The sequence below is a fragment of the Staurois parvus genome, unplaced genomic scaffold (genome assembly GCF_062004578.1).
Source record: "Staurois parvus isolate SC_StPar_1 unplaced genomic scaffold, SC_StPar_1.0 ptg000151l, whole genome shotgun sequence".
Taxonomy (NCBI): domain Eukaryota; kingdom Metazoa; phylum Chordata; class Amphibia; order Anura; family Ranidae; genus Staurois; species Staurois parvus.
In genome coordinates this window covers 13,619,771-13,681,170 of record NW_028317947.1, presented here as the reverse complement: position 1 = coordinate 13,681,170, position 61,400 = coordinate 13,619,771, and the positions used below count along the sequence as shown (strand labels likewise).

Genomic DNA, 61,400 nt, shown 5'->3' with positions numbered 1-61,400 from the left:
ACTCAAATGTCTCCTGCTATGGGCTCCAGGCAGCCATCTTGGGGAGGACAGCAATCCTATTATATTCCAAAGTACTGCAATATTTGGACAGCCATCTTAATACCCCCCCAAAAAAAATAATCTTGTGCACAAAATAAAATAAAAATAATTAGTGAGCTGCAAGCAAACACCAAAATAATATAAAATGGACGCTGCAATATTTTAAAATAAAGAGAAAATAATGTTTAATAATACATTATGAAATGGATGCTGTGCTTTAAAATAAAGAGAAGAGATGGGCAACCATCTTAATTAAGATTTCAATATGTAGTAGGATACCGCGTCATTTGGTGCACTTGCAGTTTGGCAATAAGTTGGGACGGAGTCCCTGGTTAGGGAGAGATACCTATCAAGGAGGGAAAGAATAGGTTTACTTTTACAGGGTGGGAGACTATTCTTGGAATAGTCTCCCACTGGCAGCCTGATATCTACAAGAACATTTGGGGATCGCAACAAGAACAAGCAATATCACAGCCTTTCCTAGGGAAGCGCTCCTCTGGCATTGTAGTATGGAAATGTTTGTAATATTACTGTTGGAAAATGCCTTGCGGGTGCACAGCAGCCTCATATGCCTGAAGAAGTGTATGACCTGTGACATACGTTGTGCTATTGGAAAGTGCCTTGTGGGTAAACAGCACCCTCTTCTGTCTGAAGAAGTGTATAACCTGCAACACACAGAATGTGGCGCCATTGCTGTCAATTGCCTTTTTTCTGTTCATTTCTACAGTATAGACAAAGTGTGTTTACTGAATTCTTGGATACACTCATTAGGCATTGGCGACCCCCCTCTGAAGACGTGCGTGTGCACGATACGCGTCAGGCGGAGCCACATCACGCCGTGACGTCACGCCGCCAGAGCAATGTGGAGCTCCGGCGGCCATCTTTGAAATCGGACGGTCAGTCCTTTGCTCACTGAATATCTATGCTTATCTTATCTACTACTTGATGCATCAATTTTAATTTGCCTCATTAAACTAATTTCATTTAATCTACTACACTATGGAGGTATCTTTGTTCTAACCCCCTGGGGGAGCCTTCAATTCCCACATACACTGCCTCAGGACGAACCCCTGTATCCAGAGAGGGAATCTCCCACCCAGGGAGCAATACCGGTTTAACCCCTTAAGGGGAACTCTGGTGGACGTGGATCACCCATAAAGCCCCAAGGATCCTGTCTGATGACCAACCATCCCAACAAGGGAAGACTACCTAGTTCCTGACTCCCCTTGATGACACTTAGAATATTGATAAAAAGGCACATTTTATATGCGCGTCCGGTGAGTGTGCATTACTTACATTATCACTGCATGGACACCAGAATAGCAAGAGCACCAGAGTTACTTTTTTAACTGTTTTTATTCACTTTTTGAACTGTTTTATTCTTATTTATGAACTTTATATTGGAAACATATTTACAGATATATTTATTTATTTATTTTATAAGCACTGCACCCCCTTTTTACAACTCATTAGGTCCCTCTTATATGCTGTTGGGAACAAAGATGTGCTTTAAATCTGCTGTGGCAATGGGGAGAGATGTGAGTTGAGGGGTACTCATGTCCTGCACCATGGCTTCACTGTCCCATAGCCTCGGACTCAAAATTGGCCACCATTTGTTTTTTTTTACAGACAGTACAAATAAATAAAAAATTCTAGTGCCAATTTCTTATCTTGGTTGACCTTAAAAAAAATGGTCTTTAGGTTCCGCTTAGCTGCACAAACCTCTTTCTGCGCTGTGACGAGCAATATAGCTCAGGGCAAAGATTGCCTCGCCAACCCCTGCCAGCTTCCTGCCAGCTCCCGGATGCTGCCGGCCTATGGAACAAAGGCTGATTAACTGAGGGAAAGTCTGCAATGCTAACTGTTTGGAAGCAAAATACATTTAACCCTTTCTGTAGGCAGTGTCGGGACACTTTCACCCCCTTCCAGTCCAGGCCAATTTTCAGCTTTCAGTGCTGTTACACTTTGAATGGCAATTGTGCCGTCATGCAACACTGTACCCAAATTAATTTTTTTGCATTTTTTTGAGACAGATAAAATTTTCTTTTGGTGGTATTTATTCACTACTGGAATTTTTTTTCTTTTGCTATATAAATGAAAAAGACCAAACATCTTGAAAAAAAGTGTTTTTCTTATAAAATTTTGCAAATAATATTTCTTCATAAATCTTGGCCAAAATGTATTCAGCTATCGTTTTGGTTAAAAAAAAAATAACCCATATTAGTTTTGAGAGCACTGTTTATGGTATTTTCATTTATTTAAAATAGCAGCTCTAATCACACATTTGATGAATAGGAATTTATTTATTTCAGGTACTTATATAGTGCTGTCAATTTACACATATATATATTGAACATTCACATCAGTCCCTAACCCTCAAGGGGTGTACAATCTAAGGTCCCTAACTCACATTCATACATACACATACTAGGGACAATTTAGACAGGAGCCAATTAACCTACCAGCATGTCTTTGGAGTGTGGGAGGAAACCGGAGCGCCTAGAGGAAACCCATACAAGCACAGGGAGAACATGTAAACTCTATGAAGGAAGCGCCATGGTCAGGAATCGAACCCATGACGTGCTAACCTCTAAGCCACTGTGCCACCCATTTGATTCTTATTATATCACATCAGTTTGGCGCGGTGATATGGGCTATTAATTTATCAATCTGTCAATTTATTTGATATATTGATATTCATTTATTCTAGCTTATATACAAAGTTCTTTTTAATAACCCATATCAGTTTATAAAAAAATTATAATTTTTCAAAACTTTTTTTTACATTTTTCTTTATTTTTACTTTTTTACGTATTTTTTTTTTTTTTTTACATACGGTCACCCTAGCAGTACAGTGTCACCATGGTGAAACTATACTACTTGTCGGGGGTGATGAAGATTTTTTTTTTTTTACTCTGAATGCCTTTACACCCATAAAGGCTGTAAAAGCAATCATTTCTCCTTCTCTCTGTCTGCCTTCCTGCAGCCATTGAGAAATACTGTGAGAGCTGTGATTGGTCACAACTTGTCACATGGTACAAGGCTGTTGGGAATAGCATTGCATAAGGCATGGTGATGGCCAATAGTGTACATGTCTGCTGCATAAATGTACACTATTGGTCATCACTATGTAAATATAAACAATGTGTAATCAGCAGCACCTGCTCTGTTGATTACAGACTATTGATAGGACCCTGCAGTCTAGCATCCTTGGTTGCTATGAGCTCATGCTCGGTTGCTAGTACACAGGCGGCCATTCAGCACTGCTTATTACACATTTTTCAGTTTTGCATTATAGCCTTGCAGCGGAGGTGATCAATAGCCACTTGAGCTCTGGAAGATTTTACCACCTTCATGACCAGACCAGTTTTTGCTAGTTAGCACTGCGCTACTGCAATTGGTAATTGAGCGGTCATGCAATGCTGTGAGCAAATTAAATAATTAATTGCATCATTTTTTTCACACACACAAATAGAGCCTTCTTTTGGTGGTATTTCATCACCTCTGAGGTTTCTATTTTTTTGCGATAAAAATGAAAAAAGACTGAAAAGTTTTAAAAAAGAACCAACAATATTTCTTACTTTCTGCTACAAAACATATACTGTAAGTAATAAAAAAATGGTAAAAAAACGAATCTCTTCGTAAATTATAGCCAAAATATATTCTGCTACGTCTTTAAAAAAAAAAAAAAAAAAAACAATAAGTGTATATTGATTGGTTTGCTTGAAAGTTATAGAGCCTACAAACTATGGTATACAGCAGTGGCATCCCGAGGCAGGTGCAGGGGGAGCGTGCCGCACCTGGTGACACCTACCGCACGAGGTGACACCGGACCCGCTCCACGAAAAAGGTAAGTTGTAAAGCAAGCCGACGATCCCCGTAGGTTGGATCCGATTGGGGAGCATAATGGATCTGACTCCTATCCATTATGCTCAATCTGCAGATCTGAACCATCCTGCGGGGATCGTCGGCATGCAACCTATACAGGGTGACACCTGACCCGCTCCATGCAAAAGTAAGTTGTAAAGAAAGCCGACGATCCCCGCAGGATGGATCGGATCTGCAGATTGGGGAGCATAATGGATCAGAGTCCGATCCATTATGCTCAGGCTGCAGATCCGATCCATTCTGCGGGGATCGTCAGAGGGGGTGTCACCAAGTGTTACCGCACCAGGTGACACCAACCCTAGGGACGCCTCTGGTATACAATTAATGGCGGTGATCAGCAACTTCTAATGGGACTGCGATAGTGCAGCGGGCAATCTGACGTCAACTTACGCTGAGGGGAACTGACTAACTGCCACTGTCATCACCAGTGGCATTAATACAGTGACCAATGATATTACTATATACTCCTGATAGGGTAAACAGAAGGCACCGAGCCAGGAGGGGCGCGAGTGCCTGACGGGTCTGAAGTGACAGCTGGCAGGTGATGACCTGGAAGAGCAGGATGCAGGTCAGTTGCGGATGCAGGTGAGCGGGTGCAGCAGCAGGAAGGTGTAGCGGAGGTTTGGACAACCGCGGGCAACTGGCAGCAGGAGGCAGGAGAGGCTGCGGGGTCAGACAAGCCGGGTAGGATCAATCGGGCAGATCAGGTACAGTGGAGCAAGCAAGAGATGAGCTATGAGCTATGTTGACTGAATATAAATAACCTATTTAACTCTGTGAAACACAATGACGTCACACAGCCCTGACTCTACATAACATGGCTAGTGTTGACCAACTGTCCATTGTGAAAACACAGCATCTGGATACCTGAATTTTGAGAAATATAACAAGTAAAGACAATAAAGGACCTTGAATATAGCTCTTCCCCAATGACTTCATTAACCACTTGCCGACCGCGCATAGCCGAAAGACGGCTTCACCGCGGCCGGCCAGTTCTGAGTGGACGTCATATGACGTCCTCCCAGAACGCGCTCTCCTGCGCGCCCCAGGGGGCGCGCACCCGGCGATCTCCGTGATCGCTGTGTCCTACGGACACAGCTGATCACGTGATGTGGTGAAAGGCCGATCTCACCGGCCTTTTACCACGTGATCAGCGGTGTCCAATGACACGCTGATCACAGGAAAATGCAAGTGCCGGTTCTCGGCTGCACTTTCCTCACGCTGTCAGATCGTGAGGAAAGTACTGCCGAGAACCGGCAGTTGTCAGAGCGGGGATCGGCACCGATCATCAGGGCACTGATGATCAGTGCCCTGATGATCGGTGCCCAGCAGTGACCCCCGCAAGTTCCGATCAGCAGTGCGCCCACTAGCCCCGCCCACCCATTACCAGCAGTGCCCCCACCTGTGCCCAGCAGTGCCCCCACCTGTGCCCAGCAGTGCCCCCACCTGTGCCACTCTGCAGTGCCACCTACCTGTGCCCAGAAGTGCCACCTACATGTGCCCAGCAGTGCCCCCACCTGTGCCCACCCACCTGTGCCCACCAGTGCCACCCACCTGTGCCCACCAGTGCCACCCACCTGTGCCCACCAGTGCCACCCACCTGTGCCCACCCACCAGTGCTGTCCACCAGTGCCACCCACCAGTGCTGCCAGTCAGTGCCACCAGTCAGTGCCCAGGGGTTGTGCCAGTCAGTGCCGCCAGTCAGTGCCCAGAAGTGATGCCAGTCAGTGCCGTCTATCAGTACCCATCATCAGTGTCACCTATCAGTGCCGCCTATCAGTGCTGCATATCAGTGCCGCCTATCCGTGACCCCTAATTAGTGCTGTCTATCAGTGCCGCCTATCCGTGCCACCTCATTAGTACTGCCTATCAGTGCCCTTTAGTGCTGCCTATCAGTGCCCATCAGTGCCGCCTATCAGTGCCCATCAGTGCCGCCTCATCAACGCAAATCAGTGAAGGAGAAAAAATACCTGTTTGAAAAATTTTATAAAAGAAACAAATAAACTTTTTTTTTTTTTTCAAATTTTTTGCACTTTTTTTAATTTATAGCGCAAAAAGTAAAGCGCCCAGTGGCGATTAAATACCACCAAAAGAAAGCTCTATTTGTGAGAAAAAAATGATCAAAATTTCATATGGGTACAATGTTGCATGACCGCGCAATTGTCAATCAAAGTGCGGCAGCGCTGAAAGCTGAAAATTGGCCTGGTAAGAAAGGGGGTATAAGTGCCTGGTAGGCAAGTGGTTAACGAAGTAAAGCCTTAAATGGATATTACAGTTGTTCATTCACGAAAAGGAAATTAGCCTATCTCGGGAATTTTTACACCCATTATCAAAAGAGTCAAATATCTGCTGGCATATCAACTGAATGTTTACCAATGAGCACACAGACAATAGTCTCAGTTATTCCTACAAGCTTCAGGTGTTTACATAGAAACTATGAAATTCACTTTACGGGAACCAAGGTCTTAACCTCAGCAAAATACTCAGTTGACATATTCATACTACAGATATTATGACCACATTTAATAAATTTTGCAACTACAAAAGCATAAAAAGAATTAACCAAATATCAACAAGTTATAAATACATATGGTATGGATTGTGATTTGGGTAGATTGTTTGAGAGATATTAAAACAAATGACTTCCTAACCCCAGAAACCACTAAGCAGCTCATCCACTCCCTCATCATATCACGACTCGACTACTGCAACTCCCTCCTCACTGGCCTGCCTCACCACAGGCTATCCCCGCTTCAGTCGATCCTGAATACGGCAGCCAGACTCATCCACCTTACCAACCGCTCGGTTTCCGCCACCCCGCTCTGCCAATCCCTCCACTGGCTTCCGATTGCCCAACGGATCAAATTCAAAATCCTTACACTGACGTACAAGCTGTCCATCGTACTGCCCCAAACTACATCACCGACCTAATATCCAAGTACCACCCTACAAGCACACTCCGCTCCTCACAAGACCTCCTTCTCTCTAGTTCCCTAGTCTCCTCCTCCCATGCCCGCCTCCAGGACTTCTCCAGGGCGTCACCCATACTCTGGAACTCCCTACCCCAATCCATCAGACTATCACCTACTCTCCTCTCCTTTAGGTGCACCCTGAAAACCAATCTCTTCAGTCAAGCCTTCCCAGCCCCTGCTAATTCCTGACCTCCTCCACTCTTCCTACCACTCCATCCCCCAAAGCTATTTCCTCCTGTGCCACCATCCCCTCCCTCCTAGATTGTAAGCTCCAAGGAGCAGGGCCCTCGAACCCCTCTTGTATCGCATTGTATTGTTATTGTACTGCCGCATGTTCGGTCTCCCATTGTAATGTACAGCGCTGAGCAAACTGTTGGTGCTTTATAAATACTGTATAATAATAATAATAAGAATGACTTACATCTAACTCCTTGCCAAATGGCCAAATTCTCAGAACAACATAGTCCTCAATGCTGGAGAAACAGATTGGTAATCTATTACATATATTATGGACATGTAGAAATATTAGAAGCTATTGGTATAAAGTCCTCCACATGATATCGGAAATTACTGGGTTATTAGAACAACCAGATCCTACCCTAGCCATTTTGAATATAAATATACGGTAGATACATATCCAATCCATTATCGACTCTTAGTGACACATATTCTTCTAGCATCAAGACTTACCATTACTAGACCCTGAAAAAAAGACTTAGCCCCTTCTCTAAAAGAAGTCATTGATCTAGTCCAGACCCACTTCATCCATGAGAAATGTTTAACTTACCTAAACGATAGAATTACTAAATTTGACAAAACTTGGAAACTCTGGTCTGACTGGTTCAGAACTGTAACCTAAGATATTATTATGTTTAATCTTCTTTTTGGATACTCTAAAATTATTATTTCGTGGAACTAGTAGGATTGTTAGGAATTATTCAATATTTCCTTTTTTCTCTTTGTTAAACTTTAACGTAGCACCTATACTGTGATGTTGTGTAGCTTTTCACTGTCCTATTTTTGTTTTTTTGTTGTCGTAACTATATTTGTAAAACCAAAATAAAAATGTATTATGGAAAAAAAACCTAAATGAATTTCTACCAATATGTACCTATCTCAGAGTGTGGAGAGATAGGAGATATCTGATATGATGGACTGAAATAAAGCATGAGTATCCTCCGATAACATGCCATGACAAATTATGGAAATATGTTCTTAATATCTACCATTTTCAGAATACTTGACAACCATAACAATATAATTCTCATCTAATAAGGATAGTCCACATACTTGAACCAACTCCAACAAATGGACATTATCGAGAGGGATATTGATGAGAGCCACTTTAATATTTCATCAAGACATTAATTTTATCAATAAGATCATACCAGGGGCGGACTGACAACTCATGGGGCCCCCGGGCAATAGGGGATCATGGGGCCCCTAAATCCTCACCAACACTCAAACAACACCCAAAATAGCCTATGAAAGGTACCAGGGGCATCTCATGGGGCCCCCTACTGACCCTGGGCCCTCGGGCAGTGCCCGAGTGCTTGTATGGTCAGTCCGCCCCTGGTTCATACATAAACTGGGAGATTACTCATAACCAAGTGATTACATTTTCATTCATGGAACATGACTGCCTCTAGTGGACAGGTAAAGAACATCCAGAATAAATGGCAGTCTTGACTTTCCAATCGTCATGTACCATGGGTGAATCCGGCAAACAATGGATCTTCAAAAAATATATAGGCAGGAAAAGAGAAAAGAGAAAAAAAGAAAAACCCTTAAAAAAAGGCTGCCTTGAAAAACTAAAAAAAAAACTGAGTCAGAAAAACCCTTGAAGAAACTCTTAAAGAAAAACCAGGAAAAGAACCTTGAAAACTTACTTGAAAAGCTGACTGGAGATACTTCGTTGAAAAAGACCTTTTTGCCTGCTTAAAATACCCTACTTTTGATCTGATTGAACCCTCGATATTGGATGGAGTATAGGGAGATCGGTTGCTAAATGACCGTATTAGGTTGTTTTGTTAGTAGAATAGAGTTTTATTTTTTCTTTCTCTATATTGGTATCCTGTAATTGCATTGTTCTTAAGACATGTTTGAAGTGTTTCAGTGTGTATTATATCGGGAATATTTTCCTAATTCTCTTTGGCCGCGGGAATTAGAAATTGTATGCTGAATACTAACAATTAATATTTGCTAATCACTGAAGATCAAGGTTTTGTTACTTTACTCTGCTATAATATACAGTTGCAAGAAAAAGTATGTGAACCCCTTGGGATTACGTGGAGTTTTGCATGAATTGGGCATAAAATGTGCTCTGAACGTCATCTAAGTCACAACAATAGAAGAACACAGTCTGCTGAACATAATACTACACAAACATTAGATGTTGCCATGGTTTAATTGCACATAACATGTAAACATTCACAGTGCAGGGAGGAAAAAGTATGTGAGGCCCTAGCTTAATGACTTCTCCCAGAGCTAATTGGAGCCAGGAGTGAGCCAACCTTGACTCCAATCAGTGTGATGATATTGGATGTGTTGCTGACAGCTGTCCTGCCCTTAAAAAACACACACCTGTTTTGTGTTTACTGGTTTCAAGAAGCACTGTCTGATGTGAACCATGCCTCGCAGAAAAGAGCTCTCAGAAGACCTACGATCAAGAATTGTTGACTTGCATGAAGCTGGAAAGGGTTACAAAAGTATCTCCAAAAGCCTTGATGTTCATGTGTCCACGGTAAGACAGACTGTCTACAAATGGAGAAAGTTTAGCACTGTTGCTACTCTCCCTAGGCGTGGTCGTCCTGTAAAAATGACTGCAAGAGCACAGCGCAGAATGCTGCATGAGGTAAAGAAGAATCCAAGAGTGTCAGCTAAAGACCTACAGAAATCTCTGGCACATGCTAACATTTTTGTTGACACATCTACAATAAGGAAAACATTAAACAAGAATGGAGTACATGGGAGGACACCACGGAGGAAGCCATTGCTGTCCAAAAAGAATATTGCAGCACGTTTGAAGTTTGCAAAAGAGCACCTGGATGTTCCACAGCACTACTGGCAAAATATACTGTGGATAGATGAAACCAAGATTGAGTTGTTTGGGAAGAACACACAACACTATGTGTGGAGAAAAAAAGGCCCAGCACACCAACATCAAAACCTCATCCCCACTGTAAAACATGGCAGAGGGAGCATCATGGTTTGGGGCTGCTTTGCTGCCTCAGGGCCTGGACAGATTGTTGTCATTGATGGGAAAATGAATTCCAGAGTTTATCAAGACATTTTGCAGGAAAACGTACGACCATCTGTCCGCCAACTGAAGCTCTGCAGAGGATGGGTGATGCAACTGGACAATGACCCAAAGCATACAAGTAATTCAACAAAACAATGGCTGCAACAGCACAGAATACGCCTTCTGGAGTGGCCCAGTCAGAGTCCTGACCTCAACCCGATTGAAATGCTGTGGCATGACCTTAAGAGAGTGATTCACACCAGACATCCCAAGAATATTGCTACACTGAAACAGTTTGGTGAAGAGGAGTGGTCCAAAATGACTCCAGATCGTTGTGCAGGTCTGATCTGCAACTACAGGAAACGTTTGGTTGAGGTTATTGCTGCCAAAGGAGGGTCAACCAGTTATTAAGTCCAAAGGTTCACATACTTTTTCCTCCCTGCACTGTGAATGTTTACATGTTATGTGCAATTAAACCATGGCAACATCTAATGTTTGTGTAGTATTATGTTCAGCAGACTGTGTTCTTCTATTGTTGTGATTTAGATGACGTTCAGAGCACATTTTTTGTCCAATTCATGCAAAACTCCACGTAATCCCAAGGGGTTCACATACTTTTTCTTGCAACTGTATATATTCTGTGATTGACCTAATTGAAATCTATTGTGGGTTATTCTTTGATTGTGTGTAGGAAATACTCATCACCAGTATATTAGTTTGTATTAAAATATATAAAAAAATTTTTTGTACATAAATAAATTATTTATTTATTAATCAAATTGGAGATATTTGTATATTTGTTAAAGAAATCATATTGGTAAAAGAACTCAAGAAAAATTACAGTGCGGTAATATATTTATTCAGGTGTCTATATTATTGAATTTTATTAATTAAATTATTTGTCATAATGGCTGGAGGCACTGCGTCATAATTATATACAGGAATTGGACACCGCCCAATTTATTTATAATTAATTATCACAAAAGCACCACAGAGTGTAAGTCTAATTTTATTAGATAAATTAAATTTTTCCAAATAAGACAAGTCCATATTTTATGACCTTTCAGAATGGTAAAAAACAGGTAAAAAGTCACTCTCAACTCTATAAAGTTTTGTCTTGAGTTGGCTTTTAACCTCAGACATGATGCTGGTATATGAGACAAAAAAAATATAATATTATATATACAATAGATGTTATGATTTTGCAAAACCAAAAGAAAAGAAAGACTGAGATTTTGCTAACAGATAAAAGACAGGAACATGTTGATCTGATTCTGAATTATGGCCTCCAATGGGTGAGCAATATAAGATCCAGAAGCTGTGGTCATGTCCCAAGCATCAATCAGCCCAACATTAAGACCCAAGAAGACGTCCTTCATTATGAGGTACTGAGTGTAGCCATGGAAGTCACTGAATCGTTCTACATCCAGATTTATCTCTCGGGTATTCTCTGTCTTTAGGATGACTTTTGTGTTTGGGCTTCTTTTAAATAGGTTCTCTATTGCCGTACGTATATTGAGAAGTCTTTTGATGAAGAGAGTAATGGGGAAGGGTCTGAAATGCTGTCCAAGCGTGATGGCAATGACAATGTTGGAGCCTCCAGCAAGTTGATCTATTTCCCCGGCAATATACGAGAGATCTCTCACAGTGTAAAGGGAATGAGTCACAAAAGGGTGCCCATGCTTCTTCCACTTGACATACAAATTGTTTTCCAGGTCCAAAGCTAGGTAAGACCTGTGAATGCCCACTCCATGCATGTCAAAAAACTTCAATGCTGAGGAAGAGAGTGTATATTATATACATGAATAATAAGACAAACTCAAAATATATATTTATATAATATCTGCTATCTTAAAAAAGATTGAGCATTGATAGGGAGAGGTTGATAGGGGTCCCTGAAAAGCTAGAGTATGGCTACACATATTCCCTGAAAATCAAAAAGAATATCATAGACACCCATTAGAAATCTGTCTCACATCGGTGTAACAAATGACGTAACTTGTGGCAGATTCATGTAACCAATTGGTAAGTTGCAGAATTTCCTCAGACAGTTTTTTCTGCAATACACACATGCAGCACAATTTACTCCAACATGGAAGTGATTTTCTTTGCCTCCACCTTTTTTCTAAAATCACCAATGTAATGGTATTTTTAATAATTAATTTTTCAAAGCCAAAGTGTGGCACTTAACAACAACCTAAATATGTCACATGTGTGGAAAATAGAAAGAAAACCATGACAAGGTGTGGCGGAACCGTTCCGCCTGGGCTTCCTCGTGCGGAGCAGTGCGTCTCACCCAATGGTCCCCTTTTCCGGCAAGTCTTCCCGCACTCTCCCAAGGCAGGTATTATAGCTAAAAACACTCCCTTCCCTGCTCTCCCAAACCACGAGTCGGAACTTTGCGTAGGGTGAAAATGAATGACTCTTTATTAAACACAGCTCAGTATATACAACTTCACCCCCACCAGACAGCCTGGCACCAGGTTTTCCCCACCCACAGCAAACCCTACAATACAACAATACAGTAGGAACTCTATTAGAAGTGAAGGACTACAAGGTCACATTTCCCTAAACAAACAGTGTAGAATATCTGTGAAACATATACTGCTTTACAAAGGGGATAAAACCAGAACAGAAAGGGCAAAATGTTATGAAAAAAGGGCTTTCATGAATTTGATGCAGGACTTTCTATTAGGGTCGATGGTTAGAAAAGTGGAATTTTTCAGTTGGGACACCTACACTTGAGTGACAGTGCTCTAAGATGGGAATTCCCTACACTTTGGAGAGATTTCCTTTCTCTGTTGCATCTTCAGGACAGGAAGTGAAGGGAAATCCCCCCAGTGAGACAAAGGCAGCAGAATGAACCAGATAAGGAGTTATAAACCTTACACACACTGTCAAAGAATAACTTTGGCTTTACACTTTAATTTGTTCACCGAAAAAAAAAAACCTATAGTTTAGAGACATTTGAACTCAAATTATACTCCCTCCGGCCTCTTTATTAGGTATAAAGTTCAATTGCTTGGTAACAAAATTGTTAATCATCCAACCACATGGCAGCAACTCAATGTATTTGGGCATCTAGATGTGGTGAAGATGACTTGCATACATTTTGTATGGCTCCAATCACACCGCATCTGCACCAAAAAGGTGCAGGACCCTTTTTTGATCCGCACTAGAATCAGATCGCATGGATATTCACACCCATGTGATCTGATTCTGCACATTGCACCACGTTTTGTGGACCAATTTCGGGGTGTCGTTAACATACGCACCCACAGCAGTTCGCATGAATGGGTTGTGATTGTGATGCGGTGTGCAATTCGCACAGAAAACCCTGAACCCAGGCTCGGTCAAATTGTGCCTTTAGATCTGTTGCTGCATAGCTTATCCTTATGACAAGCCCTTCCACCACAAAAAATTCTTATATGCCATCTAGTGCAGATTCCATCCAGGACCCACCAGCTGATGTCCTCTTGTCCACCTCCACCTGTTCACTATGGCTCTATATGAGCCACAATCACTGACAATGAAGAGTTTGGCATGTTCGGACTAGCATCCAAACCCATGTATTCCAGCCTGTCAGGAAGATGTCTCCAGTATGGGCAAATATACTGTAGCCATAGCATTCTCTGTAGCCATATCATCTGTAGCCATAGCATTCTCAGCTTAGAAGTTGCAAATATACATGCCCCTTGTATATTTGTGCCTGCAGGACAGGGAGTGTCCCAGTTGCAGATGAATGTGCCATAGGGGTTATGGCTTCCTGGCAGGCTTGGGCACACATGGATTCAGATCCTTGTCCGAACACACCCAAGCTAATCATTAGTAACCAATTAATTGCCTTTTGGCAGAGATGGTTTGGTTTAAGAAATGACAAAAGCAACAGTGAGAACCCTTAGGAACCACACATCTTTTTTAGTCTGGCTACTCTAAATTTAAGGAAGCTGATTTTGAAGTGGTCATTATAAATCACTGCACATCATTTTTTTCAATATTTTAGTTTGATTGCTTACTTTTTATGACTTTTGGCATGTACTCAATCCATTGACGCAACGTTGAATCTCCCATAAAATAGATCATTTTATCAGACAGACATTTTGTTATGGCAGAAGTTTCAGGAAGATAGCATTTGCAGTTGGCAGGGTACCATTGGTTTTTCAAAAAATATCCACTAGGCAATAAAGGAACATCCCCAGTTTTGCATTTGGACTCTGTATTTCTCGTATTTCCTGCAAAATATATATAAAACAAATATCAAGTGAGCTGCCATTGTTTGAGAGCTTTTATTAGCTATTGTGTAAGTATCAGCAACCATTATAATTTATCTAAAGACTACTTTTTAGTTTTGGATAAAGCAGGAATGGTTAAAATCATTGCTGGGATTTTTTCCTTAAAGTTGGATTCCAGTTATGGATATTTTATATATAGTTGTATCATATAGTTACATAATTAGTCTGGTTGAAAAAAAGACACATGTCCATCTAGTTCAACCAGTAAAAAAACGTCAAGCTTGGACGAATGTAGCTATGCATATATCATGCCTGGCCAATGCCCCTGGAAACTGGAAATCATTGAAGTAGACACCACTACTCCATTGATCTCCACTTGCTTCTGGGTCCTGTGCTGGGTAGCTGTTTTCCAGCATTGTGAATACAAAAAGTCGTCTGTCTTGCAGTCAGAGAATACTTAGCATTTTGGATGAGATGGAGAGCATGAAGTCACAGTCCCACCAATCCACCTCATCCAATCAGAGAATGCTTTGAATTCATTGAGAAAATGCAAAACATTCTCAGAATGGTGCTCATGCCAAGCAGCCAACCTCCTTTATTCACAATATAGCAGGGCAGCCTCTTGGAGCAGGACCCGGAGGCAAGAGAAAATCACTGGATTAGCAGTGTCTACTTCAGTGATTTCCAGCTTCCAGGAGCACCAGCCAGGTATGGTATATGTAACGAAACCGACCCCAGACTGTGCTTGGGTATTTCCGTTAGACTACCGCTTCCCCGTCCGAACACCAACAACAGCCACCACAGCCGACCAAACAAGACTAGACTACACCAGTCTGTCTGAACATGGAACTCTTTATTTGAAACTTGAATTGGCTTTTTTTACACTCAGGGGACAATCCCCCTTCTCTGCATAAGGACACAGGGTGGGGCAATCTACATTTAGTAACAAGAGACACACAGGTGTTCAAACTTCACACCAGTAGACAGTCCCATCAGGAGGGAGGGCTGCTGGAGACACCCCCCCACTAAGCTAATACACATAAACACATATGTCCAATAATAGTTTGCTCCCAAGCAAGACACACAATAGAACAATGGGATGCAACCACATGGCATTAAACAATCAACAACCCCCCACCCCAATATTAGGACAGATCACCCTGTAACCCTAAGAGGCACAGAGTGACTTACACATAAGAGGGATCTGGGGAGCTGAGACAGGGGTCTCCCCACCTCACCAAAGTGAGCTGGGTTCCATGGGCCCCCCACCCAAAGTGACTCCTGTCACAGCATATGCATAGTTACTTTGGTGAAAGCTGGACCAATGTAACTATGTATAAAATATCCATAACTGGAATTCTTCTTTAATTTCCTGCTTTGGAGACACAGTAGAACCCAAGTGTGAATCTCCCCCCAAGTTGAGGGAAAGTCCTGATTTAGATAGCTGTGCCCCAAGATTTCCCCTTTATTTCAGTTCTGGTCAAAACCAAATGCGCCCTGTATGTTATCCCACACCTCCATGAAGGACCTGTATACTGGAATCATAACGATGCTGAGAATATATGTGTACCTGCCGATTTTTGTTGCCGTAATGACAGTTGTCCATTGTGAATAGAGCTACACTGAAATGGAATCCAATAGAACCCAAATGTGAATGCCACCCCAAGTTGAGGGAAAGTCCTAGTTTAGACAGCTGTGCCCCAAGATTTCCCCTTTATTCCATTTCTGGTCAAAACCAAATGCGCCCTCTACGTTATCCCACACCTCCATGGAGGACCTGTATACTGGAATCAGAACGATGCTGAGAATATGTGTACCTGCCGATTTTTGTTGCCGTAATGACAGTTGTCCACTGTGAGCACTAAACTGAAATGGAATCCAATTGTCCCTGTTGTCCCTTGTTGAATATAGCACTGGTTTGACTGTTGCATTATATGCTGTTGCATTCTATTACATAGCTACACGCTACAGGAAGGGAGTGCTGTGACAGTTGCTGCCATATGTGCAGATAACTGAAACATATCACTTTCTTTCAATTGTTGGAAAGCACCTGAATCCAGAGAACTGTGATAGCGCATTAACTCCTTCATTTCATTCATTAGGGCTCGTTCACACTTGACTGTTTTTCCAACTCTTGCCGAACGCCCCTATAGCGTTTGACAAGCGTTGGTCCGGCGTTTGCAGGGGATTTTTAATGTTCCGCAAGCGCCGCATGCGCGGTTTAGCGGCGGTTGCCAAGCATTAAAAACGCCCCACAAACGTCTATAATGAAGTTTGAATGGTGTTAACGCTCCGCAAACGCCCTGCAACCGCGTCGCAACCGCACTGCAAACGCCACATTTGCGGAGCGGCACCATAGACTTGAATAGGAGGCTTCAACTCCTCCTGACTCGACCAGAGGCGTCCGTTTTGCCACGACGCAACGCGACGCTAACGCTCCCGTTTGAACAGCACCATGTGCTGCAATGTGCAGAATTTTCCCAGGCATTTGGGAAACGGTAAAAACGCTTCCCAAACACCTGTCCGCCGCTTGCTCACAAGGCTAGTGTGAACGTAGCCTTATACTGATGCTATAGCTGTGCCATGATAAAATCTTGATATCAGCTTATCCTCCAACAAGACCAACCATAGTACAGGGACAATAGGACTGTGTCAGGAATGGACTCGCCAATAGTGGTGGGACTCACCTGCCTTGTGGGTTGCAGTACCAGGACTGGCCAGCGGGTGCTCTCAGCAACCAGAGGCTTACTCCTGCAGTCAGCCAAAACACCTGAGGCTGATTGCAGGAGGTGCATATAAGGAATGGCCAGACTTGCAATCATGGCCTTGGTGTATGTTTTCCAAGAGCCCCTGTACCTGCATCCTGTCTGCTTCCTGTCTGATCCTGCTTGATCCCTGACTCTGATTGAACTCCGCCTGTCCTGACCTCTGCTATTCCTGACCACTCTCCAGTCTGCTCTTTTGTACCTTGTCTGCCTGATTGTTCCTGACCCGGCCCGTCTGACTACGCTCTGCCTGCTCCTTTGTACCTTGCCTGCCCGTTTGCTACCGATCCGGCCTGCCCGACTACGCTTAGTATTGTTCTTTTGTTATCTGTTGGGGGTTTTGGTTTGGTTTGTTTGCACTGTGTTTAGGTTTAGTCTTGCACTGCATTTATGTATTGTTTAGTCTTAAATAAATTATATTGTTTATACTATATCTGAAGCCTGCGTTTCCCTGTGTCAGTCCACACATTTCTGGTCATACCCGGAGCCTTGACAGACTGACTTGGATATTGCTGGCAGAATGAATAGTAAGAGGCTTGAGAGTTTATTGTGCTATACACAATGTTGCCCTTTTATTATACTAATAGGATGGTTTGTGTGATGGGCTCATGACCTTTGTATATTATTATATGGAATAAAGATTTTTGTAAAGTACAAAATATGCACTTTAAGGGTGACATTACATGGAGCACGTGCAGTATGTTTGAAAAGCAGTTTTTATTGTGTATAGCCATGCCAGAAGAGCAGAAGATCTGCCCCTTAAAGTGTTACTAAACCCACAACAGCAAAATCAGTCTGTATATGCAGTAAAGCATGCTTGTTATACTCACTGTGGAACCTAAGGGGTTAATCCTCTGCATTGTGTAAAAAGGCCGTTTGATCCTGTATTTTCTGCTCCTCCTCTTGTTCAAATGTCCACGTCCTATCTCCTGATAAGACTGGCTACAGTTCAGTCTTTCTGCACATGCTCAGTTTAGTGTGCCATGCTAGAAAGGGGTTTTTTTTTTGTTTTTTTTTGGGAGAGTGCGTGTGATCACCACAGGGCCAATCGGCACTGTCCAGACAGAGGTCAAGGGTTTTTAATCCTCATAGAGCAAAAAGAAAACTCCTCCTACAAGCTTTAACCAGTGCTTTGCTGAACACTGATAGAAGTCACAAGACTGCTCTAACTGCTGATGAGAAAAGGTATTTAGCAGTTTATATTTACTAAAATAATTGCACCTGCATGTTCTGTGTACTGTGGGAGACCACCAGATACAAACCGAATCCGTAGTCACATGCACATGCTCAGTTTGGTGTGTATTGCTAGATATGTTTTTTTTTTTTCTAGGGAGAGCGCATGTGATCAGCACAGGGCCAATAAACACTGTTCAGACAGAGGTCAGAGGATTTCCATCCTCCTAGACCAGAAAGAAAACTCCTCCTACAAGCCTTTAACCAGTGTTCTGCTGAAGTCACAAGACTGCTCTAACTGCTAATGAGAAAATATATTTAGCAGTTTATATTTACTAAAATAATTGCACTTCTATGTTCTCTGTACTGTGGGAGACCAGATATAATAAATGCAGGGTCCTGGGTTTAGTAACACTTTAATATTGTGATGCTGTGATTGACTACAGCTAATCTCATGGTACAGGGTGTTGTGGTTGGCCCAGGTACCATGTGATAGCTGTGGACCAATCACAGCATCACAATTGAAGGCAAGCCATTCATGACAGTTTTGCTTATGTTATCATGTGATCTTGTCAAGGTCCTACCTTTTCCCTGAGGTTATGTTACTCCATGTGCTGGCGTCCATCTTGGATTCTGCTGTGCATGATGGGAATCCTTTTATGCCTTCAGGTCTCTGTGGTCCATCCCCCAGAGGGGTGTGGCTGATGACATATAAGCCTGTGGCCCGCACATGCTCTTTGCACTTGTGTCTTGTGTCTTTGTGTTGCTATTACTCTGTTCTGACTCTCGTGACTCTCCTGGTATCTGATTTGGCTTGTGACTTGACTATTCTTTGTATTCTCCTTTGATCTGACCCTCTGTTGCTGAACCCGGCTCGTGACCTGTGATTCTCATCTGCTGTCCTGTACTGTTTTGTCCTGTTGTTGTTGACCCGGCTTGTCTGACTACTCTTTTGTCTCTTCCACCAGCTACACGCCATTGGCGGCGGCCATTACCGCAGCTGAGGTGTCTCGGGGGCCGCGACCTGGTTCCTGGCTGCGTCAAGTCCATCCCCACCATCAGGGGCCCTGGTGAAGGGCAGCCTGGGACTTAGACTCCGCGCCCTGAGGGACTTCGGTCTGTGGGTAGTGGTTGTCGTCAGCCAGTGCGTTACATTGTTAGGCCTGCCTGTCCGTTCCTCGGCCCCTGCCCTGACAGATCTCTATGATTGGTCACAGAGATCACAAGACACCCCGGCCGAGCAGCCGGGTACTGAGCGCTGTGATCCAGCGATGGACACAGCGGTCACAATGCTCTGAACTAGTCGAGTTGCAAATATGAGTTATTTACTGTATATACAAACACAACTCCTAGGTTACTAAATCCAGGATCTTCCTCTTTCTGTTAAACATTATGACATATTTATCTTAATAAAACGTAGTATATTTCCCTTTTTGGGGAAGAGTTACAGGGTCAGACTTGACAGACACAAATTCTAACATTATTTATTATAAATATTATATACACTTTGAATACAACATATACAGTATATACAGTGTCATGATTATATGCATTTACAGTTCTTCGCACTGAAGTTATGTCCACCCATCAATAAAATCTATTAGTCTTTGCTAATGTGACTTTTCAGAATTTTAAAAGTAGAGTAAAAAATAAAAACTTACTTTTGCATTGCTGAACCTCAACAATGCCAATGTCCTTTGGAATTTCCACAGCTATGTTGGATCTTTCGTTCCATGAAGAAAAAACAAAGATCAATTTAGCTATAAAACCTTATTATGACAAGGCCATGTCATATATTAAATAACATTTTGAAAATGAAAAAAAAAGTTGAATGTAATACTACTGGAGATTTGGAAACGTTATTTCCTGCAACTAACCTTCCCAAGCTCCCAAGCCCCATCTCTGGTCAACTCTTTATTCTCACGTTTGATGTACACGCAACATTTTTTGAATTACATAGTACGGCTGAAAAAAGACAAAAGTCCATCCAGTTCAACCATAAAATAAAATAAAAAAAAAAGTTATAATCCTACACCCACAGTTGATCCAGAGGAAGGCAAAAAAAACCCAGCAAAGCACGATCCAATTTGCTCCTGCTGGGAAACAAATTCCTTCTACAATTTAAAATTTCCCACATTTGTTGTGTTGGCAGCAGTTCTAACAATTAAAGCTGAAGTTCAGGTATAGACTATTTTGCATAGTTACATTATTCCACCTTATACTAATCATTCAAAAACTCAACTGCGCATGTCAAAAACTTTCAATATCCAGTAAAATATTATGAAAACCAGTCCCAAAAACAACACATATATAGTCCCAGTTGGTGCAAAAGTATGATGCTCCACTTGACAGTGCTGTTGTGCCCAGGGGCGGAGTGACCATTTGGAAACTCGGGCACTGCTCGAGGGCCTGGGGTCAGTGGGGGAGCCCCATGAAATGCCCCTGGTACCTTTTTCATAGGCTTTTTTGAGTTTGGGCAAGGACACAGGGGCCCCATGATCCCCTATTGCCTGGGAGCCCCATGAGTTGTCAGTCCACCCCTGGCTGTGCCCCACATGGACTCACACTCATCCTATGTCGGTGACCAACTATCACTGGTATGGTCAACAGTGCTTGTGTGGCAAACTCCTATGTCACGGGTATCAAACTGGTGGTCCTCCAGCTGTTGCCAAACTACAAGTCCCATGAGGCATTGCAAGATTCACAGTTCCAAGCATGACTCCCAAAGGCAGAGGCATGATGGGACTTAATGGGACTCAATTTATCCAGAAACATGCAACATGGAAAGGTGAATTTTCTCAGAAGAAAAATAGCAGAAGAGAGGATCCCATAATGTAAAACTGTAATATGCTCTTATTAGCCCCTGTACACGAGCTGATTTTACTGGGTGCCGGTTCTTGAGGCACCATTTCATGTGAGTGTAAGAGCTCATGTACACTGCAGCTGATAAACTCACGTTTAGGAGCTTTTCTGCGTTTTTTTCAGCAGCCCCTGAACTCTCCCTAATGTTTTCCTATGTGTCCATGTACACTATGTCGTTTACAGTCATTTACAGGCAGTTGAGTTTACAGTCGTTTTTTTGAACGCACCAAACTTGCGTTCAGAAGTAGATTTTATCAGCGTTTCAAACACCAAAACGCTTGTAAACGCGGCTAACCGCGTTTATAAGCGTTTGTGTTTAGAAGCGTTTTTTAACTCTTCCATTTCCAGATGCTGTCCAGAGCCTTTTTTCATCATGAGAAATGCATGAAAAGCATTTTTCCGGTACTCAAATGGACCTGGTACACCATACTTTGAGGTTTTGCATGAAAGAAAATGTTAGACACTGCTGCAATTATTTCTGCACAGAAATGAGCTGGAACACATCCAAACACCACAAAACAAAAAAAAGGCAGCTAATCTCAACAAATACTGCTCTCTCTGCTTCTGCTTTCTATTTCTCTTAAAATGTCTGAAATAGTTAATTTTTTATGGTTTTTCAGTGCATTCTGGGCATTTGGAAGGTCTCCTGAGGATATCACGTAAATATACAGGCATACCTCGATTTACGAACGCTTCGGTTAACGTAGTTTACAAATGAAAATCCATTGAAAATAATTCCTCAGTTTCCAAATTATTTGTACAAACGGATTAATTGGTTTTCAATGCATTTACAAATTTTTTTTTATTCATGTCCCTGTATAGTATTTATGCCTTTAAAGTGCACCTTATAAAGAGTTTTGAACAGATAAAAGACTTTTTTTTTTACTTTTTTCTGACCTCCGGAACAGATTAATTGGTTTTCAATGCATTTAAGAATTTTTTTTTGTCTCTTTATGCCTTTAACCTCTTGGCGCTGGCCAAGCTCAAATGTGCAGCCTCCCAGAGTCTAGGTCTAGATGCCAAGCGGCCGCACATTTGCAGCCCAGCACACACGTTCGGTAATTACGGAAAGGTCCCGATCTCCTCTTTCGATCGGGACCTTTTCCGATCATGTGACTGCGGTCACATGACCTTAAAACCCCGCCCCACCTCCCGGCTTCTGGAACCCTTAAAGGGACAGGAGGTGCTGGCGTCAAGGGGTTAAAGTGCACTTTATAAAGAGTTTTGAACAGATAAAACTTTTTTTTACTTTTTTCTGACCTCCGGAATGGATTAATTGGTTTTCAATGCATTTACGAATTAATTTTTTATCATGTCCCTGTACAGTATTTAGGTGTTTAAAGTGCACTTTATAAAGAGTTTTGAACAGATAAAAGACTTTTTTGTTACTTATTACTGACCTCTGGAATGGCTTAATTGGTTTTCAACACATTCCTATGGGAAACCACATTTCGGTTTACGAATTGTTTGCAATACGAAAAGTCCCGCAGAACTAATTAAATTTGTAAACCGAGGTATGCCTGTACATGATTCTGCAGTTTCGGGCAAGGGGCGAGTGCAAGCTACGTGCACGCTCTACCTGCGCCGCCATTCGCAGCCTCAGCTGTCGCTCACCGGGTCCTGGCCGGTGATTATTTCTTTGCATACTGCGTTTATGTGCGTTTGCGTTTAGAAGCGTTTTTTAAAAAGAAGTACAGAAGAACCTCCCAAATGCCCAGAATGCACTGAAAAGTGTTAAATTAATAACTATTTCAGACTGTTTCAGAGAAATACAGAGAGTAGAAGCAGAGAGAGCAGTATGTGTTGAGATTAGCTTAGGGGTGAGTTTCTCATTAACATTTCTTTTGTTTCCAAAGGTTGGGTAAGGTGTCTGGTGGAGTGAGTCATTAAGGTCACCTGGCAGGGGGTCTTCATGAGGAATTTGAGGTGTGAATGTTCATCAACATATCTTTTGCTTCCAAGGGTGGGAGAGGTCTGAGGTGTGAATTGGTCATTACAATGTGTGACAAGCTTGGTAGGAACATCCTGTGTTCAGTGTTTTGTCCATTTGAGTACCTTGAAAATGCTTTGCATGCATTTTTCATGATGAAAAAAGGCTCTGGACAGCATCGGGAACTGGAAGAGTTAAAAAAAATTTCAAACACTTATAAACGCGATTTGCCGCATTTAGCCGCGTTTAGCCACATTTACAAGCATTTTGCACTTGAAACGCTGATAAAATCGACTGCTGAACGCAAGTTTTCTGTGTTCACAAAAACGACTGTAAACTCAAATGCCTGTAAACGACTGTAAACGAAGATGTGTACATGGACACACAGGAAAACATTAGGGAGAGTTCAGGGGCTGCTAAAAAAAATGCTGAACAGCTCCTAAACGTGAGTGTGTATATGGAGCCCTAAGGCTGTCAAGACTTGTAGGCACTCATTCATAGAACTCTGTGAATGAGTGAAGCGGCCGTGTGGACAGAGCCCCGCACGGCCAAGCTGGTTTCAAATTTGACAGATAGTACGGGAGACAAGGCTGTTGTGAATAGTTCCATGTGACCTTTGTGATCATTCACAGATTTTACTAGTAGTGTCAGGAATGGACTTGCCAATAATGGTGGGACTCACCTGCCTTGTGGGCTGCAGTACCAGGGCTGGCCAGCGGGTGCTCTCAGCAATCAGAGACTCACCCCTGCAGTCAGCCAAACACCTGAAGCTGATTGCAGGGGTTGTATTTAAGGAATGGCCAGACTCACAGTCAGGGCCTTGGTGTGTGTTTTTCCATGGGCCCCTGTATCTTGTATCCTGTGTTCCTGTTTCTGTTTCTGCCTGACTTGTTGCCGACCCTGCCTGATCCTGACCTCTGCTGACTTCTCCTGTTTGATCCCTGGCTTGTGACCCTGACCATTCTCTGCCTGACCCTCTGCACCACGCTGCCCGTGAGTTACTGAACCCTGCTTGTGACCCCGACCACTCTCCCGCCTGTTCCTGGTACTCCGTTTGTCCGTTTGCTACTGACCCGGCCTGCCTGACGACTCTTGCATTGTATGTATTGTTATCGGTGGGTGGTTTGGTTTGTTTGCACTGTGTTTATGTTTAGTCTTGCACTGCGTTTTGTATTGTTAGTCTTAATAAATCATATTGTTTATACCATATCTGAAGCCTGCGTTTCCCTGTGTCAGTCCACACACCTCTGGTCATGCCCGGAGCCCTGACAAGTAGTAAGCAATGATGTCAGGAAGTGACATCTTGCTTACTACTCTTCATGTGATCACTACTTGGCCAATCAGTGATCACATGATCGAGACTTCACACAGACGATCCCGTACGACGATCGGTGTTCCACTGTGTCCGGAGGACACAGTGGGCACCGGATCCCAGGGAGCGCACACAAGCAGGTAGTGGGGAGGCCACCCGCCCCCTGCACTGCTCCCGTCCGGCCGTTTATATACATGGGTGGTTAAAGAGACACTTACCACTGGAATGAATTGAACTTTTCACATTATAATTTTATTTTAGATTTTTTTTGGTGGAAGTTTTTTCTTTCTTTTATCCTTTTATTTCAATTGGATATTGTGTTTTGACATAGCGCTGTGTACTTTTTTTAGTCACTGTTTAATATTTTTTTAAAATGATACAAAGAATGGAGGCTGTACCCTGAAAGCAATCCTACCAGAGTTCAAAGCCTAACCCATTCAGACTTTTTGACACGTTTCATGCACATATAACTTTTTTTCTAAGCTGTAAATCCAAATTACCTTTCAAACATTTTCTTCTCTTTCTGTGTAAGGTAGAAATCGGGTGTATTATAACTCATCAGGGATATAAAGGCCTCGCACGGAACACCCGGAGGCTTATTGCAATAAAAATACTCTCCGTATTTTTTATTGGAATATTCACAAATTTCCTTTTCTTTTGAGTCCATATGAAAGTCACATTCTGTAAACACCTCTTTGCTATGGTTGAGGAACTGTCCTTTGAAAATGATATATTTGTTTCTTGCATTCCGTAGTTTCCATAAAACAGACACTCCTTCACTTGGGTGTAGTAAAACAATAGATATAGATAAATGTCCTTCCCAAAATAAAGTAAAATAGATGTTGTAGGTACCATTGTCGAAGTCCTCAATTCTTCCTGAAGCTCCAGCTTCAAGTGTTGGTGAAAAGATCCGGGCTCGTAAAAAGTCTCCTCCATGGGTCTTTCTTTCCCCCAGATAATTGAACATTTGAACTGAAACAACTAATGTGTCTCCAATACATAACCCAGACACATCGCCTACAATGGTGGCGGCGCTGTTTTTGGCACTAGTTGTTGTGCTGAAAGTTACAAATGTTGATTTCACTAGTCTTTGCTTGATGGAACTCAGCAGATTATGTACCTGTAGGTCGGCGTCAGCGCTGGGTGTAGTGTTTGAAGACTCTATATTTTCTTTAGAAAACCCAGAATATTGGCTTGCTGGGAATAGGGTTTTAAAAGGCTTTAAGAAAAAAAAATAATTGTTAATTCAAGAGAAAATGTAAATGATTTCCTAAAGTGAATGGCAAGCCAAATGGTTATTTTTTTTGTTTTGTTTTGGATAGATTGTCAAAGTATCAGAATCGCTATTGGGATTTACTGGGGTTGGGGTCCATTAGAACATTTTCTGTTCACTTCCTGACAGCAGTTTTGATTTCTTTCTGTGTTTCAGATTTTTTTCTCATTGTCTGGTGAAACTATTGTCACCATACAGTAAGCGAGAGGAAATCTCTCTAATCTTTCCCACTGAATCTAAAACAACAAAAAAAAAATCTTGGCTGGACATACACTTTCAGGTGTGTATGTGTTCAATCTAAATTGGCTAAACCATCAGGACATCTGAAAAGCAGATATAGTAATAATAAAGGAACAATAATAATAATAAAAAAAAGGAACAATAATAATAATAATAAAGGAATAATAATAATAATAATAATAATAAAGGAACAATAATATTAATAATAATAAAGGAACAATAATATTAATAATAATAAAGGAACAATGACATTATTATTATTAATAACAATAATAATAAAGGGACAATAATATTAATAATGATGATAATAATAATAATAAAGGAACAATAATATTAATGATGATGATGATAATAATAATAATGATGGAACAATAATATTAATAATAATTTTGAATCCTCTCTGTGTTGCAGATTTTTTCTCACTGTCTGGTGAAACTATTGTCACCGTACAGTACGCGAAGGGAAATCTCTCTAATCTTTCCCACTGTATCCAAAACAACAACAACAAAAATCTTGGCTGGACATACACTTTCAGGTGTGTATGTGTTCAATCTAAATTGGCTAAACCATCAGGACATCTGAAAAGCAGATATAATAAATAATATTAATGATGATGATAATAATAATAATAATAATAATAATAATAATAATAAAAAAGGAACAATAATATTAATAATAATAATGATGATAATAAATTATTATCATCATTATAATAACAAAAAGGAACAATATTGATATATTAATAATAATAATGATGATAATAATAATAAAACAATAATATCAACATATTAATAATAATAATGATGATAATAATAATAATAAAAAATAATATTAATAATAATTAAAAGGAACAATAATATTAATAATAATAATGATGATAATAACAATAATAATAATCATCATAATAATAATAATGATAATTTTATTATTATTAATAATAATAATTGAACATTTCAACTGAAACAACTAATGTGTCTCCAATACATAAGCCAGACACATCGCCTAAAATAGTGGCGGTGCTGTTTTTAGCACTAGTTGTTGTGTTGAAACTTACAAATGTTGATTTCACTAGTCTTTGCTTGATGGAACTCAGCAGATTATGTACCTGTAGGTTGGCGTCGGCGCTGGGTGTAGTTTTTGAAGACTCTATATTTTCCTTAGAAAACCCAGAATATTGGCTTGCTGGGAATAGGGTTTTAAAAGGCTTTAAGAAAAAAAAAAAATTGTTAATTCAAGAGAAAATTTAAATGCTTTCCTAAAGTGAATCGCAAGCCAAATGGTTATTTTTTTTGTTTTGTTTTGTTTTGTTTTAGATAGATTGTCAAAGTATCAGAATCCCTGTTGGGATTTACTGGGGGTTGGGGTCCATTAGAACATTTTTTGTTCACTTCCTGACAGCAGTTTTGATTTCTTTCTCATTGTCTGGTGAAACTATTGTCACCGTACAGTAAGCGAGAGGAAACCTATCTAATCTTTCCCACTGTATCCAAAACAACAACAAAAAAAAAAATCTTTGCTGGACATACACTTTCAGGTGTGTATGTGTTCCATCTAAATTGGCTAAACCATCAGGACACCTGGAAAGCAGATATAATAATAATAATAATAATAATAAAAAAAGGAACAATAATATAAATATTATAATAATAATATTAATAATAATAATGGAACAATAATATTAATATATTATTAATAATAATAATAATAATGATGATGATAATAATAATAATAAAAAAGGAACAATAATAATATTAATAATAATAATGATAATAATAATAATGATAATAATAATAATAATGATGATGATAATAATAATAATAATAATAATACTAAAAAAAGGAACAATAATATTAATAATGATGATAATAATAATAGTAATAAATAAAAAACAATTACAATTGTAAAAATGCCAAAATTTCTAAGTATTTAGAATACTTAAGAAAACCCACACAACGTAAACCTCCCTCCCCCCCCCCCCTAGTCTTTTTCTCCACTTAAACCCTCAATGTGCAATTCCAGCTTGGGCAAAAACCACCCAAGTGGATCTCCCAAAGCTTAACCCCATTCTTCTGGCTGCACACATATATACAGTCAGTGGTGTATTTAGTTCTTGTGCTGCCCTAGGCAACGCTAAATTTGGAGGCCCGCCACCACCACCAGCCCCCCCCCCACCCCAGTCTCCGCCACTCTCCGGCAACCACCCTCCGGCTCACGCTGCTGCCACTCTCTGCCAAACCACCCCTTTGTCTCACCCCGCAGAGAGAGACAACTAGTCAAGCACTAACCTTCACCTCTTTAGAAAGCAGCCAAGCCCAGTATCTTCCTTCCTTGTTCGGTACACCCTCCAGCAGCGTGCAGCCTTCTCAAATTCCATGGCGGAGCCTTATCAGGTCCCCATCCCTGCCATGTGTTTGCCTTTTTCTGGGGTGGCGGTTCCACACCCCCTGAAAATTGTCGCCCTAGGCAAACGCCTTGTCTGTCTCGTGGTAAACACGCCACTGTATACAGTACTTGAAAAGGCAGCATGGACTGAGTCTTATGCTGTGCTGTCATATATATGTATACCTTTGTTTGTGATGAAAGAACACTCAATCATGCACCCCTAGAACAGGCGGGACTCTCACCGACAGCTCCTGGCCTCAGACTAACAATCAGAAGCTAAAATAAACTGAATAACTCAAGCGCTAACTAGGGTGAAATAAAACAAAAAATTGCAATTAAATGCTGTAGCCACTAGTGCACACAACCCATGTCTCAGTGGGGCAAATTATACAATCACAATCAACTGCACACTCCTATCCGACGCGTTTCGTCACTTGACTTTATCAAGGGGATATTTTTTATTTATTTTTTGTGTGGTTTTTGTTTTTTATACATATATATATATATATATTGGAAGAAAAAGTAGTAGAAAAAATATTAATATTGAAATAAAAAAATAAATAAATATATATATATATATATATATATATTTATTTATTTATTTATTTTTTATTTCAATATTAATATTTTTTCTACTACTTTTTCTTCCAATATATATATATATATATATATTTTTATTTTTTTTTTCACTTTGTTTTTTGGTTATATAATGGATTAGGCCATTGTTTCACAATCGGAAGGTAGAAGAACCAGCTCCTGATAGCCAGTCACAGTGATCACTAGAAAGAGAAGCCTCCCCATATCTCTTTCCTCCGTAAAAAAATAAATAAAATATTTTGTATTTTGGACCGGTTTCCTTTGATAATTAAAAAAATAATCTCTAAATATTTATTAACATTTCACACCAAAGTCTTCTACAAAGACCATCTATGTTTGCACATACCGTATACATTATCTTACAATGATCCCTAAAAATAAAATTAAAATAATGTGTTATTTTAATAGCAAATGGCATTTCATTGATGGACATACCTTGAGTAAGTTTCTGTGATTGATGTAACTAAGCAGGGCGATGCAAACAATAACAAAACACACAATGATTTTGAAGTGTTTAGCATGGAAGCTTGACATGCTAGAGTTCCTTGAAGAAGAAGAACAAATATATTCTTTTTATAATCAATAGGCTGGAAAAATGCTGCAAGGTTACCTTTCAATAATGTATCTTAAAGTGTTACTAAACCCACAACAGTACAATCAGTCTGTATATGCAGTAAAGCATGATTGTTATACTCACTGAGGAACCTAAGGGGTTAATCCTCTGCATTGTGTAAAAAGGCTGTTTAATCCTTTCTTCTCTGCCCCTCCTCTTGTTGAAATGACCACCTGATACAGACTGAATCCGTAGTTACATGCACATGCTCAGTTTGGTGTGTATTGCTTTTTTTTTTTTCTTGGGAGAGTGCCTGTGATCAGCACAGGGCCAATCAGCACTGTCCAGACAGAGGTCAGGGGTTCTGCATCCTCCTAGAGCAGAAAGAAAACTCCTCCTGCAAATTTTAACCAGTGCTCTGCTGAAGTCACAAGATTGCTCTAACTGCTGATGAGAAAAGGTAATTAGCAGTTTATATTTACTAAAATAATTGCATTTCCATGTTCTGTGTACTGTGGGAGACCAGATATAGTGAATGAAGTGTCCGGGGAGAGCGGATATAGTGAATGCAGGGTCCAGGGAGACCAGATATAGTGAATGCAGGGTCCTAGGAGACTAGATATAGTGAATGCAGGGTCCTGGGAGACTAGATATAGTGAATGCAGGGTCCGGGGAGACCAGATATAGCGAATGCAGGGTCCGGGGAGACCGGATATAGTGACTGCAGGGTCCGGGGAGACCGGATATAGTGAATGCAGGGTCCGGGGAGACCGGATATAGTGAATGCAGGGTCCGGGGAGAGCGGATATAGTGAATGCGGGGTCCGGGGAGAGCGGATATAGTGAATGCAGGGTCCGGGGAGAGCGGATATAGTGAATGCAGGGTCCGGGGAGACCGGATATAGTGAATGCAGGGTCCGGGGAGACCGGATATAGTGAATGCAGGGTCCGGGGAGAGCGGATATAGTGAATGCAGGGTCCGGGGAGAGCGGATATAGTGAATGCAGGGTCCGGGGAGAGCGGATATAGTGAATGCAGGGTCCGGGGAGAGCGGATATAGTGAATGCAGGGTCCGGGGAGAGCGGATATAGTGAATGCAGGGTCCGGGGAGACCGGATATAGTGAATGCAGGGTCCGGGGAGACCGGATATAGTGAATGCAGGGTCCGGGGAGACCGGATATAGTGAATGCAGGGTCCGGGGTTTAGTATCACTTTAATTCACTTTCAGTGTTCTGTCTCCATCATCTTAGATCCTTTTGGCTGTCTATTCCACTCCCTCTTAAGATGTATTTACCAAAATAGAAAATAAATGCAAAAAAACCCCAACATGTAGAGCAGGATTTCTGCATAAAGGCTGCAGCAGATGGGTGTAGCTGAATTCCAGACAAATCTATAATTAAAATAATTAAACGTTTGCTATTATGTAATTACATGGGCACAGCCATGTGTTCCCATAACCTACTTCATCTCTGATTCCTTTTTTGCAGTGATATTTAATGGGGTGGATTTAGCAAAGGTGAAAGAGGCTGCCCACATGGAAGAAAGCTGTATTTGAAATATATTTTTAAAATATTTTTCCCAAATACACTGCCATATATTTGAAATGGGACAATTTTGGCCGTATTCAATATATTTTAAAATATATTTCAATAAACATACACATATATATATATATATATATATATATATATATATATATATATCTCTATCTCATGTTGAAATGCATTTTTAATTTCACAATATACAAAAAATATTTTTAAAAATACATTTCAAATATACTGTATATCTTCTTTAAAAATACAAATCTGCATTTTTGGAATGCATTTACAAATATATGTAAAAATATGTTAACATGACTTTTTTATATGTTAAAAAAATCTGAAGAATATATTTTAAAAAATATCTTTTTTAAAATACATATTTTTTAAATATATTCTTCAGCTTTTTTTTAACATATAAAAAAGTCATTTTAACATATATTTTTACATATATTTGTAAATACATTCCAAAAATGCAGATTTGTATTTTTAAAGACAAATATTATATTTGAAATGTATTTTAAAAATATTTTTCATATATTTTGTAATAAAAACGCATTTCAACCTGCAGTATATATTTATATATTTATGGAAATATATATTGAAATATATTGAAAATGGCCAAAATTGTAGCAATTCAAATACATGGCAATATATTTGGGAAGAATATTTTTAAAATATATTTCAAATATATTTTTATTCCATATGGGTGTTCATGTTAAAGATAATTTTCCATTAGCTCAGTCAATGTGGTGAAAATTCACTTTGCAAAGAACACTCAATTTGTGCTAGAAAATTAACTGCTTGACCTCAGGAAGGTTTTACCCCCTTCATGACCAGGGTATTTTTTTGTTATTTAGCACTGTGCTACTTTAACTTTAACAATTGCTCGGTTATGCAACACTGTACCCAAATTAAATTGATATAATTCTTTCACACAAATATAGCTTTCTTTTGGTGGTATTTGATCACCACTAGGTTTTTTCTTATTATTTTTTATATGAACAAAAAAAAACATTTTGAAAAAAAAAACACTGCTTTCTTAGTTTCTCTTATAAAATTTTACAAACACATTATCTTTCTTTATAAATTTAGGCCAAAATAAATTCTGCTACATTTCTTTGATAAAAATAGCCCAAATCAGAGTATATTATTTAGGCTGTGCGAAAGTTATAATATCTACAAACTAAGGGATATATATTTGAAATTCGATCAATCCTGATGTACTGATGGTCTATCTCATTGCCAGGACAGTAGAAATTCACCCCAAATAACCCTTTTTTTGAAAAGTAGGTCCAAGGTATTTAGTAAGAGGCATGATGAGTTTTTTTTGACTGGTGACAGTATCTAAACCCCTATTCAATCAGCGCAACACACCCTAAAATAATATGATAGTGCTCATATGCTCATAAAAAAAATATATTAATAATACTTAATACTTTTTATTCGATCTTCTAGCATTTTTTTTCTTTTTTTTTTACATATTATCATAAGAGTAGTTCGGTGCCAACATACTCTGGTGGGGTAGGGTTGAACAGTGGTGATGATCACTGTTATAAGCAATCTTTTTAACTGTCATGAATGGCTTTCATTCATGACAGCTTGCTCAAAGTGTTACTAAACCCACAACAGTAAAATCAGTAAAGCATGCTTGATATACTCATTGTGGAAGCTAAGGGGTTAATCCTCTGCATTGTGTAAAAATGTTGTTTGATTCTGACGTCTCAGATCCTCCCCTTTTTCCAATGTCCCTGATAAGACACATAGTGTGTAGCAGGGGCGGACTGACCATTTGGAAACTCGGGCACTGCCCGAGGGCATGGGGTCAGTAGGGGGCCCCATGAGATGCCCCTTGTACCTTTTTCATAGGCTTTTTTGAGTTTGGGCAAGGACACAGGGGCCCCATGATCCCCTATTGCCCGGGGGGCCCCATGAGTTGTCAGTCCGCCCCTGGTGTGGAGATACTCCGCACATGCCCAGTAAACCAATTAATTTACATGTATTGGGATTTTTTTTAGCAAAGACATGTCGCAGAATACATTTTGGCCTAAATTTATGATGAAATTTGATTTTTACATTTTTTTACTGGAGATGTTTTATAGCAAAAAGTCAAAAATATTGTTTTTTTTCCTCAAAATTGTCAGTCTTTTTTTTTATAGCTCAAAAAATAAAAATCGCACAGGCGATCAAATACCACCAAAAGAAGGTTCAATTTGTGAGAAAAAAGGACATAAATTTAATTTTGGGTCAATCGTTACATGACCGCGCAATTGTCAGTTAAAGTAACGCAGCGCCGTAACGCAAAAATGGCCTGGTCAGGAAGGGGGGTAAATCCTCTGGAGGGCAAGTGGGTATTGCCAAGCAGATGCATATATGCGTCTATTGCTAAACACTTTCCTACCTCCCTGCAGGCTCCCATCACAGTAACAAAGGTGACTGGAAAGCTCCCAATGCACACTTGCGATCCAGAGCTTTCCAGTCATGTGACTGCTGTGGCTGCCAATCACAGTGTAAGGTCTTGTAGTCCACAGAGATAGATGGTAGGCTATGATAGAGAAACAAAGGCAAAGAGCACAGGAGATTACCGGCTCACTAGATTTATTGAAAGCATTTTGGGAGTTCTTCTCAACAGGTAGATTTTTGGAACATATTATTATTATTTATATAGCGCCAACAGTTTTCTCAGCGCTTTACAACATGAAGTTAGACATTACAGTTACAATACAATTTGGTACAAGAGGAAACAGAGGGCCCGGCTCGTTAGAGCTAACAATCTAGGAGGAAGGGTTGAGTGATACAAAAAGTAATAGCTGTGGGGGGGATGAGCTGATGTGCTGGCAACTATCATCTTGGATAAAGTATTAATCGTGGATTAAGTGTTACACTTCGGCTCTGCACTTCAGAGAATGAACAAAGCGAGAAACAACAGTAGACAACATATTGTACTGACCTCTCTCTTAGATTGTAAGCTCCAAGGATCAGGGCCCTCCTAACCCTCTTGTATTAATATTATTATTATACAGGATTTATATAGCGCCAACAGTTTGCTCAGCACTTTACAATATAACGGGAGACAATACAGCAACAATACAGTTCAATACAAGAGGGATAGGAGGGCCCTGCTCCTTGGAGCTTACAATCTAGGACTCAACTGTATTGTTGCTGTATTGTCTCCCGTTATATTATAAAGCACTGAGCAAACTGTTGGTGCTATATAAATCCTGTATAATAATAATATTATACAAGTACAAGAGGGTTAGGAGGGCCCTGATCCTTGGAGCTTACAATCTAAGACTGAACTGTATTGTTGCTGTATTGTCTCCCGTTATATTGTAAAGTGCTGAGCAAACTGTTGGCGCTATATAAATCCTGTAATAATAATAGTATAAAACAAAACACTTTCAATGGTATTTCTAATAGACCAATTCAGAGCAATGAAGAGTCCATTACTGGGGTTTACGTACCGTTACGCAGAAAGGTTCAATGATTCAATTGCCGAGCCGTCTTTAGTGGTTAATCTGCAAATCTCTTTGTTCACTATAATAGGAGAAAAAGAAATATACCATTCTAGGTCACATTTTAAAAACCATATGTAACACGATCCATTGAAACTAAATGGGCAGGTTTATTAATACGTTGTTATAGTTCATCTTTCCTGCAAGAAGTTCCTCTTTTTATGCCACAACATGGAGCTTTGAGGACTCTGATTCATCTTCAGTCAATAGCATTGCATTCTGAGTTGTGGTCCCAGCCAGCCGGAACTCCATTATTAACCAGACCCAATAAACTACAAAAGCCAGCATGCCACTTGCCCTCCTGAGGATTTACTCCCCTTCCTGACCAGGCTTGACCAGGCTGCATTACTTTAACTGACAATTGTGCGGCCATGCAACGCTGCACCTACATGAAATTTAACTCCTTTTCCCCCAAAAATAGAGCTTTCTTTCGGTGGTATTTGATCACCCGTGCGTTTTTTATTTTTTGCACTATAAATTACAATTTTGAAAAAAAAACAATATTTTTTACTTTTTGCTATTAAACATGACCAATATAAAATTGAAAAAAATCTAATTTCATCATAAATTTAGACCAAAATGTATTCTTTGCTAAAAAAAAAATCCCAAGACGTGTAAATGAATTGGTTTACATGAAAGTTATAGCATTTACAAATGGCGGTATATATACTGGAATTATTATTTTTTATTTGCTAGTAGTGGCGGTGATCAGCGACTTATAGTGGGACTGCGGCGGGCATTCTGATACTATAGGTACTGACTAACTGCCACTGACATCCCCAGTTACACCAATACAGTGATCAGTGCCTGGCAGTACTAGAGTCATTGGTTCAAATCCCAACCACGGCACCAGCTGCCTAGAGTTTGCATGCTCTCCCTGTGCGGGTTTCCTCCAGGTAGTCTGGTTTCCTCCCACACCCCAAAGGCATGCTGGTAGGTTAATTGGATCCTGTCTAAATTGGCCCTAGTATGTGTATGTATGAATGTGAGTTAGGGACCTTAGATTGTACGCCCCTTGAGGGTTAGAGACTGATGTGAATGTACAATATATATGTAAAGCACTGCGTCCCGGCCGAGAATCGTCAGCCAAGACCTGGTGATTGATATGCTGAGGAGCCAATAGCAGTGCCGGTAGGGCGGCTTGCGTGCCCCCTACCTGGAAATACAAAATCACACACAACCATATATATATATATATATGTGATTTTGCGCATCCCTGCCACCCTGTAGCAGTACTTCTACTATAGAGTGGTCAGGAAGCAGTTAAAGCTCCAGTCTCCCCCAAAAAAATTAAAAGTCAGCAGCTACAAATACTGTGGCTGCTGACTTTTAACATAAGGACACTTACCTGTTCAGGGATCCAGCGATGTCCTCACTGGAGCCGATTCTTCAATCAGCTTTGGGTCAAGGAGCCAGCATCTTCAGCAAGGGATACTAAAAATGAAGCCACAGTTCCCTACTGCACATGTGCGAAGCACACTACGCTTTGTAAATAGTCCCGCAGTCTCCTGGGACCTATGAAGCATCCCAGAAGGCTGTAGAGGAAGGGGGGGGCAAACTTCCGGCTCAGATTGCTGCGTCGCATCTGACCGGAAGTGGGGGCAGGTACTAAAAAGTGACAAATGTGGGAGTGGAGGGGGAGGAGGAGGCAAAATAGCCTTGCTTCAAAAGTTTATCAGGTTCTTCTGTATCTTCAGATTCTTTCCCCAGAGCTTGTGCATCCCATGTGCTGGTGTCCATCTTGGCTTGTCCTACTAAACCTTCCTTTAACCATCTGCCCATTAAACACAAACTGGTTGACTTCTAGTGTGAATTGAATCCCACTAAAAAACATTATACTTACTATTTGCACCCTCATAAATCTTTCTCACGCATCTACCACATCTTGTAAGTGTAGGCATGGGTCCCGAAATTCTGGCATTAGTCATCACCCGATTTACATGGTCGGATCACAGCGTGGTGCATACCACTATAGCTTCTCCTATCCTAACAGCCCATGAAACCTCCTGGTGTGAATCTTTGCTTAGAAACCCGTCATACAGTGCAGATATTGAGATAACTCTTAAGGATTATCTATTGAACAATTCCACATCAGATGTGTCCCCTCTCATTCTATGGGAAGCACACAAGCCAATGATCCGAGGGGCGATTATACGCCAACTGGCACATCTCAAAAGAGAATGCAAATCTCTATTCCAAAAATTGGAATCTGATTTTAACTCCTGCTATGCAGCATTCCAAACTGACCCTTCCTCACTAATAAAACCCGACCAGACAAGGTCCTGTTAGAGCTCGACTTATTCTTAACTGACTTGGCAGATAAGTCCTTGAAACGCTTCCGACATAAATTTTATCTCAAAGCTTATAAACCGGACACTCTGCTTGCATGTACGCTTAAGTCAATGGATAAACCCTCTAAGCCTATTAAACTTAGAATGGCGCGAGACGTCTATACCAGCAACCCGGTCAAAATTTTACGCGAGTTCCAATCACACCTAGCTTCCCTGTACTCACCCGACTGCACGTTAGACGTTTCGAAGGCAGATGCCTTTTTTTCACACATTAAATTGCCAGAGCTTTCACAGGCCAATCATTCTAGGCTGGACTCTCCCATCAATGCACATGAGGTGGCTTTAGCCATCAAGGGACTAAAGTAAACAAACTCCCTGGACCGGACGAATACCCTGCCCTGTACTACAAGTCTTTCTCTGAGCTTTTGACACCCCTCCTCACCACTGCTTTCAACACCCTACTTGATGGGAAATCTTTTTGTCCTCTCATCTTGTTGATGGTCCTCTCTTTTAATCTCTTGGATAGGTAGAATGAATGTCCTCAAGATGGTCATACTGCCCAAATTATTATATCTCTTTAGAGTTTTGCCGATCCCTGTCCTGGCCTATTTCCTTCGAATTCTACAAAGAAGGGCTTTGGCTTATGTCTGGGGCGCGAAAAAAACGAGAATACCCAGCTCCACATTATATCTTCCTAAGCCTTGCGGAGGACTGGGTCTACGCAGTTTCTCCTGCTACTACTCTGCGGCTCACCTAACACAACTGCCCAAGTACCACGCTGTAGGCGAAACTCCCTTATGGGTGTCTATAGAGTCAGTTGATTGCAATCCTTTGACAGTTGCTAACCTGCTGTGACTTAGGCCGGCGGACCGAGCTTCTCTGCGCAACCCTATCTTTAAACAATTTCTGTCTATTTGGGATAAATTCAAGACTGAATACGGATTACAATCTGCTCATAACCCGTTGCTTTCCTTTTTCAAAAACCCTGCCTTTTATCCAGCCTGGGAAAGTCCTGACACATTTCACACAAGGAATGCTACAGGCCTTATATGCTTCTGCAAATTGGTCTATGCTTCCTCTTTTCAAGCTCTCCCCACCCTTTGCAAATCCTTCGGTCTCCTGTGCTATTTACAGATAAAGCACTTTTATTCCCCCTACATCACTGACCACGGAGTACTGACACATCTCTCCCAGTTTGAAAGCACCTGCCTTAAAGACCCACACGCCAGAGGCCTAGTCTTGTCCTTCTATAAAAAGATCCTTTTTAAGCCTAACCATGACACTCCATCTTATGTTGAGAAATGGGCAAAAGATTTGGGGCACCCATTGGACTGATTGGAAGGAGATTTGGCAAGCTACCAATGCTCCCTCACCCAGCATAGTTGCGTTGGAAGCTAACTATAAAGTCTTGACTAGATGGTATCTCGTTTCTAATAGGATTGCTATATTTGCTCCGAATAGCTCGGAAACTCTGTTTCCGCAACTGTCCGCACTTGGGCACATTCTGGCCCAATTGGTGGGAATGTCCGGTGGCTCACTCATTTTGGAAATAAATCTTTGCGCTCGCCTCTATTCTCTTTGAGGCAACCCTGCCACCTGACCCTACCACTGCTCTTCTTCATTTCCAACCTGCGCTATTAACCCGCAGACAATTTAAACTCCTTATCCAGCTTCTGACAGCCGCTAAACAACTATAGCTCAGGCATGGCAGTCCCCCTCTTTAACCTTGGCTGAGACTAAGCATAGGATGTACCGTGCCATCATACATGCCAAAATGGAAGCTTTGGAAAGGATCAGATCGAGAAATTCAAAATAACTTGGAAGCCATGGATCAGACACTGCCTCCCCCCTGACTTTGCTGAGATGGTATTCTTACCATGGTAAACTACATTTATATTTGGGCGTGCCACCCTAAAGGACCCTCCTTTTCTCCCCCACGCTGGCTCTTTTCTGCACTTCTACTCTCTGTGACTGTGTCTGTGTTTTGTTTCCTACCCACCTGCTATAGCCAAGTCTGTGCCTGCATAGTTGGCTCTGCTGTGCTCTTATCTTTCACATCTTTTTGTCTCTGTAGTTTTTATTCTATTGTTTGTCTTCTCAGGCTACATCTTGTAGCTAGCAATTAAACTGCTGAGGTTAGGCATACCTTCAAGCTACCTTCTATAAGAAGGTCATTTCCATAGTTTTAGCACACCTACTGGATGTTACCAGGTTCTTCCTTGGTTACAATTTTTCAGTATCCAATATATTCATCTTGCACTGTTTATTTGTACCATTATCCCATGACTATGGGTCCTGGGCAGGGGCGGACTGACCATTTGAGCACTCGGGCTCTGCCCCAGGGCCCGGGGTGAGTAGGGGGCCCCATAAAAATGCCCCTGGTACCTTTTTTATAGGCTTTTTTGGGTGTGCTTTGAGTGTGGGCAAGGACACAGGGGCCCCATGATCCCCTATTGCGGCGGCGGTGGCGGCAGACATTGTGACATCGTGATTGATGTTGGATTTACTTAGGGGGACATTCTTTCAATAAAAGACTTGTCAAATAATTACTCCTGTCTTTTTTCCACAATACAGTTTTTTTTGTGAATGGGTAGCTGTACCATGTACCCCATACTCATTCACGTGTGGGGGTTGTGATCTGGGGACCCTCTTGCTAAAGGGGGCTTCCAGATTCCGATAAGCCCCCCCACCCGCAGACTCCCACAACCACAGCCTAGAGTTGTGGGGAAAAGGCCAACATGGGGACAAGGTGCTTTGGGGGGAAGCTCCCCCTACTCCAAAGCACCCCCCATGTAGAGGGCATGTGGCCTGGTTATGGTTCAGGGGGGGGCACTCACGCTCACTCGCCACCCCCTTTCCTGACCTGCCGGCTGCATGCTCGGATAAGGGTCTGGTATGAATTTTGGGGGGGAACCCCACGCCATTTTGTTTTTTTAATTTTGGCGTGGGGCTTCCACTCAAAATCTATACCAGACCCGAAGGGCTTGGTATGGATGGAAGGGGGGGACCCCACGCCGTTTTTTATTATTTTTTAATTGCTGGCAATTCTTTCTTTTACATTCAGCTGTCAGTGGGAATCCTGCTGACAGCTGAAACATTAATGCATGCTTTTCACTACTAAAATACCGCATGACTTGATAAAATAACTAGTGCTGTATTCTAGGAGTCTTTTTTAGTGAATTTACTATTTTTCAGTGCATTCTGGGCATTTGGGAAGGTCTCCTGAGGTTTTAAAAACGCTTCTAAATGCAAAAGTGCATTAACGCGGCTAAACATGTAGGCTCCTTGTACACGGGACACTTCTGAACGATGGAAACTTACTGCTGGAAAACGTAGGTTAAAAAATGTCTGTTTAGCCCAATTTGCATACCGCGTTTATGCACGTTTGCGTTTAGAAGCATTTTTTAAAGATAACCTCAGGAGACCTTCCAAAATGCCCAGAATGAAAAAAATTAACTATTACAGACATTTTGAGAGAAATAGAGAGAGCAGAAGCAGAGAGAGCAGTATTTGTTGAGATTAGCTGTCTTTTTGTTTGTGGTGTTTGGATGTGTTCCAGCTCATTTCTGTGAAGAAATTATTGCAGCAGTGACTAACATATTTTCTTTCATGTGAAACCTCAAAGTATGGTGTACCAGGTCCATTTGACTACCGGGAAAACGCTTTGCATGCATTTTTCATGGTGAAAAAAGGCTCCGGACAGCATCTGGAAATGGAAGAGTTAAAAAAAAAGTTCAAATGCAAACGCTTATAAATGCAGTTAGCCGCGTTTACACGTGTTTACAAGCATTTGGTGTTTAAAACGCTGATAAAATCTACTTCTGAACGCAAGTTTGGTGCGTTCAAAAAAACGACTGTAAACTCAACTGCCTGTAAACGAAGATGTGTACATGGACACATAGGAAAACATTAGGGAGAGTTCAGGGGCTGCTGAAAAAACCCCAGAAAAGCTCCTAAATGTGAGTTTATCAGCTGCAGTGTACATGAGCCTTACAAACGCGGCTAATTAGACGTTTTTTAACCTACGTTTTCTAGCAGTCAGTTTCCATCATTCAGAAGAGTTTTCCAAACGCCCTGTGTACATAAACACTAAAGTTGAGCAATTTGGTGAGGCGGTGCATGACACATGAACCACACCTATACTTTTAATTCTAGAATTTCCTGTATATATATATATATATATATATATATATATAAAATCCTTTTATATGAACAGGTTTAATTGGGGATTACTGCACATTTCATCTTAATAAACAATATGATCTTCCATAGTCATGTATTTCACATTGCACAGTTGAAACACTGTCCTTATTTTCAGTTAACTAGTTGCCGACCGCAGATAGCCGAATGACGGCTGCACTGCGGCCGGCCAGTTCTGGGTGGACGTCATATGACGTCCCCCCAGAACGCGCTCTCCTGCGCGCCCCAGGGGGCGCGCACCCGGCGATCTCCGTGATTGCTGTGTCCTACGGACACAGCTGATCACGAGATGTGGTAAAAGGCCAATCATACCGGCCTTTTACCACGTGATCAGCGGTGTCCAATGACACGCTGATCACAGGGAAATGCAAGTGCCAGTTCTCGGCTGCACTTTCCTCACGCTGTCAGATCGTGAGGAAAGTACTGCCGAGAACCGGCAGTTGTCAGAGCGGGGATCGGCACCGATCATCAGGGCCACTGATGATCAGTGCCCTGATGATCGGTGCCCAGCAGTGCCACCCACAAGTTCCGCCCACCTGTGCCCAGCAGTGCGCCCACTAGCTCCGCCCACCTGTGCCCAGCAGTGCACCCACCTGTGCCACTCTGCAGTGTCACACACCTGTGCCCAGAAGTGCCACCTACCTGTGCCCAGCAGTGCCACCCACCTGTGCCCACCCACCTGTGCCCACCAGTGCCACCCACCTGTGCCCACCAGTGCCACCCACCTGTGCCCACCCACCAGTGCTGCCCACCAGTGCCACCCACCAGTGCAGCCCAGCAGTGCTGCCAGTCAGTGCCACCAGTCAGTGCCCAGCGGTTGTGCCAGTCAGTGCCGCCAGTCAGTGCCCAGCAGTGATGCCAGTCAGTGCCGTCTATCAGTACCCATCATCAGTGTCACCTATCAGTGCCGCCTATCAGTGCTGCATATTAGTGCCGCCTATCCGTGACACCTCATCAGTGCTGTCTATCAGTGCCGCCTATCCGTGCCACCTCATTAGTACTGCCTATCAGTGCCCTTTAGTGCTGCCTATCAGTGCCCATCAGTGCCGCCTATCAGTGCCCATCAGTGCTGCCTCATCAACGTACATCAGTGAAGGAGAAAAAATACCTGTTTGAAAAATTTTATAATAGAAACAAAGAAACTTTTTTTTTTTTTTTCAAATTTTTTGCAGTTTTTAATTTATAGCGCAAAAAGTAAAGCGCCCAGTGGCGATTAAATACCACCAAAAGAAAGCTCTATTTGTGAGAAAAAAATGATCAAAATTTCATATGGGTACAATGTTGCATGACCGCGCAATTGTCAATCAAAGTGCGGCAGCGCTGAAAGCTGAAAATTGGCCTGGTAAATAAGGGGGTATAAGTGCCTGGTAGGCAAGTGGTTAAAGCAGAACCTCCGCCAAATAGAACAAGATAAGATTTAATACCCCAATAAAAGGTAAAACCCACTTTTGCTGCAATATTCACCTTCAAACCAGAAATTTCTCCAGTATTCCTTTTTTCAGTCCTCAGTCTGATGATCAGCATCATTCATTCCACTTCTTTTGAGCCCAGAAAGTCCAGGATCCACCCTAGCCTGTGATTGGGCAGTGAAAGGAGATGAGCTAATTAATCTTTCTATCGCTCTGCTCTCTTCTCCTATCAGCATGCTTCTTGTCAGCACATGAACTGAGTGAGCGAATGAGTGGCTCCTTGTGCTGTTTCTGCCTCTCAACTCTGCTGTATAGGTAAAGTTGATCCAGGGAATATCCAATTGCCTCTTGGGGGATTAGGAAGGAATTTTTTCCCTGCAGGAGCAAATTGGATCATGCTTTGCTGGTTTTTTTGCCTTCCTCTGGATCAACTGTGGGTGTAGAATTCTAACTTTTTTTTTCAATGGTTGAATTTGATGGCCTTTTGTCTTTTTTCAGCCAAACTAACTATGTAACTATGTATGGTAGTGATCAGGGCGCTGGTGTAGGGTATGGTGGTGATCAGGACATTGGTATGCTGTATGGCGGTGATCAGGGCGCTGGTGTGGGGTATGGTGGTGATCAGGACATTGGTATGCTGTATGGTGGTGATCAGGACATTGGTATACTGTATGCCGGTGATCAGGGCGCTGGTGTGGGGAATGGTGGTGATCAGGACATTGGTATGCTGTATGGCGGTGATCAGGGCGCTGGTGTGGGGTACGGTGGTGATCAGGACATTGGTATGCTGTATGGCGGTGATCAGGGTATGGTGTGGGGTACGGTGGTGATCAGGACATTGGTATGCTGTATGGCGGTGATCAGGGTATGGTGTGGGGTACGGTGGTGATCAGGACATTGGTATGCTGTATGGCGGTGATCAGGGTATGGTGTGGGGTACGGTGGTGATTTGGACATTGGTATGCTGTATTGCAGTGATCAGGGTATGGTGTGGGGTACGGTGGTGATCAGGACATTGGTATGGGGTATGGCGGTGATCAGGGTATGGTGTGGGGTACGGTGGTGATCAGGACATTGGTATGCTGTATGGCGGTGATCAGGGTATGGTGTGGGGTATGGAGGTGATCAGGACATTGGTATGCTGTATGGCGGTGATCAGGGTATGGTGTGGGGTACGGTGGTGATCTGGACATTGGTATGCTGTATTGCAGTGATCAGGGTATGGTGTGGGGTATGGTGGTGATCAGGACATTGGTATGCTGTATTGCAGTGATCAGGGTATGGTGTGGGGTACGGTGGTGATCAGGACATTGGTATGCTGTATGCCGGTGATCAGGGTATGGTGGTGATCAGGACATTGGTATGCTGTATGGCGGTGATCAGGGTATGGTGTGGGGTATGGTGGTGATCAGGACATTGGTATGCTGTATTGCAGTGATCAGGGTATGGTGTGGGGTACGGTGGTGATCAGGACATTGGTATGGGGTATGGCGGTGATCAGGGTATGGTGTGGGGTATGGTGGTGATCAGGACATTGGTATGCTGTATGGCGGTGATCAGGGTATGGTGTGGGGTACGGTGGTGATCAGGACATTGGTTTGCTGTATGCCGGTGATCAGGGTATGGTGTGGGGTATGGTGGTGATCAGGACATTGGTATGCTGTATGGTGGTGATCAGGGTATGGTGTGGGGTATGATGGTGATCAGGACATTGGTATGCTGTATGGTGGTGTTATTGTGAGCACTGGGACAGATGACAGGGGTCGTGTATATAAGGGAGAGTCCTGACATTACAGTTATCGCCTCTGAGGAAGAGGCAAGTCCTCGAAACTCATCAGCCATTTGGAGGTCTAGGAGACCCATTACAAATGTCATCCAGTGTGACTGGACCTTGCTGTACTTTACATGATGTGTCCTTGATATTTGTTCCTTTGTGAGTATATTACCACTTTTTTACATAATAAATGATCTTTTAAAAGGTAATGCACTAGGCCAGTGCACATTCTGTGTATTTCTTTGCATTCAGTACTCTGGATCCCTCTGGTCCTTTGAGGGCAGCAAGGTGTGAAGCTTCTAGGCAACCTACTTGTGGTTCTAAACCTCTGTGGAGCCCATCCTCCAGAGCAGGAGTATATATTTATGCCATTCTTTGTAGCTGGCTGCACACTTCATTGTTCCTATGCTGGGGACAGTGATTGAGGACACTGGGGTGCCTGGCACTGCATTCTGTAAGTGTACATAAAACTCACAGACTGCAGCATCAGTTCTCTCTGCTCCCACAGTGAAAGCAAAGAGAACTGATCTTTACTTTCATTTACATTGTTTACTATGTCAATAGAAAAGTGCAGCGCTGTATACGTTTATGATAATCAATGGTCACCAATAAATAATATCGCCAAAACAATAAATAATATTATATAACTATTAAGTGAATGTGGTGCATCATAAAGCACAAAATAGGAGCGTGATAAAATCAAAAGACTGTAATTAAGATAAGTGTTCAGGCTTGACGTGGTCAGGTCAGCAAATTAGTGTTTCATTCACGTATAATCAATTGCGACTTCTGGTGAAAATCCGTGTGATATTTGTATAAAATGCGCACTCACCAGATGCACATAACGTATGCGCATTAAGCAGAATATGACTGTAGGGAGCCCCTTTAGGTAGATCTGTCAGCCAGCCTGGGACAAGGATCCCTCCTCTGGACACAAGCTTCCTCTGCAGCCACGCTTCCTCTGGGGGGTCTCTGTGATCTTAGCTCAGATTAGAGCCAATGATAAAAAATGCCTCATAGTGTAGTAGTGTAAAATACTAATTTATTAGTTCAGATGATCACCCGGCAAAGTAACATATAAAAAGTTGCGCCAAGCAAGCAAAAATGACAAATATTCCTGGTAATAAAACTGATCCGCCACTCTCCAAAATGGCCACCGGACCTATGTGTGGCTCTGGCGGCGTGACATCATGACGTATGGCTCCTCGACGCGTTTCGTGCCAAGCATGTTATCAAAAGGGGTGCGGACCTCTGTGTGAGGTCCCGATCATGTGATCACCGATTGACCAATCAGTGATCACATGCAGAGTAGTAAGCAAGATGTCACTTCTGACATTGCTTACTTCGTGTGAAATCTGTGAATGATCACAAAGGTCACATGGTACAAGACTATTCACAACAGACATGTACCATGTGACAAGCTCTGACCAATCACAGCTCACACAGTAGTTCTCAATGGCTGCAAGAATGCAGCTAGAGAGAAGGAGAAATTATTGCTTTTACAGCCTTTATGGGTGTAAAAGCAATCAGTGTAAAAAAAAAAAAATCTTCATCACCCCCCACAAGTAGTATAGTGTCACCATGGTGACACTGTACTGCTAGGGTGACAGTATGTAAAAAAAAGTCTTCACCACCCCCCACAAGTAGTATAGTGTCACCATGGTGACACTGTACTGCTAGGGTGACAGTATGTAAAAAAAAATCTTCATCACCCCCCACAAGTAGTATAGTGTCACCATGGTGACACTGTACTGCTAGGGTGACAGTAAGTAAAAAAAACATAAATAATAATATAAAAAATAAAAAAAAAAGTTTAAAAATTATAATTTTTGGTTATAAACTAATTTGGGTTATTTTTTTTTTTTTTACTAAAAAGATAACGGAATAAATTTTGGCCAAGATTTATGATGAAATATTATTTATTTGCAAAATTTTATAAGAAAAACACTTTTTTTCAACATTTTTGGACATTTTAATTTACATAGCAAAAAAAATAAAAATCCGAGGGGTGAATAAATACCACCAAAATAAAGTTTTATCTGTCTCAAAAAATGCTAAAAAATTCATATGGGTACAGTGTTGCATGACCGCGCAATTGTCATTCAAACTGTGATAGCACTGAAAGCTGCAAATTGGCCTGGGCAGGAAGGGGGTAAAAGTGTTCGGACTGGAAGCGGTTAAGTGGACACAGGAACAGCTCCCACCGAAATCATATAAACGATCAAACACATCTTTAAGGGGTCTTCAAATGGCTCAAAAAGAAGTCAAAGATAGAACTTCCATAGTGTAGTAATTAGATATTTATTTACAAAATTCAAAAACAGCCAAGTAGCTACTCCCATAAAAACAAGGGTTACAGACCCAGCAGGCATGTAAATAACGTCTGCAAAAAATAAACAAAAAATAAATGCAGTATATTACTGTGCTAACTGGTGTGAATGAGGTCCACATAAACAGAAGAAACACCCCCCTACGACGGGGTATATAACGTATTGGATCAATGACATACAGTGGATGAAGTAAATAAAGTGAAATTAATTTACCATCAATAAAGTGCAACGTAACAGTCCTCACAAAAAATAAAAAATAAATAAATACAGTGACAGTGTATATTGCACTATAATAACTGGTGTGCATGAGATCCACATAAACAGAAAAAACACCCCCCTATCACAGGGTATAAAACGTATTGGACCAATAACATACAATAAATAAGGCAAATATAGTGAAATTCATTTATCATAAATAAAGTGCAAAGTAACAGCCCATATAGGTGAATAGCATGTCAATGACTCTTCTCCTTTACTGACCTCGTGTGATATCCACAAGCACTCACAAAGGAAAAGGGCTGCAAACGCCCTCAAACGGCATTTGTTGGCGGCGATCATAGCCGCAAGCGGAAATGACGTCACCATGCTTCTGTCCGACGCGTTGCGTCACGCATCACGTGACTTCATCAGGGTACCCTTTTCCTTTGTGAGTGCATTTTTTAGCTTCTTATGTTTTTTTTAATAAAAATAACTTTACTGCACTATGAGGAGTCCCTCTCTCTTGTTTACTTATATATGATACCTGTACTGATGTTGGTGATGTGGAGCTCCCAGTGACCAGGATACATCTGGTCACTGGATACAGATGTACAGGATACAGAATTATTGCTGTTTTGACCTCTGTGATGTGGGTCAATTGGTGAGGTGAGCGTGCATGCCTGGTGATGGTGGATATGGTACTCCGGTTTCCTCCCACACTCCAAAGACATGCTGGTGGATTAACCTCCCTAGCGGTCTGATTATGTTCATATTTCTGTGCTCAAAGTGGTACATTTTTTTTGCATGGAAATATGTATTTTTTTTATTGTAGACCTGTAATTCTTAGGAATAACTCACTGAAATCTGTCCGAACAAGAGTCTAGTAAACATCCCGGGTATGATAAAACTTGAAACACAAAATCATAAATTATAATTTAATAAATAATCATAAAAAATAATAAATATAATAATAATACATTTAATTCAATAATATAATCAAACCAAAAACACTGAAATTTGAAATATAGCGCCAAGTTCGCACATCACTGAGCAAAGTCGCAGAATCGTTTTCAGTGTCTGATGATGAATTTCCTCCACGAATCATTATCACTCAATTCTGCAAGTGGTTCTGATTTACTATCGCTGTTCTCTAGCCGGTCTAAAACCGCTTTTGACCTAAAGGGACGCTTTTTGGACGCCATGGACGTTTCTCAGTTTTCAGGCAGAAAGAACAGTAAAAATGCAGGCAGGGTGCAGGACAAAGCACTCGGGACAAAATGTATGTGAAATGGTTTGATACAGTAATGGAATACTATCAGATTTTAGTGAATGTCACTTTTGTCATTTTCAAATTTCCCACCGTTCCATCCCCGTACGTCCCGACACTCGCAGGGGACGGAACCCAGAAGACAGATGCTGGCATCCGCCGGATTACATTGCCGGGGACACTGCAGGAGGGACATCGCGGGAGCGCAGGACAAGGTAAGTGATCGAGGGATCCCGGAGCAGCGCCGCATGGTAAGCCCGAGTGTAGCTCAGGGGGTTACCGCTTGTGGTACTGAAACTTTACCCCGAGCTACACTCGGGAAAACCGCCAGGGAGGTTAAATGGATCCTGTCTGAATTTTCCCTAGTACAGTGGGGATCGAAAGTTTGGGCACCCCAGCTAAAAATTTGTATTAATGTGCATAAAGAAGCCAAGGAAAGGTGGAAAAATCTCCAAAAGGCATCAAATTACAGATTAGACATTCTTATAATATGTCAACAAAAGTTAGATTTTATTTCCATCATTTACACTTTCAAAATAACAGAAAACAAAAAAATGGCGTCTGCAAAAGTTTGGGCACCCTGCAGAATTTATAGCATGCACTGCCCCCTTTGCAAAGCTGAGACCTGCCAGTGTCATGGATTGTTCTCAATCATCGTCTGGGAAGACCAGGTTATGTCAATCTCAAAGGTTTTAAATGCCCAGACTCATCTGACCTTGCCCCAACAATCAGCACCATGGGTTCTTCTAAGCAGTTGTCTAGAAAACTGAAACTGAAAATAGTTGACACTCACAAAGCTGGAGAAGGCTATAAGAAGATAGCAAAGTGTTTTCAGATGTCAATATCCTCTGTTCGGAATGTAATTAAGAAATGGCAGTCATCAGGAACAGTGGAAGTTAAAGCAAGATCTGGAAGACCAAGAAAAATATCAGACAGAACAGCTCGCAGGATTGTGAGAAAAACAATTCAAAACCCACGTTTGACTGCACGATCCCTCCAGAAAGATCTGGCAGACACTGGAGTTGTGGTACACTATTCCACTATAAAGAGATACTTGTACAAATATGGTCTTCATGGAAGAGTCATCAGAAGAAAACCTCTTCTACGTCCTCTCCACAAAAATCATCGTTTGAACTTTGCAAATGAACATATAGACAAGCCTGATGCATTTTGGAAACAAGTTCTGTGGACCGATGAGGTTAAAATTGAACTTTTTGGCCGGAATGAGCAAAGGTACGTTTGGAGAAGAAGGGGCACAGAATTTAATGAAAAGAATCTCTGTCCAACTGTTAAGCATGGAGTTGGATCAATCATGCTTTGGGGTTGTGTTGCAGCCAGTGGCACAGGGAAAATCTCACGAGTAGAAGGAAAAATGGATTCAATAAAATTTCAGCAAATTTTGGATGGTAACTTGATGCCATCTGTGAAAAAGCTGAAGTTAAAGAGAGGATGGCTTCTACAAATGGATAATGATCCTAAACACACCTCGAAATCCACGGGGGATTACATCAAGAGGCGTAAACTGAAGGTTTTGCCATGGCCTTCACAATCTCCTGACCTCAACATAGTTGAAAATCTATGGATAGACCTTAAAAGAGCAGTGCATGACAGACAGCCCAGAAATCTCAAAGAACTGGAAGACTTTTGTAAGGAAGAATGGGCAAAGATACCTCAAACAAGAATTGAAAGACTCTTGGCTGGCTACAAAAAGCGTTTACAAGCTGTGATACTTGCCAAAGGGGGCAGTACAAGATATTAACTCTGCAGGGTGCCCAAACTTTTGCAGACACCATTTTTTTGTTTTCTGTTATTTTGAAAGTGTAAATGATGGAAATAAAATCTAACTTTTGTTGACATATTATAAGAATGTCTAATCTGTAATTTGATGCCTTTTGGAGATTTTTCCATCTTTCCTTGGCTTCTTTATGCACATTAATACAAATGTTTAGCTGGGGTGCCCAAACTTTCGATCCCCACTGTATGTGTATGTATGAATGTGAGTTAGGGACCTTAGATTGTACACCCCTTGAGGGTTAGGGACTGATGTGAATGTACAATATATATGTAAAGTGCTGCGTAAATTGATGGCGCTTTATAAGTACCTGAAATAAATAAATTCTGATGCGGTGCAGAATTTGCACAGAAAACGCTGCAAATTCCACACAACATCAGTGTGAACCCAGCTTAAATCAGAAACTAAATGAGTCCTTGACTCTGTGGAGGGCTACCAAATTTTAGAATTCAGTCTTGACGTGGCAACGAGTGTTACAGACACTTCGTAATGATCAGAAATGCTAGAGGAGAGGATGTGAACTGTAAACGTTTCAATTAAAACTTGGTGGAAGCCGACGGGTTAACTGCAAATTTGCCCTGTTACAGCAAAAAGCTCCTTCCAATTATTCTGGACCTCTTTTTTTTCCAAAAAACAATCACTCATTAACCACTTAAAAAAAAATCCAACCTCCCCCCCCAAAAAACAACAGCGAAAAGCTCCCTCCAACTATTCTGGACCTCTTTTTTTTTTTTTAACCAAAAAACAATTACTCATTAACCACTTAAAAAAATCCAACCCCCCCCCCAAAAAAAAAAAACAGCACAAACAAACCAAAAAAATTTAAGGATGCAAATTTATCCTGTTACAGCGAAAAGCTCTTTCCAACTATTCTGGACTTCTTTTTTTTTTTACCAAAAAACAATCACTCACTAACCACTTAAAATGAAAATCCACCCCCCCCCCCAAAAAAAAACCCAGCACAAACAAACCAAGAAAATGTAAGGATGCAAATGTATCCTGTTACAGCGAAAAGCTCCTTCCAACTATTCTGGACCTCTTTCCTCTTTTTTTTTACCAAAAAACAATCACTCATTAACCACTTAAAAAAAATCCAACCCTCCCCCCCCCAAAAAAAAAACAGCGAAAAGCTCCCTCCAACTATTCTGGACCTCTTTTTTTTTTAACCAAAAAACAATCACTCATTAACCACTTAAAAAAAAATCCAACCCCCCCCCCCAAAAAAAACCCAGCACAAACAAACCAAAAAAATTTAGGGATGCAAATTTATCCTGTTACAGCCAAAAGCTCCTTCCATCTATTCTGGACCTCTTTTTTTTCCAAAAAACAATCACTCATTAACCACTTAAAATGAAAATCCACCCCCCCCTCCCAAAAAAAAAACCAGCACAAAAAAAACAAAATAATTTAAGGATGCAAATTTATCCTGTTACAGCGAAAGGCTCCTTCCAACTATTCTTGACCTCATTTTTTTATTTCCAAAAAACAATCGCTCATTAACCATTTAAAAGAAAATCCAACCCCCCCCAAAAAAAAACAGCGAAAAGCCCCTTCCAACTATTTTGGACCTCTTTTTTTAAAAAAAAAAACAATTACTCATTAACCACTTTAAAAAAATCCAAAAAACCTCCCCCCCCCCCCATAAAAAAAGCAAAAAGCTCCTTCCAACTATTCTGGACCTCTTTTTTTTTATTTCCAAAAAACAATCACTCATTAACCACTTAAAAGAAAATCCAACTCCCCCCCCCCCCCAAAAAAAAAAACTGCGAAAAGCTCATTCTAACTACTTTGGACCTCTTTTTTTTTTTTTTTAAACAATCACTCATTAACCATTTAAAAGAAAATCCAATCCCCCCCCCCCAAAAAAAAAAAAAACAGCACAAACAAAACAAAAAAAAGTAAGGAACAAATACACAAAACAAGGAAAAACAGATTTAAACAACAGCAAAAAAAAGACATAAAACTATCTTAAAAAATAGTCAAAATAAAAAGTAGCTGAAGGGGTATAATTGAAAGTTTCCTCCTGAAATGGATTTTCTCATCCCCAGCTATGATCAGTATATGAGATGCAGAAACTCTACTGGGCAGATCTTACCATGTGAGTCCTACAGAGAAGTCGCTGGGTTCAATCTGAATTAACAAACAGCTGTAAGGATTGAACTGTCTTTGGGTTGTTTTCCAGGAAAAAGGAGAATAAAGAAGACTTACCATCTAATCTGCAGAAACTGATCAGAACATGAAGTCAGAGAGAACTGTGAGCATGAAGTAATAGTGCGAACATACGAAGTACTATCAAAGCTGGAACACACAACACGCACACACATGCCCTGCCATGTGCTGCTTCATTTCACTCCCCAATACAGACATCTAGCGACAACTTTATGAATTTCATCTTCTATGTGTTTAACCCCTTCAATCCCGGGCACTTCTACCCCCTTCCTGCCCAGGCCAATTTTCAGCTTTCAGTGCTGTCGCTCTTTTAATGACAATTGCGCAGTCATGCAACACTGTACCAATATGAAATTTTTATCATTTTTTTCACACAAATAGAGATTTTTTTTGGTGGTATTTAATCGCGACTGGGTGTTTTATTTTTTGCGCTATAAACAAAAAAAGAGCAAAGAATTTGAAAAAAAAAAGTTTTTCTTTGTTATAAAATTATTATTAAATTTTGCAAACAGGTATTTTTTCTCCATCACTGATGTGGGTTGATGAGGCTGCACTGATAGGCAGCACTGGTGGGCACTGATAGGCAGCACTGATGTGCACGGTTAGGCAGCACTGATGTGAACTGATGAGGTGGCACAGATAGGCAGCACTGATGGGCACTGAAAGGAGGCACTGATAGGTGGCATTGAGAGGTGACACTGATGAGCTGGCAGTGATGATGCTGCACTGATGGGCAGCACTGATGGGCACTGATAGGCAGCACTGATGAGGTGGAACGGATAGGCAGCATTGATGGGCACTGAAAGGAGGCACTGATAGGCGGCATTGAGAGGTGGCACTGATGAGCTGGCAGTGATCATGCTGAACTGATAGGCAGCACTGATGGGCACTGATGAGGTGGAACGGATAGGCAGCATTGATGGGCACTGAAAGGAGGCACTGATAGGTGGCATTGAGAGGTGACACTGATGAGCTGGCAGTGATGATGCTGCACTGATGGGCAGCACTGATGGGCACTGATAGGCAGCACTGATGAGGTGGAACGGATAGGCAGCATTGATGGGCACTGAAAGGAGGCACTGATAGGCGGCATTGAGAGGTGGCACTGATGAGCTGGCAGTGATGATGCTGCACTGATAGGCAGCACTGATGGGCACTGATGAGGTGGAACGGATAGGCAGCATTGATGGGCACTGAAAGGAGGCACTGATAGGTGGTACTGATGAAATGGCAGTGATGATGCTGCACTGATGGGCAGCACTGATGGGCACAGGTGGGTGGCACTGGTGGGCACAGGTGGGTGGCACTGCTGGGCACAGGTGGGTGGCACTGCAGGGCACAGGCGGGTGGCACTGATGGATACAAGTGGGTAGCACTGATGGGCACTGATCATCAGTGCCCTGATGATCAGTGCCGATCCCTTCGCTGACAATTGCCGGTTATCGGCAGTACTTTACTCACGCTGTGACAGCATGAGGAAAGTGTAGCTGATAACCGGCAACTGTATTTACCAGTGATCTACTGTGTCATTGGACACAGCTAATCACATGGTAAAAGGCCGCCATGATTGGCCGTTTACTGTATCACATGATCGCTGTGTCCGCAATCACCAGTGGCGCTGGGTGCACGCCACTGGCGGCGCGTGTTCTGGAATGACATCCATCAACTAGACAACCGCGCTGTAGCTGCCCTTGGGCTATAGTGTGGTTGGGAACTGGTTAAAGAAATGAAAAGAATCTTGTGCTACGCGATATATCAAGACTGCTTCACCCAAAAAAAAGTCCAGATACAAAACATGCACAAAACCAGTTGAACCCACTTTACAGGTTTGCATTCCCTTTAAGAAATCAGTATTACATAACTGCTGTTTATAAAATAGGACTTTTTATTTTTTGTAAACAGCTATCAACAGCTATCAATATTGATTAACCACTTGCCCTCCTGAGGATTTATCCCCCTTCCTGACCAGGCCATTTTAGGCCAGTTACTTTAACTGACAATTGCGCGGTCATGCAGCGTTGCACCCAAATGAAATTTTCGTCCTTTTTTTCCCGTAGAGCTTTCTTTCGGTGATATTTGATCGCCTGTGCATTTTTTATTTTTTCGCTATAAAAAAATAAAAAGACCGACAATTTTGAGAAGTAAAACAATATTTTTGACTTTTTGCTATTAAACATTTCCAGTAAAAAAATTGAAAAAATTAAATTTCGTCATAAATTTACCGTATTTTCCGGCGTATAAGATGACTTTTTACCCCTTGAAAATCTTCTCAAAAGTCAGGGGTCGTCTTATACGCCGGTATACGCCGCCCCCCCTTCCAACGGAAGGGACACTAAGTACAGGGGTGGGCAGGGGCTGTTTCTTACCTGGCTCCGATCCCACGACGATCCGGTCCAGGAAGCGCGGCTGCTCCTTCAGTTCGGCCACTGGATGTTCGCGCGGCTGCTCGGCTCCGCCTCCTCACCGGTGATTGGCCGCCAGAACTGTAGCTCAGGAAAGGCACCGAGGCGGCCAATCACCGGCGAGGGGGCGGAGCCGAGTGGCCCCACGAAAATCGAGTGCAAGAGCAGCAGTGTAGAGGTGCTGCTGCAACCACATATGCTGGCTGCAGCAGCACCATACTAGAACAGGGTCAGCAAGTGTAATTGGTGTCAGTGGGAGGAATAGTGCCCCATCATTGGTGTCACTGATACCAATGATGGAGCACTATTCCTCCCACTGACACCAACGATGGGGCACTATTCCTCCCCCCCACTGAGACCAACGATGGGGCACTATTCCCCCCCCCCACTGACACCAATGATGGGGCACTATTCTCCCCCCACTGACGCCAATGATGGGGCACTATTCCACCCCCCACTGACACCAATGATGGGGCACTATTCCACCCCCCACTGACACCAATGATGGGGCACTATTCCCCCCACTGATACTAATGATGGGGCACTATTCCTGCCACTGATACCAATGATGGGGCACTATTCCCCCCACTGATACTAATGATGGGGCACTATTCCCCCCACTGATACCAATGATGGGGCACTATTCCCGCCACTGATACTAATGATGGGGCACTATTCCCCCCACTGATACTAATGATGGGGCACTATTCCCCCCACTGATACCAATGATGGGGCACTATTCCTGCCACTGATACTAATGATGGGGCACTATTCCTGCCACTGATACCAATGATGGGGCACCTATTCCCCCCACTGATACTAATGATGGGACACTATTCCTGCCACTAATGCCAATGATGGGGCACTAGTCTGATGGGGCACTATTCCTCCCACTGACACCAATGATGGGGCACGATTCCTCCCACTGATACCAATGATGGGGCACTATTCCTCCCACTGATACCAATGATGGGGCACTATTCCTCCCACTGACACCAATGATGGGGCACTATTCCTCCCACTGATACCAATGATGGGGCACTATTCCTCCCACTGACACCAATGATGGGGCACTATTCCTCCCACTGACACCAATGATGGGGCACTATTCCTTCCACTAATACCAATGATGGGGCACCATTCCTTCCACTGATACCAATGATGGAGCACTATTCCTCCCACTGACATCAATGATGGGGCACTATTCCTCCCACTGACACCAACGATGGGGCACTATTCCTCCCCCCCACTGAGACCATCGATGGGGCACTATTCCCCCCCCCCCACTGACACCAATGATGGGGCACTATTCTCCCCCCACTGACGCCAATGATGGGGCACTATTCCACCCCCCACTGACACCAATGATGGGGCACTATTCCACCCCCCACTGACACCAATGATGGGGCACTATTCCCCCCACTGATACTAATGATGGGGCACTATTCCTGCCACTGATACCAATGATGGGGCACTATTCCCCTTACTGATACTAATGATGGGGCACTATTCCCCCCACTGATACCAATGATGGGGCACTATTCCCGCCACTGATACCAATGATGGGGCACTATTCCTCCCACTGATACCAATGATGGGGCACTATTCCTGCCACTGATACTAATGATGGGGCACCTATTCCCCCCACTGATACTAATGATGGGACACTATTCCTGCCACTAATGCCAATGATGGGGCACTAGTCCTGCCACTAATACCAATGATGGGGCACTATTCCTCCCACTAACACCGATGATGGGGCACTATTCCTACCACTGATACCAATGATGGGACACTATTCCTCCCACTGACACCAATGATGGGGCACGATTCCTCCCACTGATACCAATGATGGGGCACTATTCCTCCCACTGATACCAATGATGGGGCACTATTCCTCCCACTGACACCAATGATGGGGCACTATTCCTCCCACTGATACCAATGATGGGGCACTATTCCTCCCACTGACACCAATGATGGGGCACTATTCCTCCCACTGACACCAATGATGGGGCACTATTCCTCCCACTAATACCAATGATGGGGCACTATTCCTCCCACTGATACCAATGATGGGGCACTATTCCTCTCACTGATACCAATGATGGAGCACTATTCCTCTCACTGACACCAATGATGGGGCACTATTCCTCCCACTGATACCAATGATGGGGCACTATTCCTCCCACTGATACCAATGATGGGGCACTATTTCTCCCACTGACACAGATGATGGGGCACTATTCCTCCCACTGGTGTGCATTGGAAGAGGGGTAGTCTATTACGGCGAGTATAGCCCAAACACTACATTTTGGCAGGAAAAGTAGGGGGTCGTCTTATACACCGGCAAATACGGTAGGCCAAAATATATTTTGCTACATGTCTTTGCTAAAAAAAATCCCAATACGTGTAAGTTGATTGGTTTACGGCAAAGTTATAGCGTTTACAAATGGTAGTATATATACTGGAATTTTTTTTTATTAGTAATGGCGGTGATCAGTGACTTATAGCGGGACTGCGGCGGGCATTCTGACACTGGGGGGGGGGGAGGACTGACTTGGTGTCACTGACATCCCCAGTGACACTAATACAGTGATCAGTGCTAATAAAAAGCACTGCCACTGCACTAATGACACTGGGCTGGAAGGGGTTAACATCTGGGGTGATCAAAGGGTTAACTGCGCGCTTTGTGCTGTTTTACTATGGGCTGTGTGTTAGTGCTTCACTGTAAGCACACTGCTTGTGTGACTGTGCAGAGCCATGCAAAGCAGTGTGCAGGAACTGACAGGGGAGAGATGTGTTTTGTTTACAAAGAGTTCCCCCACTGTCGGAGATGCTCGGCAATTACCAGGCGACGGCGAGTAATCACCAGCCGGGACCCGGTGATTGAGAGCCTTGGCCACAAATGGCGGTGCGGGTAGGGCGCACCCCCTACCCAGAAATGCACAATCATGTATATATACAGTCAGGTCCATAAATATTGGGACATCGACACAATTCTAACATTTTTGGCTCTACAAACCACCACAATGGATTTGAAATGAAACAAACAAGATGTGCTTTAACTGCAGACTGTCAGCTTTAATTTGAGGTTATTTACATCCAAATCAGGTGAACGGTGTAGGAATTACAACAGTTTGCATATGTGCCTCCCACTTGTTTAGGGACCAAAAGTAATGGGACAATTGGCTTCTCAGCTGTTCTATGGCCAGGTGTGTGTTATTCCCTCATTATCCCAATTACAATGCGCAGATAAAAGGTCCAGAGTTCATTTCAAGTGTGCTATTTGCATTTGGAATCTGTTGCTGTCAACTCTCAAGATCAGATCCAAAGAGCTGTCACTATCAGTGAAGCAAGCCATCATTAGACTGAAAAAACAAAACAAATCCATCAGAGAGATAGCAAAAACATTAGGCGTGGCCAAAACAACTGTTTGGAACATAAAACTTAAAACTTAAAAAGAAGGAACGCACCGGTGAGCTCAGCAACACCAAAAGACCCGGAAGACCACAGAAAACAACTGTGGTGGATGACCGAAGAATTCTTTCCCTGGTGAAGAAAACACCCTTCACAACAGTTGGCCAGATCAAGAACACTCTCCAGGAGGTAGGTGTATGTGTGTCAAAGTCAACAATCAAGAGAAGACTTCACCAGAGTGAATACAGAGGGTTCACCACAAGATATAAACCATTGGTGAGCCTCAAAAACAGAAAGGCCAGATTAGAGTTTGCCGAACAACATCTAAAAAAGCCTTCACAGTTCTGGAACAACACCCTATGGACAGATGAGACCAAGATCAACTTGTACCAGACTGATGGGAAGAGAAGAGTATGGAGAAGGAAAGGAACTGCTCATGATCCTAAGCATACCACCTCATCAGTGAAGCATGGTGGTGGTAGTGTCATGGCGTGGGCATGTATGGCTGCCAATGGGACTGGTTGTCTTGTATTTATTGATGATGTGACTGCTGACAAAAGCAGCAGGATGAATTCTGAAGTGTTTCGGGCAATATTATCTGCTCATATTCAGCCAAATGCTTCAGAACTCATTGGACGCCGCTTCACAGTGCAGATGGACAATGACCCAAAGCATACTGCAAAAGCAACCAAAGAGTTTTTTAAGGGAAAGAAGTGGAATATTATGCAATGGCCAAGTCAATCATCTGACCTGAATCCGATTGAGCATGCATTTCACTTGCTGAAGACAAAACTGAAGGGAAAATGCCCCCAGAACAAGCAGGAACTGAAGACAGTTGCAGTAGAGGCCTGGCAGAGCATCACCAGGGATGAAACCCAGCGTCTGGTGATGTCTATGCGTTCCAGACTTCAGGCTGTAATTGACTGCAAAGGATTTGCAACCAAGTATTAAAAAGTGAAAGTTTGATTTATGACTGTTTGATTCACTGCTGACATCATTGCTTACTACTATTGAAATCTGTGAATGATCACATGGTACAGGACTATTTCCAACAGGCTTGTACCATGTGACAAGTGTGACCAATCACAGCTTACACAGTATTTCTCAATGGATGCAATATATGTTTAGCTTTCAGTGTTTTTTTTTTTTTTTATAATTTAAATATTTATTGATTTTCATTTTAAATACATTTCATCATCATGATATACAAACATATATATATATATTTATACATTATAGTATCCAACATTTCTACTTTATTTACTTTATTCCAAATTCCCCCCCCCCTCCTCCACCCTCACCCAAATCCCATCTTCCTGCTTTTCCTTTTCTCTGCATCATTTTATCTCAGCAAGTGCAGTTTTCCTATTATTTTCTTTAATCTTTCCTATATTTCATATATAACTTAGCTTTTTCCCAATTCTCCCATTTCCTATTATAAATCTCCATCCTATCTTCCTGGACATGGCACAACCTTTCCATCTTTTTAATCTGCTCAACCCCTTCAATCCAGTCCTCTTCCTTCGGTACCTCTATTTGCTTCCAAAACCTGGGTATCAGAGCTTTTGCAGCATTAATGTAGCACCATATCCCTGATTTTTTATATTTATTGACTGATATGTCCATGTTATGCAAAATACACGCTTCTGGGTCTAAGCCAGCAATGGGCAAACTACGGCCCGCGGGCCGTATACGGCCCGGCGGACCTTTTAATCCGGCCCGCGGAGCTAGGCTCCCGCTAGGCTCCTCTCACAGTCCGCCCTGAAGATCTGTCCCCCTCGACGTATCTGCGCATGTGCCGGAGATCGCCGATCGGCTGCTAATGCCTGAAACTGGCACATGCGCAGATACGTCGAGGGGGACAGATCCTCATAGGAGACAGATTTTCGGAGCGGCGCGGGAAGACGGCGAGAGGAACGCGCGGAGCAAAGGTAAGTGAATTGACACGGGGGACTTAATATGGGGGATGAATTACTATATGGGGGATGAATTACTATATGGGGGATGAATTACTATATGGGGGTTGAATGACTATGGGGGATGAATTACTATATGGGGGATGAATTACTATATGGGGGTTGAATTACTATGGGGGATGAATTACTATGGAGGATGAATTACTATGGGGGATGAATTACTATATGGGGGTTGAATTACTATGGGGGATGAATTACTATATGGGGGATGAATTACTATATGGGGGATGAATTACTATATGGGGGTTGAATTACTATGGGGGATGAATTACTATATGGGGGATGAATTACTATGGAGGATGAATTACTATGGGGGATGAATTACTATGGGTGATGAATTACTATATGGTGAATTAATTACTATGCTTACTATGGGGGAATATTACTATACTTACTATGGATGGCATGGTAGTGGCTGGGCCGGCCAGCAGCTAGTCCGGCCCCCGGGTCCAATATATGAACCCATTGCGGCCCTCAAGTCAAAAAGTTTGCCCACCCCTGGTCTAAGCCAATGTCTATTTCTGTTATTTTTCTTATCAAATGGGTTATTGTCTTCCAGAATAACTGAATTTTTGGGCAACCCCACCATATGTGATATGTTGTACCTATTTCACCACATCCCCTCCAACACCACGGTGAACTCTCTTTACACATCTTATTTTCAACATTTGGTGTAATGTGCCATCTTGTCAAACACTTATAGTTCATCTCTACCTCTCTCATAGAAATGTTTTCGTGGATTAATCTATATATTCTCCTCTGCTTCTCCTCATCTATCACGCTTCCCATATCAGTTTCCCATTTTGTTATATATGTTGGCTTTGTGTTTATATCTAATTCGGTGAGTATTTTATATACCTTAGCAATCCCGTGTTTCCCATCACCTTGTGTACCCAAAACCTTTTCAAACAAGTTCCAGTTGTCTCTTGTCCTTAAAGGTTTTGGCAAACTTCCAACAAAACTCCTCAATTGAAAATACCGCCACTTGTCTAATTTAGTGAAAATCTCACCCTCTTTTTTTTTCAATTCCCCAAATGATCCTATTTTATCCCCCACCAAAATATCTCTTAATTGAACCTCTTCCTTTTTAAACCACCTACCACCTATTTCTTCTCTACCAGGGGGGAAAAACTCTGTGTTTTTTAGTGAAATCAGTGTTGAATTGAAAGACCATTTCAAACTTTTGTGTAAATTATCCCAAATTTTTAAAACATTCAAAGTGTATGTATTTACATTATCATTTAGACCCCTATACTGTGTTGGTACCCATATCACCTTACCCAAATCTGTTCCACTAAGTTCATTCTCTATTCTCACCCAACTTTTTTTATAGTTCTGTATCCAGTCTATAGTTCTTGCCAATATTACAGCTTTGTAGTATCTTTTAAAGTCTGGAAGCCCTAAACCACCTCTTTCTTTCCTCCTACTCAGCAACTCATGTGACAATCTTGTTTTTTTATTCCTCCATATGTATTTTGTTATCAGTTTCTTAATTAACTTAAAAAAGATCTCTGGGAGTTTAATTGGTATCATTTGATATCTATACATGATTTTTGGTACTATTATCATTTTTACCAGGTTAATACGGCCTATCCATGTCGGAGTTCCCTCCTGCAATATTTTTAGCTCCTCTCTAATCTCATTAATCAGTGAAATATAG

The 61,400-nt window shown here is 41.9% G+C and overlaps 1 protein-coding gene across 2 annotated transcripts; it reads right to left on the bottom strand.

The window, feature by feature from the left end:
• Positions 1–11,133: 11,133 nt before the first annotated feature.
• Positions 11,134–52,096, bottom strand: LOC149464504 (NXPE family member 1-like). Of its 2 annotated transcripts, XM_089674474.1 has the most exons (9): positions 51,982–52,064; positions 42,468–42,576; positions 34,462–34,534; positions 29,342–29,450; positions 27,033–27,131; positions 24,915–25,633; positions 19,972–20,033; positions 14,157–14,372; positions 11,134–11,914 (listed from the first exon to the last, which is right to left on the bottom strand). In XM_089674474.1, exons 4-9 carry the CDS (start codon positions 29,438–29,440, stop codon positions 11,379–11,381), a joined length of 1,731 nt encoding a protein of 576 aa, XP_089530600.1. In that variant the 5' UTR covers positions 29,441–29,450; positions 34,462–34,534; positions 42,468–42,576; positions 51,982–52,064; the 3' UTR covers positions 11,134–11,378. The 2 variants fall into 2 exon arrangements, with proteins under 2 accessions (XP_089530600.1, XP_089530601.1); XM_089674475.1 differs by lacking the exon at positions 42,468–42,576 and having other exon boundaries at positions 51,982–52,096.
• Between the last annotated feature and the right edge of the window lie 9,304 nt (positions 52,097–61,400).

Excerpts from the sequence above, each read along its gene's own strand:
- LOC149464504 (XM_089674475.1), bottom strand. The coding sequence starts at position 29,440 with ATGTCAAGCTTCCATGCTAAACACTTCAAAATCATTGTGTGTTTTGTT. Across the intron at positions 27,132-29,341 it reads ATCACAGAAACTTACTCAAG|CCTTTTAAAACCCTATTCCC; the intron begins GTATGTCCATCA and ends TTTTTCTTAAAG. Across the intron at positions 11,915-14,156 it reads CATGCCAAAAGTCATAAAAA|CATTGAAGTTTTTTGACATG; the intron begins GTAAGCAATCAA and ends TCTCTTCCTCAG.